Source organism: Manihot esculenta, chromosome 3 (genome assembly GCF_001659605.2).
Source record: "Manihot esculenta cultivar AM560-2 chromosome 3, M.esculenta_v8, whole genome shotgun sequence".
Lineage (NCBI taxonomy): Eukaryota > Viridiplantae > Streptophyta > Magnoliopsida > Malpighiales > Euphorbiaceae > Manihot > Manihot esculenta.
In genome coordinates this window covers 28,195,438-28,248,505 of record NC_035163.2, presented here as the reverse complement: position 1 = coordinate 28,248,505, position 53,068 = coordinate 28,195,438, and the positions used below count along the sequence as shown (strand labels likewise).

General features: G+C 36.1%; 3 protein-coding genes across 3 annotated transcripts; 2 read left to right on the top strand and 1 right to left on the bottom strand.

Moving 5' to 3' along the window:
- Nucleotides 1-18,132: 18,132 nt before the first annotated feature.
- LOC110611475 (protein PAM71-homolog, chloroplastic) lies at nt 18,133-24,621 on the bottom strand. The gene is made up of 10 exons (XM_021751849.2): nt 23,754-24,621; nt 22,847-23,006; nt 22,022-22,205; nt 21,079-21,126; nt 20,005-20,101; nt 19,509-19,672; nt 19,286-19,351; nt 18,998-19,048; nt 18,799-18,903; nt 18,133-18,710 (listed from the first exon to the last, which is right to left on the bottom strand). Exons 1-10 carry the CDS (start codon nt 23,872-23,874, stop codon nt 18,645-18,647), a joined length of 1,062 nt encoding a protein of 353 aa, XP_021607541.1. The 5' UTR covers nt 23,875-24,621; the 3' UTR covers nt 18,133-18,644.
- A 1,871-nt stretch (nt 24,622-26,492) lies between these two features.
- LOC110611478 (GATA transcription factor 1) lies at nt 26,493-30,496 on the top strand. The gene is made up of 3 exons (XM_021751853.2): nt 26,493-26,844; nt 28,495-29,081; nt 29,373-30,496. Exons 1-3 carry the CDS (start codon nt 26,650-26,652, stop codon nt 29,374-29,376), a joined length of 786 nt encoding a protein of 261 aa, XP_021607545.1. The 5' UTR covers nt 26,493-26,649; the 3' UTR covers nt 29,377-30,496.
- Nucleotides 30,497-34,754: 4,258 nt separating this feature from the next.
- Nucleotides 34,755-39,533, top strand: LOC110612308 (probable leucine-rich repeat receptor-like protein kinase At2g33170). The gene is made up of 3 exons (XM_021753062.2): nt 34,755-35,566; nt 35,873-38,839; nt 38,923-39,533. The coding sequence occupies exons 2-3, from the start codon at nt 35,896-35,898 to the stop codon at nt 39,300-39,302; spliced, it is 3,324 nt and encodes a 1,107-aa protein (XP_021608754.1). The 5' UTR covers nt 34,755-35,566; nt 35,873-35,895; the 3' UTR covers nt 39,303-39,533.
- The last annotated feature ends 13,535 nt before the right edge of the window (nt 39,534-53,068 follow it).

The following is a 53,068-nucleotide window of genomic DNA, read 5'->3' as shown; positions in this document are numbered from 1 at the left end:
TTATGGGCCTTTAGCTGTGGTTAAGCCCCTGGTCCGGGGTGAAAAAATCCAGCGGTCATCAATTGCCCCTTCACCTTCTCGGGAGTTATTGCTCCAACTGCCGGGGGGGTGAATATCAAGAACCATTATGGCCGCGTCTGTTCGTGTCTAGGTGTCTTTATAATACCCTTTCCTCTTTTTATCGTTGCGCAGTTTCTGAATCCTATATGCTCTTTCCTCTTTCGGGCTTTTCTTTACTTTCCGCGTTCTCTGCTATCTTTGCTTTCTTGTCATCGTTATCTGGACATGTCCTTTCTTTCCTTTCCCATGAATACCTTTTAAGGACTCTGACGGCATTAGTTGAGAATTCGGCTCCCCTGTCCTGCAAAATACAAACTTTCGGATATATATTAACATCACCTCCTTACCAGTCCCAGGCATTTTGTGGGAGCAAAGGGATTTTTCTTTCGAATTTGTCTGTCTGTTTCCTTCTTCCGGCGGGATTTTTGTATTGCCCCAGGAATTTGCTTTAATCTCGCTTTTATCATCTCGACGGAAGATTATCCTAACTTATCTCTGTTTTGGGACCCTTTTGCAGTACCTGAGATGAAGATGAGTCAATTCAAAATTTTTGAGGATTGAAGGTTACCTCTAAGGAGTTTGAACGTTGTTTCGGAGATCCTTCTGGTAGGGCGGTCGATGGGTGGGACCATTCGGCAAGTTGCTGAAACTACTTCGTCCAGAACTTCTGGTCGACCTCCCCCCCTGTTATCTTCTTTTGATATAAATGGAAGAGGCGCAAATGCTCAGCTTATTGTTCCTTTTGATGTGAAGTACCAGTATTATTGCTCCCTTCGATGTGAAGTACCAGTATTATGTGAGACTGGGATCTGCTGCACTCAGTCAAGTCTCCAGCGATTTCTTCGAATGTGTACTTCGCGATCTCTTCGGGGCCATAGCCCGAAGACTTATGTTTTTCATGTGTGGTGCACGGCCGGCATACAATATCTGAGCTTGTTCGAATGTACCGTGCATCACATTCGGGTAACCGAACGTTTGCCCAGGGGGACAGTGAGAAATGCTTATGGGAATCAACTTGTTCAGTTCCCCTATAATAGCGGGACAGATCTTGGCCTTTTCTGAAAAACTCACATTCCGAGCTGCGAGAAGTCCTCCGAACTGAAGACTAGAATAGTAGGGTAGGTGATAATCGTAGATGATGAAGTATCCGGATATGTAAATCCTTTAAGGGTGGTCTTCCATTCTGTAATGTAGGCCTTTGTAACGTGCTGTAATGTACTTTTCCTTTAATGAAATGCTTGTTTTTCATACTTGAGCTTGTTCTTTTCTCTGTCATGGATGAAGTACTGATACTGCTCTTCTTCGTAGCTTTAGCCAACTAACTTTTGTTCTGTTTTTTTCGAGCTGAATCGACCGTGTTTCGCGAACTTCTTCTTTTGGTCGATGAGCCGAGCCTCAGGCCTACTTAACCAATTTGACGGGCGGTTTACTCTTCCGAGCTTGACTAACCGACCCGTGAGCTCGGTCTTTTCTTGATGGATTGAGCTTTGAGCCTCCTTTAGCCGACCAAGCTCTCAAGTTATGTTTTCCGAGCTGGACTAATCCGACTTGTGAGCTCGGCCTTTTAATCCTTGAGTTAATTTCTGAGCTCTCAGCTCTGTATGATCCCGAGGTGCTCTTGGCGCCTCTTTCCGATCTCACAGCCTTTGTTTAACGATAAATCACATCTTATAACTTTTTAAGTGATGAGCAAGTCTAACCTTTATCATGCTCCCATTTGCTTGTACTTTTGAGTCTTTTCATGACTTGCCCCTCTGTTTCCTCGGCATTTACCATAGGGATGGTAAAGTAGTAGGCTAAGTTGCTCTGACTGATGAGTTGGGCTTGTATTATGTGGATGGCGAATGGGCTTTTAAATGATGGGCTGTCATCGTGTACTTGGCCCTTGATAGATGTAGATAAGCCCAGCGATCATCCTTTTGCCCCTTTACCTTCTCGCCGGGTATTACCTAACCGTTGAGAGGGTAAACTTCGAGAACAATTAATGATCGCGCCGCTCCAAGACAAAACTGTTCAGATCAACGCTCTACCTCATAATTGCCTTTCTGTTCGAATTCCTTCGGTCTTTTGAAGAACTAGCTCTTGTCTGCTCTCTGTCTTCCTGCAACTCCTTCTACAGTTTTTCATCCCATCGTGTTCTCAGGTACGCTTCCTTGTTCTTCCATGGCAAGTTCAAAGCTTCCTGATGTTTTTGACCTTGAGTCGCATATTACACCTTCCAACATAACTAAGCATATTTCCCGGAGGCTCTTAGATACTCCACTGTATCTTATTCGAGCGCCTCTTCCCAATGAGAGGATAGTTCTTCCTTACCCTCCCCCTCCTGGTTTGATCGATCCCCAAGAGAATCGCCGTATAGTGTTCTTTCTAAAGCAAAGGGAATTCGGTCTGCCATTTCCTTTTTCCCCTTTCTTTACTGAGGTCTTCGAATACTTCGGGGTAACTCCTCGGATGTTATCCCCAAACTCTATTTTGTTCATGTCTTGTTTTGAGTGTATCTGTCTGGGTTGGGATTTTACACCCACGGCCTGTCTGTTTGTCACCTTTTTCCGCCTGGTTAGGGCGAAACAAAACTTCTATTACTTTTCCCCCCCGTAATGGGTTATCTCTTCTCACGGGTTATAAGGATTCTATAAAGGGCTGGGTAGAGAATTTCCTTGTGGCGGAGCTGAAATTAGGGTCCTGCCGATCATGGGAAGTAGATCTAACGTGGGGAGAGATTTTACTGGGCTGTAACGATTTGCCCCAATTGAGTTTTATTGAGCAGGTGGGGCTGCTTCGACTGACTTCCGTTGAGAGGAAGTATGACGTCGAAAAGTGTATGTTTGCGTCCAACCTTAGGGATATCCGTGACACGGGTATAGTGCTTTGTCCAGTTATTCTGTTTCTTCTTTGCTCGTAATATCAGAAAATATGCTGACTCTTTGTAACTTCTTGTTTTTTGCAGCTTCTGAGGTGAAAATAGATGGCATCAATTTCCCCAAGAACTTTGACCTGTCTCGGGAGAATATGCATGTAATTTTTGACGCCTTTGGGGATGGGTGTTCGGTAACTGAGATTGCTGCGGAGCTGGCTCAAACTGCTTCCTTCAAGAAGGTCAGCCGACCTCCCGTCAAAGCTTCTTCTCGAGCTTCCAAACCGAGCTCTCGCAGCACCAAGTCAGCTCGGCCATCTAGCCGCGGTGGGTCGAGCTCAACTTTGTCGCTTGCTGAAAGGTCTAGATCTGCTCCAGCCTCCTCAGAGGTCGTGAGGGAAACTTCCCTAGCTATTGTGGAGCAGACCCAAGTTTCTGAACAAGTGGAGCGGGGTGCTGCCCATTCTACTGAGGGGGTGTCAGGGGGAAAGTTTGAGTCCCCTGTTGAAGATAAGGAGACCTCTGGGATAGGGATGGAGATCATCGTCCTAGAGGGTCAAAGCCTAGAGGTTTCTGCTGAAGGTGCCCCTGCCCCTGTGAGGACTGAGCCTAAGGGATCTGAGGGCGTCCCATCAAAGACCAGGGGCAAGCGTCCAACCCCTTCTGGAACGCCTACCCCATCTCCTGCTGGGAAGAAATCCAGGACTGTTGCGGGTCCTTCCCCACCTCTTCCTCCCATTGGGAAGGGGAAGGGTGTTTCTGCTGTTCCTTCGTCGTCCCCTACTGACAACATTCTGGACCTGTCAGGCATTTCCTCTGAGTCTCCGGCCTCTGCTGTTGCCGCACTTCTCCGGGAGCGGATGTTCGACGGGATAACAGAGGCTTCGGATCCTCGTCTTCTGGCCCTGACTGGTCACTTGGCCAGTTCTACCAAGGAGCAGGTGTCCTTCCAATCTCGCTCTCGTGAGGAGCTCGGATCCACAATTAGAGAAATGCTTCTGATGGTAAGTTATTTTTTCACTTCTCTTTGAGTTTGCTTTGTTTCTTTTCTTGACAATTGTTCTTCCGTACTAGGTGTCGGGCTTATTTATGGAGGTGGATGCCCGTGACCTCTCTCTCCGGGAGTCCGTGGACCGCCGGATCGAGGAAGCGCATCGCGATGAAAACCTGACTGCCACCAGCGACGCGAGGGGCCACCTGGCAGCCGCCCGGGAGCAGATCCAGTCTCTCCAAGTGGAGTTGCATTCTGCGCTGGAGGCCTCTAAAAGAGCTGAGGACAGAGCGGCTGAGGCGGCAGAACATAGCAAATCCCTGGAATCAGAGTTGTCTCGTACTCGCAGGGTTCTCCAGGAGTCCGATGAGAGGGCAGCTGAGGTGGAAGCTCGTTGTGTAGAGGTTGTAAAGCAGCTGTCCTCTATGACAGCGGCCCTTCAGGAGAGGGATGAGGCTGTAAGCCAAAAAGCTGAGGTCCAGCGCCAATATGAGGCCTTAAAGGCTGATTTTGAAGGGCTTCAAACTCACCTGAATGAGGTGAGGGCTCAGAGGGAAAGTGCCCTAGCCCGGGTGGAGGTCCTTGAGCAGGAATTGGGCACAAGTTCTGAACGTATCAAAGATCTGTCTTCATCGGCTGAAGAGTTCATCCTTCGCCAACAACAGCTAAAAAATGAAGTCAGGGCTTTGGAACGTAGATGTTTAGCCCTGCTCGAGGTGATAAAGTATGTCGAAGGGAAGGCTCAGCTAAAGCGTGAACAGTGTATAGCGGAGTATCAGGAGTCTGATGAGCTGAAGGTTAAAATTGAACAGGCTTGTGAAGCTCATCTTCAGGACTACAAAGACTCTTCTGAGTTTAAGGAATTTGTAGCTGAGGCTTGTGAAGAACATCTTGGTGAGTATAAAGCTTCTGGTGAAATGAAACAGGCTATCATTGATAAGGCCTTCCGCATGTATGTAACTGGCTACAATCGCGGTTTAAGAGAAGCTAGACAGGCTCCTGATATTCCTTTGGCCAAGCTTCGTAGGCGCGAAGTGGACTCAGATGGCGAGTCAGTGCTATACGGGGAGGATGATTTCCCTTTGCCCCGAGGAGATTCCCGGAGGAACATAGACCGGCCAGCTGAGTCTTCATCAGGGGAATCCGAGCTAGGGTCGGAGGAAGATGATCCTGATTCTGAGAAAGAAGGCCTCCACCCTGGGTCAGAAGTTGCCCCTACTATTAATGTTGAGAGCTCTGACCCAAGGGACATCGAGCTTCCTTCAGAGGTGACTGTAAATAGAGATAATGCAGGCGAGGGTGTTCTTACTGATGTAAGTCCTTTAAGGACTATTTATCCTCCCACCTCGCCGGAGAGATAAATTATAACAATCATTAATGAAATATCAGTTTCCTCTTTTTTGTCTTTCATATTTCTTGAAATTTATCTTTCGTATTTGTGATGTAAACTACATATTTTCATTCATAAGCTCTGAATTAATCTTAAGTAGCGAGCTCAGCTCTTAGCTGATAATCCTGTTTTTTGCTTTTAGTCCTTCCCTCTTGGTTGTGACTTTGTATATTTATTTTATATAAACTGATTTAGGCTTTGATTATAGCCTTTTTATCCTCCTAAGGATTTTTTCATTCATGAGTCCTTTTGGAGAGAGCTATCCGAGCTGAGAGCGAGGCCTCTTGCTCTGTAGCTAAACTTTTATTGTTAGCATCTATTTCGAGATCGGCGCTTTTTTAGCTATTAGGCCTTGCGCCTTTTTAGTAGGTCGGAATCTGACTATCCGAGCTGGAAGTTCGGCCTCTTTCTTCGTACCTTGAGTTTTTGAGAAGATAAGTCTATCCGAGCTGGGAGCTCAGTCTCTCTTTTTTTTTTTTTTTTTTTTTTTTTTTTACAGCTCTGGGCTCTTCTCTTTCCGAGGTCGGAATTGGATTTTATAAGTTGTCCCTGCATGTGGTGTGGGGAAATTTTTCATTTCGGGAGGCTCTTAAGTCCTTCACCGACCTATTTTTGATTCCAGGAGATCTTACGGGATCCTGGTTTTCTTTGAATTTCCGGGACGACCTCGGGGCCTCGCCGGTTGTTTTTTGTTTCCAGGAGATCTTACGGGATCCGGGTTTTCTTTGAATTTCCGGGACGACCTCGGGGCCTCGCCGGTTGTTTTTTGTTTCCAGGAGATCTTACGGGATCCTGGTTTTCTTTGAATTTCCGGGACGACCTCGGGGCCTCGCCGGTTGTTTTTTGTTTCCAGGAGATCTTACAGGATCCTGGTTTTCTTTGAATTTCCGGGACGACCTCGGGGCCTCGCCGGTTGTTTTTGATTCCAGGAGATCATACGGGATCCTGGCTTTCTTTGAATTTCCGGGATGACCTCGGGGCCTCGCCGGTTGTTTTTTGTTTCCAGGAGATCTTACGGGATCCTGGTTTTCTTTGAATTTCCGGGACGACCTCGGGGCCTCGCCGGTTGTTTTTGATTCCAGGAGATCATACGGGATCCTGGCTTTCTTTGAATTTCCGGGACGACCTCGGGGCCTCGCCGGTTGTTTTTGATTCCAGGAGATCTTACGGGATCCTAGTTTTCTTTGAATTTCCGGGACGACCTCGGGGCCTCGCCGGTTGTTTTTGATTCCAGGAGATCTTACGGGATCCTGGTTTTCTTTGAATTTCCGGGACGACCTCGGGGCCTCGCCGGTTGTTTACTTTGGGGTTTTGTACAAGATTCAGGCTCATTGGCCTTACTGTCGCTTCGTCATCTCAGCTGGTTTTGTGCCTAACTGAGGCCTTGTTTCAGGGGATCTTATGTAGAACGTTATTCATGAAGATAATCACATTGTATAAATAATTTTTATTTACTCATGTCTGTCAAAATACAACGTTTTTTCTTTACGAATATTTCAAGGAAAATACCTTTTTAGGTGCTGGATGTTCCAAGCGTGGGGCTCGAGGTTTCCTTGCATGTCTTCGATTCGGTATACCCCTGGCTTGACCACTTTTGTTACCTTGAAAGGTCCTTCCCAGGTTGGTGCTAGTTTGCCTGCGGCTGCTCTTTTTCCTGTAGCTTCCAGGTTTCTCAATGCCAAGTCCCCTACCTTCAAGCTTCTTTCCCTGACCTTTTGGTTGTAATATCGTGCTGCTCGTTGTTGATAAGCAGCAGTCCAGACTTGAGCTTCTTCCCTGACTTCTTCAAGAGCATCCAGGTTGCTTCTTAACTTGTCCCCATTAGTGTCCTCACTAACAAATTGGACTCGATGAGTGGGGATCTGCAACTCAACTAGAACTACGGCCTCTGTGCCTTAAGCGAGTGCGAACGGTGTTTCTTTAGTGGGTGCTCTCGGAGTAGTTCGGAGTGCCCATAGGATGCTATTGAGTTCTTCTGCCCAATTCTCCTTTGCACCATCCAGCCGCTTCTTTAATCCTTGGAGGATTGCTCTGTTAGTGACTTCTGTTTGGCCATTAGTCTGAGGATGAGCTACGGAGGAGAACTTATGCCATATGCCCATGTTCTTCGTGAAGGTTTTGAAAGTGCTGCAGTCAAATTGTCTTCCGTTGTCTGAGATAAGCACTCTGGGTATGCCAAATCTGCAGATGATATGCCCCCATACAAAATCTATCATCTTTCTGGCTGTGATTGTGGCAATTGCTTCTGCCTCTGGCCATTTCGAGAAGTATTCCACAGCTACTACTACAAATTTCCTTTGCCCCGTAGTCTTGGGGAAAGGTCCCAGGATGTCAATTCCCCATTGTGAGAAAGGCCATGGACTGGATATGCTTGCTTGAGGAGTGGCAGGGGTCCTGATGGCGTTAGCAAATCTCTGACATACGTCGCACCTCCGGACAAACTCTTCTGCTTCTTTTTTAACAGTGGGCCAATAGTATCCTTGCCTGAATATTTTGTTGGCTAATGTCCCTGCTCCCTCGTGAGCTCCACATAGGCCTCTATGTATCTCTTCCATTATCCTCGTAGCCTCTTCCGGGCTCACACATCGGAGCCATGGGCTGGACTTCCCTTTTCTGTATAAGGTTCCTCTTATTACCTGGTAATTGGCAGCTCGAGCTGCTATCTTTCTGGCTTCGTCTTTATCTTTAGGGAGCTCACCCTTCTCTAAGTATTTTAGATAAGGACTTATCCATGTGAGGCTCTGTTCCACCTGCAGTGTCGTGTTTGCCTTTTTGAAAGCAGGTGTACGAACATGCTGTATATATACTTCATCGGGAAGCTGCTCTAGTTCTTCTCTAGACAACCGACTAAGCAGGTCTGCCTCCTCATTTTCATCCCGAGGTATCCTTTGAAACCTGACGATAACTCCCCGACCCGTAAGCTCGACCTCTATAGTTTTGACTTTATCAAGATAGTTCTGCATGATAGGGTCCCTAGCCTGATATACTCCCGTCACCTGGTTGATCACCAACTGAGAGTCGCTATTTACTTCGAGGTCGGTTACCCCCACTTCCAAGGCTACCAACATCCCATTCACCAAGGCCTCATATTCGGCCATATTGTTGGAAGCCTTGAACTCCATCCGTAAAGCATAACATACTTTAAAGCCCTCCGGCCCTTTAAGCATTACTCCAGCGCCACTGCCCTCAGCACCTGATGCTCCGTCTACATATAGCTTCCAGCTAAATTCTTGGGAAAGCTCTCCCTCTCCCTCCTTTCTTGGTATCTCCGAGGATGATCCTTCCTTCTCCTCATTGAATGAGCATTCTGCAATGAAGTCAGCCAGCGCTTGAGATTTTATAGCTGTCCGAGGTCGGTATTCCAAACAATAGGGGCTGATCTCTACGGACCAAGCCAACATTCGCCCTGAAGTTTCTGGCCTGCGTAAAATCTTCTTTAGGGGTTGATCTGTCATCACAACTCCTTGGTGGCCTTCTAGATAAACTTTGAATTTCCGGAATACCAACAGCAGGGCATAAGCCGATTTTTCTATGTTTGAATACCTGACTTCGGTATCTCTGAGCACCTTGCTGACGTAGAAGACAGGCTTCTGCTCTCCTTCTTCCACCCTTACTAGTACTGCGCTGACTGCTTGCTCTGAGGCTGCCAAGTATATCAGGAGTTCTTCCCCTTTTATGGGGCTGCTGAGCACGTGAGGCGAGCTGAGGTATTCCTTAAGCTCTGTGAAGGCTTTTTGGCAGTCTTCTGTCCATTCAAAATTTGGAACCTTCCTCAATTTTTTGAAAAATGGCAAACACTTTTCTGCCGACCTCGACATAAATCGGTTAAGCGCCACTACTCTCCCAGTTAATCTCTGGACGTCCCTTACACAGGTCGGCTCCGGCATATTTAATATGGCTTCTACCTTCTCCGGATTGGGCTCGATGCCTTTTCCGCTTACCATGTATCCCAAGAACTTTCCTCCTCTGATGAAGAAGGCACACTTTGCTGGGTTCAACTTCATTCTGTACTGATCTAATACCTCAAATATGTAACGACCCGGAAACCGGACCGCTACCGGCGCTAGGATTCAGGTCGGCTTAAGGCCGCCAGAACCCGTAGCAAGCCAAACATACATCCTGTGAACCTGTTTAATCCCATACATGGTCAACAACATACATAAAAAAATTAAGAACTTTTCTTTCATTCAAACATTTCCTTGCCAAGCCTAGCCTGTGCATGCACAGACATAACATAAACCTCTCATTGGGGTCCTCATCAAATACTCCAATGGGGTAACATAACATAACATAGGCTTGGATTACATAGGCATCATAAAAACATTATATCTCATACAAGACCATGTGTACAGGGAATACAACAGACTCTAGTCAAGCACATTATCAAACTTACATTACATTACATCTCATACTTTTGCATTACCAACAAACCATGTCCACAGCTAAGCTATTACATAAACTTCTCTTACTCTGCTGACTTCTCTATCTACTCTGCACCTGCAAGACTGGGGTTAGGGGAGAGGGGGTGAGCTATAAAGCCCAATGAGCAGAAACTAAAAACATTTGTTTTAATTCCTCCATTTTTAGGTATATTATTATTCATTTTATTATTATTATTATTATTCCTCCATTTTTAGGTATATTATTATTCATTTTATTATTTAACTTTTTCTTTCTTTTCTTATTCATGCTTTCATGAAATGCAACACATCACAGCTAATCACATAAAGGATGGTATTGTCACCATTAGTCCTCAATCATCTCCAAATGCCAGGGGCGTAGAATGGGCCTCACTGGTCTTTCTCTTACATAACATAACATTCTAAAATGCCAGGGGCGTAGAATGGGCCTCGCTGGTCTTTCTCTTACATAGTGCCAGGGGCGTAGAATGGGCCTCGCTGGTCTTCCATAACATATCATCATAACATAACATCAGAGGACTATGGATCACCCAACAACCATCCACATCAACATCAATTTATGCAATGCAGCATATTCGTGAATTCTAATGCAAACATCCCGAAATATTGCATGGCATAATGATGCATGGGCAATGCTTTATTATTCATTCATTTATTCATTTACTTTACTTTAAAACTTAAAGGGGTTGTTCCACTCACCTGGTGACTGAAGCTTAACAACGAACTCTGAACGACTATCTCACAACCGGGGGTCTCGGTTCCTCGGGTCCGAACCTACACAGGTGGACTCAAATGAGGCACCAAACAACAAGAACATAACTCTAAACATACCCCCAAAAACCTCCTAAAAACACCTCAAAATACTCCTAGGAAGCATGCAAGAAAAGGCTGGACAGGGCACTTTCGGCGGCACCTTCGGCGGCCGGAAGTCCCTCCAGAGCCGAAAGTCCCTCCAGAGCCGAAAGTCAGGCAGGTTCGGCGGCACCTTCGGCGGCCGAAACTCCCAGACAGAGACGAAACTCATGCATGTTCGGCGGCACCTTCGGCGGCCGAAAGTCTCGGACAGAGCCGAAACTCCAACTTTCGGGGGCAAGCTTCGGCAGCCTAAAGCTGCCTCTCAAGCCATGTTCGGCGGCCGAAACTCCCTTCGGCTGCCGAACCTGGTTTCTGCCAAAGGGCAGAAACTTTGGCTCCCTTAAGCATTTTCGCCTCCCAACTCTCAAATCATGCATAACCTCAACCAAAACATGCATACAAGCTCCTAGGGGCCTCAAACAAACAAATACCCCAACTACAACACTTCAACACACACAAACAACATACATTGTTCATCAAAACATCAAAAACCCATAAACTCATCAACAAGCCTAAACATGCATCTCTACCCATAAAACAACTTAAAACTTACTTAAAACATATAAGGAGCTTAAGATCGGCTCTTACCTCTTGAAGATCGAGAGGGAGACGACCTAAACTTGGAGATCCACGAAAATGAGCTCCTGGGTTCCCAAAGCTCCAAAACTTGTTTCAAAAGTTCAAAACCTTCAATGCAAACTTAAAACTCAAGAAAAATGGTGGGGATTTGAAGGAAGAACACTAGATTGGGAAGAGGGAGGTCGGAAGTTAGCTGTGGCCGAAAATGGGAGAAAGCTCGCCCATTTCGGCTAAGTGCCCCTTTTATAGGTGGCTGGCCAGGCCACGTTCGGGGGCCGAATGTGCCTCCGCATCCATGCAATGTTCGGCGGCCGAACTTGACTTTCGGTGGCCGAACCTGGACTTCCCTAACTCATGCTTTCGGGGGCCTAACGTGCCTCCAAAATGCATGCATGTTCGGCGGCCGAACTTGACTTTCGGCTGCCGAACCTGGGTTTTCCTCCAAAGACTTCTCATGCAAAACTCATTTAATTTTCATACTTAAAACCATGAAATGCTTTAAAATATTTTATGAAAACATGTTTCTACCCTACTAGAGGCTTCCGACATCCGAGATTCCACCGGACGGTAGGAATTCCGATACCGGAGTCTAGCCGGGTATTACAAAATACTTCCCTCAAATCTGCCGTGTGTTGTTGGAAAGTTGAACTTTTGACCACCATGTCATCCACATACACTTCCACGTTTATGCCGATCTGGTTTCTGAAAATTTTATTCATCAACCTCTGATAAGTTGCCCCCGCATTTCTTAACCCAAAGGGCATAGCCCTATAACAGTATGTTCCATCTTCAGTTATAAATGAGGTTTTCTCCTCATCCGTCTTTTCCATTGGGATTTGGTGGTAACCAGACATAGCATCCAAAGAGGACATATAATCAAATCCGGCCGTTGAGTCGACCATTTTATTAATGTCAGGGAGGGGGTAACAATCTTTAGGGCAGGCCTTATTCAGGTCAGTAAAATCTATGCACATCCTGTATTTGCCGTTTGCTTTTTTAACTAACACAGGATTTGCCAACCACTGCGGGTACATAACTTCCCTAATAAAACCTGCCTCTTCTAGCTTCTGCACTTCCTCCCGGGTGGCTTGCTGCTTCTCTCTTCCCACTACTCTCTTCTTCTGCTTTACAGGTTTGGCCTCGGGGAGGACATTCAGTTGGTGTGTCATCACTTTTAGGTCAATTCCCGGCATGTCCGAGGGCTTCCATGCGAAGGTCGGCGAGTGACTTCGGATCAGGGCCATGGCCTTACCTTTTTGTTCTTTGGTGAGGCCGGCATTGAGACTGAAGACCTTACTCGCTTCTTCTTCTGATAGGGAGAAGGTCTCCAGCTCTCCAACGGGCTCTGTCCGGGCTTCCTTTGTCTCATCCCTGACCTCCAGAACTTCCGAGTCAAGCGCTTCTCCGGTTGAGCTCGGTTCCGTCACTGTGGCCAAGTATACTGCCCTTGCTTCTTCCTGGCTGCCTCGTACTATCCCCACTCCTTCCTCTGTTGGGAACTTGAGTGCCAAATATCTGATGCTAGTAACAGCTTCAAAGTTGAACAACGCCGGTCTCCCCAAAATCGCATTGTAACTCAGCGGGAGCTTGACCACCAAAAACACCTCATGATGGGTGCGAGCTCTGGGCGCTTCTCCCAAGGTAAGAGCCAGCTTCACTTTTCCTTCTACGAGTACCGGTGCTCCTCCGATCCCCTTGATTGGTGCCTGGTCTCGGACTAGCTGCTCTTCCGGAATCCCCATCTGCTGGAACACTCTGTATGGCAGCAGGTTGACCTTGCTCCCGTCGTCTACCAAAACCTTCTTTACCCGATAATTATGAATGACGGCTTCAATGACAAGCGCGTCATCGTGGGGCATCTGAATGCCCTGAGCATCTTCTGAGGAGAAGGTGATGGTCAGGGGAGAATGGTCAACGATCTGCATGACTTCCGCATTGCTGGTCTCTCCTTCCCAGTTTCTTTTCTTGCCCCGACGGCTCATCCGTCCTCCCGTTCCTCCAACAATCATGTTGATGGTCCCACTGGACCCATCATTCACTGGACCACCTCCAATTCTTCTCGGCGTCTGAGCTGCCGGACCGGGCTGAGGCCTCTGCCCCTCCGATTTCTTCACAAAATTCTTTAGGTGCCCCCTCTTTATCAACCTCTCGATTTCTGCTATCAACTGGAAGTAGCTGTTGGTATCGTGGCCATGCGTCCGATGATATTGACAATACTTGTCAGGATTCCGTTGGTCTGCTTCCGACTTCAAAGGTTTAGGCCACTGGAGAAACTCCTTATCCTGGACAGCCATGAGCACCTCGGCTCTGGACGCATTTAATGGAGTCGGTTTCTCCGGGACCCAAGGAGGAAGCACTCTTGGTTCAAGAACCCGAGGAGGAGGAGGCCTTTGATCCCTTCTTTCCCAGGCCTGCTTATACGGCTCAGGCCTCTTTCCATGCTTCTTCTCGTGTTTCTCCGGCCTCCCCTCCTCCGGGGCTTTCTCTTTTCCTGCCACCCCTTTGGCAAATCTACTCGTTACTAAGGCGTCATCCTGCCTTATATACTTTTCCGCCCTCTTCATCAACTCGGCCAGTGAGGTCGGAGGTTTCCTGCTCAGTGAACCAAAGAACTCGGCAGAGGTTGTTCCCTTTTGCATGGCCTCTACCGCCCTTCCTTCGTCGAGCTCGGGAATCTGCAGGGCCTCCGTATTGAAACGGGCGACATACTCTCTGAGGGATTCACCAGCTTTTTGTCTCACTGTTTCCAGATAGCTCGTCTTCCTATCTGCCGGCACCCCGGCTACGAACCGGCAGATGAAGCGGGTGGCAAGATCTCTGAAACTTTTAATGCTTCCGGCCTCCAGGCTGTTGAACCATGCCCTCGCTGGTCCCGAGAGCGTTGTTGGGAACACCTTGCACATCAGAGCATCTGACAGAGTTTGCAACTCCATGAAGGTCTTATAGTTCATGACATGCTCTCTCGGGTTACCAGCCCCATTATAGGCCGCCATCGGCGGCATCATGAACTTCTTGGGAACGGTCTCCTGCTGCATTAACTTTGAGAAGGGAGAAGAAGTAGGCAAGGAGGTTTGGCTCTGATCTTTCTTACCTAGCTCGGCTAGGAGCTGCTCTTTCAACCTTTTCAGCTTTTGGTTCATCTTCTCATCTTCAGGGCTGGTGCTTTTGCCCAAGCTGCATTCCTCCTCCTCCGTTTCAGTTCCCGTTTCCCTGCTTGTTTCGGCGGAATAGTTGTCCGCCTCCTCATTTTCTATCAACTCCCTTGCCCTCCTCCCATGGATTCGGGCCTCCGATTCTTCTTCTTCCCTGGCGTCATGGCTGTTAGTTTGGAGGCGGTCAGGGGTGGGTCGGGGCTCATTGGTTCTGGGTTCTTCCACCACTGGGAGTGTATTCATTGGGGTGCTAAGTCCCCTCTGTTGCATTATCTGCCCCAACCAGTGAGCAGTAGTCTGTAGCTGGAGAGCCATAGTTTGAATGTCCTGGTTGGACAGGATCATGGTGGGAGTATTCCCTGCCAAGCTTGGCGAGGGATTAAGAGGAATAGGCGTTTGGTTATTCAGCGTTGTAGGGCTAGAAAAGGAGAACTGCTGCCCATCTTGGGCAGAGCTCAGGTCGTTTGGAATGTTAAGGTTACTTTCTTGGTGGTTTGCCATTGTGGATCTCAGTGGGTTTTGAAAGTGAAAACTCCGGTGATGAAAAGATCTCCTTCGGTTCCCACAGACGGCGCCAATTGATGATCTGAGATCCAATAGAATAGGGTTTTACAAGGGTTTATGTTTCACAGAATAAGGCTTAAGTTTCCTGAGGAGGGGACTCCTCTTTTATACATTGTCTTGCTTGCTGGTGACGTGTAAAGGCCTCTCCAGGATTGGGCCACGCGTCTCTGCCATGCGGATTCGGAGGTACTAGGGTATCAGCCGCCTGCTCCATGCGTAACGGCCTCTGATTCTCCTCGTGCGTACGTTTAAGCGGATCTGCCAGGCTGTCTGGTGAATATTATTCTGGATCCTGGGTTGGGCCGAGAGTCGGGCCGGACGCTAGGCCTGAGAGGAGAGAGCATGCTTCGTGTGGGCTGGGTCGTTATGAGTGAAGAAGCTGGGCCGAGCCCGGTCTTGAAGGTTGAATGAGTCAGACTTGTTGGGTATATCAGATACGTGGGCCTCTATGTTATGGGCCTTTAGCTGTGGTTAAGCCCCTGGTCCGGAGTGAAAAAATCCAGCGGTCATCAAGTATTATTTTATAACTCAATAAAATACTAAAATAAATTATAAATAATTATTATATTTTATAAAAATATTTTTAATATATAAAAGTATTATAAAAATTAATAGTAAAAAACTGCATATAAAAATATTTAGAATTATAATATTATTTTATTATTAAACATATATAATTTTTTTATTGAATTAATTATTTAATTTATTTTTTCTTTAATAAATTATAAATAAATTATTATCTACATACAATATTTAGAATTATTATATTATTTTAGTATTTGCCACTCAATTGTTTGTAATTTATTAAAAAATTTAATTTAATTAATCTAATAATAAAATAAATTAATTATATTTATTGTTTTTATAAATGATAAACAATCTAATAACTACGTACACCATCTAATCAAAGTATAATTTTATTTTATAATTTAAATATAAAATATATTAATATTTAATATATTTTATTATTAATATTTAAATTAAAATTATTATTAATTCAATGTAATTTTTGTAATTATGTACAATGCGCAATAATAGTCCAATAAAAAATAAATTTAATTTTTATAATTTTAAATATTTATATTAATTAATTAATTAATTTTTTTATTTTTTATTAATTATTTAATTCAGTGTTTCTATATATATTTAATAATAGAATAATATTATAATTTTAAATTATTTTTTATATTTTTTATTAATTTTTATATGTTAAAAATAATAAAATATATAAAATATAATAATTATATATCAATAAATTTATAATTAATATTATTTAATTATAATATTATTATAATAATATATTAAAATTAATAAAATATATTATAAAAAATTTATTATAATAAAAAATTAATATAAATAAAATTATAAAGTAATATAATATAAAAATAATATATTAATATAATTATAATATTTTAATAAAAAAAAATAAATTATGGCCTGCGTTAAATTGCGCCGGCTATTTTTAAAAAATAATAATGACGCTCGGCGCTAAAAATTAATTTTAACCGTTATTTGGTGGTCAAAGTCTAAACGCATTAATAGTTTATTATTGATCCTAAATTAATAATTTTTTTATTTTTAATTTTAAATTGATAAACGACACTTGCAAATACCATTAATCAATATCCGATTCAAATAAAAAACATTAATGATATTGAATTGATTTAAAATTTTAATTTATTTTTTTATTTATTTTAATTTAATTCAGTATTTAATTTTAAAAATTTTAATTATTTTCATTTTATTCGATTTTAATAAAAAAAATTAAATAAAATCGATTTGTGATAATATTATATTTTTTTTAATAATATATAGATATTAGATTATATTAAAATTAAAATATTTTATTTAAATTTTAAAATATTAAAAATAAAGTGTAAAAAATAAAAAATTTATTAAAAATTAAAATCAATCAAATCGAACTGAATCGAATCGAATCAGATAGATTCAGTTTGATTTGATTTTTTTATTAAAATCGATTCAATTTAATTTTTATAAATACTAAAATTTTAATTTTTAATTTATTTAATTCGATTTAATTTTAAATTTAACCGAGCGAATGTTAAAAATTATTTGATGCATTTGAAATAAATTAATTTCAAGGTATATTTTAAAAAAAAAGTATTTTTAAAATTAAATCAATGATTGGGTGGATCTACTGAGTTCAACAAAAAAATGTTACTTAATATGACCCGATTGGATTCATCATTATTTTCATTATATTTGTGGGTGATTGCAGAATATATATTTACACTAGAAAACCCCTAGCCTATTGTTACTCTTAACCTTTTAAAAATATTTATAATACTTTTAAACCATTTAAAATTAAAATTAAGATGATCTTGCCAGCGTGAATTTTTTATAATATTTTTAAATTAATTTAAATTCAAAAATATATTTTTGAGTATACAAAATATAAAGTGAAATTTAATTTTAAAATTTATATATTATATAATTATTATTTTTATACTATTGATTGTTAATTGTAAAATTAAATGACAATATGAATCTTGTGATATATACTATAATTACACTAAAATTTTAATTCATATTATTTTTTTTAACAGTTTAAATATGTTATAAAATATCTTCAGAAAGTTACAATAATTTTTTTGTAAAATTTAAGATTGTAAACATATATTCCGCTTTAAACCCTAGTTCTCCTTTAAGAAAAACAAAAATAAATCATGGCCTTTTTCTCTGTAACGGAGAATATAGGGAACTAATTTTTCATATTCCCCTTTAGTTTTATGCTGGGTTCCTAGCTTCTATTACACTTCAATAATGAATATATGTCACAATTACCAATTACTTCATTCGATATTCAGTTGATAAGAGTGGTCAATTAGCGAACATATGCATAAAACTACTGCCGCCTTAGTACCGAGTACCCTAAAAAATTCTCAGGGTTGTCATCCAATTGTCTCTCTTCTTCTATACCTACCTCCAAAATTTCTTGATAGCCAAAAAGAATCACATGCCCTGCCATGATTTAAACTTAAAAAGGAATTCTTTTGCTTCAAATAATTGCCAAGTCCAAAACCTTTGATGTGGCTGATCTTCACAAAAGGGTCCATCCAATTCAGCAAGTTCAGCCTGTCCTACCACATGTTTAATTTTTCACATTTATGTAATTAAATATACCACATTTCAAGAACTATAAATTGCCGGAGATATGAAGTCCACATATGTGCCATAAATCACCTGTCATGACTCATGCCAATTGATGCGTCTAAAAGCTGTCCAAACTGTAGATGCACACACCATTTTAAGATATACTCCAAATTAAACAATAATTGCAGGGATGGGGAAGCATATAATCTTTGATCAAGAAAGATTTCAATAGTTCAACCATGGTAGCTTCATCTTGGTTTCAGGAACAGCAGACAGTCTGTAACAAGATTGCTTGTGTTCAGAACTTTCATGTCCTTGATGTTGAATAATACTGAGGGGCAGTATCTTATTTCACAACTCCTGTTCAATTGAGCGACTGAAAAATTTTTGAATATACAAATCCACCTCTCCATCTAAAGTTTTCTGATATGTGATCCTTCAAAAAGAGCAGAAGGTACAACATAACATACATAGATGAACTATCCATCCTAACTTGAGTTTTTGAAGTGTGAAATGTCTGTTAGACTATTCCATGTCCATGGTGCATTTCAGGCTCCTTTTTGTCCACTTTCTTCTCTTAGTCACAAATGATGTCCAATAATCCCAGGTGTAATGCTCCATTATAGTTGCACTAAACATTCTCTCTAAATTCCTCATGCATTAATTAGAAAAATCCAAAAAATGTGGCAACGGCAAAAATAAGGAAAAGCACTCCACCCAAGTAGCCAACCTGATTGAAAGATGAGAGTGAGTCGCATGGAAAAATAACATGAAAGGCTCTGGAGCTTGTGGCGGTGATAAAAAGTCATGGGTCTTACCAGTTTTTCTGAAATGTAGTTGGCAAGAAAAGCTCCTCCTAGAATTGCAATTGATGTCGCAACCAGATGTCCAGCAATGGCTCCAGTTGCCACACCCCATGGAGACTGTAGGAGAAGTAAGAAGACAATTATGCTCTGATATAATGGATCATTAAAAGGTAAATAGTTTTGGCACAATCAGAAGCTTATGTGGTTGAACCTGAGCAGCACCAAGAGCAATTGTTGCAAGCATTGAGCGATCTCCCCATTCCTGTAAGCAATTACAACATAGTAAAATCGGAAGCATGGAACCCCAACATAAAACATACTAATTTCAACTATTCTATAATGAAATAGCTTTTCTTTGTGTGAATAGATATCCTAATAGAAGTTACCATCTAATTTATAAACTTAAATACATAAGAAAGCAAAAGAAGGAAAACAGAGATTTTATTTCTTAAACTCGAGCCAAACTTCTTGTTGAAAACAAGGACAAAAAGATACTCACAGCAAAGAATACAAGGCTGAATGACTTCCAGACAATCTCGAATGGATTTGTAAGCCTCTTTGAGACCTAAAACACGAAGAAAGCATAAGCCGTTATGAAAAACTGGAAACCTCCATAAATGCTTAAATGAGCACAAAATAAATCTTACAATTCCAAAATCACTAAACAAAATATCACATGTAAAAAAAAGTCTGAAGATAAGGCTCCCATGTTGGAGAATTACCTTTTCTTTCACAAGTTCCTCAGCTTCAGCATATTCATCAAGTTCAGGACCGCTCTTCTCACCACTTTTAACTTCACTTGAAGGAAGATCCCATGCATCTTTTATTGATTTGAGCCCAAAGAACATTAGAAGAGTTACAGCCGCATATTCTCCAATTGGAAGGGCTGGTTCACATATCAAGAAAATAAGAGAAACATCAAGAATTCATACGAACTATAACAGCTATTTCCTTAGTTAGAAGATCATAACTTCCACAAAATGCATTCAAGATCAAAAGGCGCTTCTGATTTATAGATCAATATCTAACTGCAAATATGAACCATCTAATTTGTTCATTCACGGATATATGGTGCATGCCATGCATATGAATTTTAACTCATTACATTATCCCTTACACTTTCCTAAAAAAATTCATGCTGTGTTTCTCTCTGAAACTGTTGTAAAGAATAAAAGAAAACTATGGTCATAACTAGAGATGAGAAGAACTATAACTTACTTGTTTGGAACTGAGCAGGCACTGAGTGAAATATCCGTCCAATTACAACTGACAAGATTGTCATAAGTGAAAGAGCACCCATTGATCCCAGAAGAACCTTGTCAAAGATATTAATTCATAGTGAAAACCATTATTTCCCAAAGTATCAAGAAAAGATCTTCATACATAGTCACTGAAAAAGAAATCCATGAAATAAACCTAACAACCAAACTTAAAACATAGGCACTGAAAAGGAAATCCATGAAATAAACCTAACAACCTCACTTAAAAGTTATTCCCAGAAAGACTATAATCAATTGTAAAGCAATGAGATTCAACATGAATATCCTCAATCTAGATTTTTTTTTTCTCCAACACTGATCGAAAAGCAATAAATAAACTAGTAACAGAAATAAGATAAGGTTCACTAAAAAAATTCTCTGAAAATAAGCTGGATTAATTTAGAAAAACGACTGATCAAGGAAATGTGCAAAATAGGATCTATGTTGTTGTTTTGATCGGTCCATTGCACTCTCTGCTCTTCAAAAACAAATCCATGAGAAGCTTTCCAGTAGTAAGGACAGAGACCAAAGGTGCAGAAGGGAAAAGGGATGAACTTATAATAAGAAAAATGACCCAAGAAAATAAAAAACTTTTGATGATCAACTCAATTTTATCCCTATATTCCAAGTTTTCTGGTTATATAAGAATCTTTTTTGTCAATTTTACAAACCCCAGTTACAGAACCTTTAACAAACATGTCCTTGAGTAAGACTTTGTGAAGCACAGAAAAAATGAAATACTAATAGTTGGTGGTTAAAATGAGTAGAAAGGCCAAGGACTATCTACTTATTACTCTATCATTTCTTACTCATATTTCTTAATTTCTAAATGAAGATTAAGACACAAGCTTTTCTTGTTCAACATTTTGTTTTGCTTTATGGTATAAGAGCACCACAGTTATTGTCTCGTTAAACAAATAACTCAAAACAAGCACCGGCTCTAGAGAAAATTATAGCAAATAAAGAAAATGTGAAATAATTTTAAGCAGCAGGAAGATGAAATATGAGAAAGCGAAATCAGAAGGGTACATACCAATCCTTTCTGGTATTGCATGGCCAACAGTGCAGCAATAAAAAATGTCTGGTCAATAAATGAGAGAGTTAACTTGAGGCCCAGGAAATAGAAAATGAATGGTTACTTTACCCATAGTCAGTGTGATAACACAATCTTTTGGTGATTTTATGTTACTAAGAAGTGCTAGTCAAATGTACTCAGCAAATATAACCATATACTTAAGAGGTATACAGTAAAATACACCCAGACTAGAGAGTTCCATATGCACCAATTAAAGAAACACTTCTTTGTTCATTTGGAAAATGTAAACAGCTTTTACTTCAAGAATTCGCATCTCCTTTTATCTCTGAGCAATTGAATCTGTCCTGATCTCTCTCTTGACAACCTAAAACTACGGTACTTTACCACTTCTATAATTGTGCTCATTCCCAAGTTTTCAGAATAATGCTAGAGGGTATTGAAACTGTCAAGTTCATTATCAAGTGCAAGGAGTATAATATGCACTCCAGCTGCAAACACCAGTAACTATAAAATTCGAAATTCACAAGAAAGACAATATAAAATTCTGTCCTGAACCTGATCTCTCTCTTGACAACCAAAAACTACTGTAATTTACCAGTTCTATAATTGTGCTCATACCCAAGGTTTCAGAATAATGCTAAAAGGTATTGAAACTGTCAAGTTCATTATCAAGTGCAAGGAGTATAACATGCACTTGAGCTGCGACAACCAGTAACTACAAAATTCTAAATTCAAAAGAAAGACAATATAACACTTCCCCTGAAAATGATAAGATTGAACAAGGAAAAATAATGTACTTTGATATAATCAAAGCTTCCCAGTTATAACAACCAACAAAAATTTAAGTGCATTCTGAAACAAAAACACCAAGAAATTAAATCACTTGCTAATTGACAGGATAATTCATGTGTTTGTCAATTATAAGCTGGTTACTACTTACCTTGTCCCCAATTTCAGAAACAAATATTAATGTGAATGCAGCTGTTAATCCTGACTTTGCAATTGCTGCTAAAATTGATGAAGGACCACCTTTCACAAAGGCAGCCAATGAAAAGAGCAAAGCACATCCAAATAGAACAACAGCTATGGATAGAGGATAAGGGATTTTGCGAGGAGGTTTCACACTGAAAATCATGAAAGAAATATAGATAAGGCTGAAGTAATATAGCCTGTCATAAATTTAAAAGTTCCAACACACTAATTAAATATCTGCAAGATCACGCAAATGAAAGAAAGTTTAGTGCAGGTTTGGCCCTTAAAAATCAAATGAATACTTTTTCTTTGTATATATATATATATATGAACAAACTAATAATACTCTGTTAATCATGAAAGTTGGCCTTTTCTCAAAAACATCAAATTGTTTTTTGACATCAATACCAGTTAATACATGGTAATGAGAGATACTCAAACATAATATTTTGCAATGAAAAATCATCTGTTACCTCTGGCAGTGTTCTGTGGGGGAGTTTGAATCATAAAATATCTCAAACAAGCAAGTTTAGATAAAATTACCAGTGAAATAAATCTGACTAATACAATTTGTGAAAGGATTAGCAGCTTTACTTTATGTGAAGAAATCAATTTTGTCGATTTTCAAAGAAAAATAAATGTAGTTGTCAAATTACTTCTTTCATTAAGCATGAGTTGGAGTGCATCAAAGGATCATTTACGCAATAGTGTCTGTGGAAGAAGTGGCATTGCATCTAAAGGCATTAACTACATTATCACCTAGTATTAACAGAATACAATTGCCATCACTCACATTTCCGATGAGTTGTCATTTGATGGACCATTAACAAAGCTTTTCTGGTTGTCTTGCTTCTCCCCATCTTCATAGCCCCCAGATCCAATACTAACATTAGATGCTTGTGCTCTAATTGTACCAAAAGCAGAATTCAACCTCGAGATCCCTCTGTATCTTACTACAAATATAATAGAATACATGTTACCTGCTTACCTATTGTAGCTATAACCGGAAAAAGGCATCCAATGCAAATAAAAAATAAAATTAGATTAACATACAAATGGTGATTCCAAGAATTGCAAAGCATGAATACGTTTTTTTTCATTTTTTGAGGAATGGCTTTAACACCTGAATGGATGACCACTCTAATAAAATCGAACAAAACCTAATGCCAAACTCAGATTCAAATGACACTAATCATACTCATGATCATTGCTTTTGCTGTATAACTACTTTGATACTACAACAGAAAATACCCCCCAGAACATCTGGGTTCTTGTCTTCGGTTAAAGTTACAAACATCATCAGATGTTATACTATCTATATGCTATTCCATTCCCTTTAGCTTCATTACTCCTTTAATTCTAGAAAATACAAAAGATTCAATTATAACAACATTTCACTTCTAAAAACCACCAGTCTATGAAGTAACTCACATCCTCTATCCTAAACGGTGAAATTTCCTCAAACTAAAAAACCAGCGAATTTTTCCAGGCACGAAGTTTCTGAACCCAGGTAGCTCAATTCCCCCGCGTATTCATCTAGTTTCAGTTGAACAAAGAACCTAAAAAGTTCCAATTCAGAAACTTAGGGTGATTGCTTCATGCTTTGTCGCTAATTGAATTAAAGGTCAGCCTAAGCATAGCCCTCACCACAGATTCAGTTTCCAAACGAATCAAGTAAAGAAGAGTGACAGAAAACTTACAAGAAGATGAAATGGGTTTTCTGGAAATGCTAGCGAGACATGGCAATGAATCCATCAGAGCCAATAAGGGAGGCTTTCCCCTCGAGATGAATGGTGTCCTCTGAAGACTCGGCCCCTGCATAGTTGGTCCTTTTCTCTCTCCTTTTCCTTTCCTAGGTTATCAACGCAGTGTTCACCAATTCATTTTCAGCTCCAGACTCAAATGGGTATTGCCGAGATTTCAAAGGGCGAAATTCTGATGTTACCAGTGTCAGTGATAGTTCGTAGCTGCTTAGGCCTTTCGAGAGACGCACGGTAACTGTACAGGCCAAAGCGTTTTTGTATTAAAAATTTCCTTTGGTCGCAGGGAGTAGTTGCCGGCTGCCACGTGTATCATGGAGATAAAATGAAAGGATCACTTTTAAACGACAACGAGCAATGGTGCTTAAGATCTGGCAAAACGAGTTGTCGTCAAGAACCTTTAAAGATAAAAGAGTCCGGGTCCAAAGCCCTTCGGATCTCAAAGCTGAAGTTGTAGACTGCTCTTCGCAAAACGATTTGTCGTCAAGGACCTTTAAAGACAAAAGAGTCCGGGTCCAAGGCCCTTTGGATCTCAAAGTTGAAGTTGAAGACTGCTGTTTGGCCCGCTTGGGATCTCAAAGCCCCTACAAATCAATGTAATAGAGTCAAAATATATAATCCAAAGGGAAACTGATTCTCTCAAGGTTGAGCTTTCAAAGCGGAATCAGCTTTTCAATCCTATTCGGATTTTGCAAGACTCGAATAGAAAATGAAAGTTTTCCTTGAATATACTAAAAGCTTCTTCCTCACATATATTCTAACCGGACATTTGACTATTTGATTGAGCGAAAAGCTGATTCGTTAGATGGAATACGCGTTAAATCAGGAAAAAGAAGAGTACAAGGAATCTGAGATAGCAAAAGGAATGGAAGAACATAGCTCAAACAACATCTTTCAGTTTTAAAGGTCGCCGACATACAAAGCATTCAAATAGACAAACTTGAGGTAACCGTTTTTCGCAACTTCATGCGTTGCAACGCAAACCACATATCTATCATCGCATCACTCAAAAGATCTCATCGAATAGAGATCTTTTCTCTTGCCAAACCGCTAGTTGTAGGCAATAAATGCAAAAAAATTCAAATAAAATCAAGCCACAAACAATACAAAAGAATAAATAATTCATGGAAAATAAATAATTGTATACCTAACCATCAAATTATCAACATAAAATTTCATAATTATTTTTTATTTTCTCATAGTGACATAAGATTAAAGTCAAAATAAATAATTCATGGAAAAAAATAATTTGTTTCAAATTAATTAGACTATTAATTAAAATTAAATTCAAACATAGACAAGTTTCTTTATTCTTCCAGCTTCTTAGATTAATAGAATTAAATTAGATTGAAAGATAAATTAAATTTAATAAAGAATGAAACATATAATCGAGTATTAATAATTAATAAAGTATCATTAAAGATATTTTGTAATTATATTCAATGACTAAATATAAAATGTTCGTAAAAAATAATTATTAATAAAATTATAGTTGATATATAACATTTAATTATTTCAGTTAATCTCCTACTGAATAAAAATTAATCAAATTAATAATAAAATACAATTTTTAGAAGTTACTAATATATTTTATCAAAATAATTAAAAGTAATTTTCCTTTTGTGTATTTAGTTTATTAAGTTTCCATTATGCCATTATTTAGTATATGTATATATATATTTTCAAAAATAAAATTTATAAATTTTAATCATAAATTAATATTCAGAAATACGATTTATCTATATTAAAATAATATTAAATTTATTATTTTAATTATATTTAATTTATGTGAAAAATTATAGTTACCGAGTAATGCACGTCCCGAATTCGCCTTTCATGCACATGCATATGCAGCAGCACGCTAGCGGGTCCACACTTAAAATTATAATGGCCAAATTTTGGACCAATTAGAGAGTTGATTTTATCATTATTAATTATTATTATTATTATTTGTAATTTAAGTTTTTCTTTTTTCCTCTAAGAAAATAAGTTTTTTCCTGTAATTTAAGTTAATAGTAATTATTCAAGGAATATTTAGCTACAAGACATATGCATGCAAGTATCACAAGATAATCGGCGCCACGTGCGTTGTCGGGAAGGTCAAAGATTGAGATTTTTTAATAAAAGAATAAAATTGAGAAAATAAAAGCATTTCCACTTGGCTTTTTTCTACTGGTTGGATGACGTGGGCGTTGGTGCTTATTGGAAGGAGCGCATCGTGTGGCCTAACATGCCTGGCCGTTGCGTAAGCGGCCCGCCCCTTCCTTTTCTATCTGCTCAAACCTACTTTTCTTTTTAAAAAGAAACTTTCTTCCCATAATGCCCTCATCTTTATTGTGTATTTACATTTATAATCACACCGCTTACCACTAAATTTGGAGATCTAATGAAGTTTTGCAATATCATTATTTATGTTACAGATATTTTCTAGTCAATATCATCCCCTAATAATTTAAGTGGGTACTCACTCGCATTAATCTTATTTAAAAATAAATAATTCATAATAAAATTAATTTTATAAATATAATTATATTATTTAAAAGAGGGCAACTGTGAATTTTAGCATACGGAAGTTAATTAGAGCAGGTGTGTTAATGAAGTTGCAAGAAAAGGACGTGAAGCGCATATGGATACTTGCCCAATGCAAGATTTTATAAATAAAAAATAAAAAAAAGGAAAATTAAAAAAAACCCAAAATTTATCATCCCTTCGTTTCCACCCAAAAACCCTCTATGATAATTCATATACCCAAACCCACTTTCTCTCTCTATTAGCACCAACCCTTCCTTCCCTTTGCTATTTCTGAGAAATCTCTTTCACTTCTCTCTATCCGAAAATGGAGTCTCTTGACCCAGCAGCCTGCTTCATCATGGACGACCTACTGGACTTTGCCTCCGACATAGGAGAGAGAGACGATGATGAACACAGCAACAAACCCACAAAGGCCTTTCCTCCCCTTAACCCTTCACCTAATGGACTTGCCGTTGCCCCGCTTCCTTTTGATGTTTTCGACCACCCAGATCCTTCACCTGTAAGTTTATGCCTCCATCACTCTTCCTTTAAAAGGGTTTTAAGGTCTCAAAACTCCCCCCACTTCCGTAGTTTTGTGGTTGTTTCGGGGCTTCACTCGCCCTGACTGGGGTCGTTTTTTAGGTTATTACCGAGTTGACTAGGACAATTATTTCCGAGTTGTTAAAGCAGAAATGACTCGCCTGATTGCAACTCGGCCGAGTCAAAGTAGACGGCATTGAATGGTATGCGTTCTGATTATTTTTTTAACTGGTAGTTGTTGGCTTTCTGATTTTGTTTGGTTAAAGAGGCAGCCACCACCCTGTTGATTTGAATTGACAATTCTGACCATGTGTAAGTACCGTGTTTACGGACACGTGTCAGTTAAAAGTAGGAGAGTATCTCTGACAGTTCAAGGTCAATATTGGGTATTTATTGTCGTGAGCTGTGGTTCACGAGGTTGGAGTTGTAACCAATAAATGTCCAGCAAATTAATCAACTTTTCTGGTCGTAAACTTTGGATACGGTCACTCCACCCATTCACCTAGGGCTGAGCACTATTCGGTTTAAACCGAAATAACCGACCGAACCGAACCGAACTAAAAATTTGGTTCGGTTTTATTTTTAATTCGGTTCGGTTCGGGTTTAATTTTTTGAAAAATCGGTGATTTCGGTTCGGTTCGGTTTTAGATTCAAAAATTTCGATCAGACCGAACCGAACCGAAATCACTAAACTACGTCGGTTTTAGCTCTTCCCCGCTCTTCCCGCTCCCCGCTCCCCGCTCCCCGCCCCCGCCCCCGCCCCCGCCCCCGCCCCCGCCCCCGTCCCCTTCCCCGTCCCCGTCCCCGTCCCCCGTCCCCAGTCCCCTGTCCCCAGTCCCCAGTCCCCGTCCCCAGTCCTCGCTCCCCGCTCCCCGCCCCCGCTCCCCGCCCCCGTCCCCGTCCCCATCCCCGTCCCCAGTCCCAGGTCCCCAGTCCCCATTCCCCGTCCCCGTCCCCAGTCCCCGCTCCCCGTCCCCGTCCCCAGTCCCCGCTCCCCGTCCCCGTCCCCGTCCCCGTCCCCAGTCCCCGTCCCCGTCCCCGTCCCCGTCCCCGTCCCCAGTCCCAATATTGATTTTTTATTTATAAAAATTAAAATTAAAATATTTTAATTGGATTTTAGAATGAATGTGAAAAAAAAATTTTAAAAATCGAATCGAACCGATCGAACCGACCGAACCGAACCGAACCAAATCGGTTCGGTTCGATTCGGTTATTCCTCTTATTCGGTTCGGTTCGGTTTGTGTAAAATTCTGCAATTCGGTTTTCGGTTATTTCGGTTCGGTTCGGTTTTGAACCGAACCGACCGAATGCTCACCCCTACATTCACCCACTTGACAAGACAATGTCGTCCTCAAACTTTTACATATTCCCCAAATGTACCCAACAGTCCGGACACTGGTTCAGCTAAGCCCCTCTTTAGTTTATTATAATAATAATAATAAGTGGAAATTTTTTATTTATTTAATTATTTATTATTATTGATTAAATTGGGCGCCCAATTTAGCGAGAAAACGCTTTCGAGTTACCGAGTTCACCATTTGAGTTAACTCAGTGCCCTTTTCTTATTATTTCAAATGACGTTTATGGCTTATGGGGTTCTGGATTCTGATAATTTCCCATTTTCGTTCAGGAATTTGCGGAGGAAGAGCTCGAATGGTTATCAAACAAAGACGCCTTTCCGGCTGTGGAAACATTCGTCGACATTATATCGGAGAACCCAGGTGGTCTCCCGAAGCAGCGGAGCCCAGTATCGGTGCTGGAGAACAGCACCACAAGCAGCACCAGCAACAGCGGGAATAGTGGCACAAATGGTAGTATTACCATGGATTACTGCTGGAGTCTCCAGGTACCAGTCAAGGCCAGGAGCAAGCATCATCGAAGCCGCCGCCGCGACCTCCAAGGCCAGCAGTGTTGGTGGAGCTTGGAGAATTTGAGGAAAGTGAAACCAGCCGTAACATCGTCGACAATGGGAAGAAAGTGTCAGCACTGCGGTGCTGAAAAGACCCCTCAATGGCGGGCGGGGCCCCTAGGGCCTAAAACCTTGTGCAATGCGTGTGGAGTGAGGTATAAATCAGGGCGACTGGTGCCCGAGTACCGGCCCGCTAGTAGCCCGACATTCCGCAGTGAATTGCATTCAAATTCGCATAGGAAAGTCATGGAGATGAGGAAGCAGAAGCTGATTATGGGATCGATGGTTGTGAAAGCTATGGAGAAAGGGTAGGGCAATGGTGATTGGTGATCCCTCCACACCCCACCCCTTCTCTCTCTCTCTCTCTCTCTCTCTCTCTTTTACTTTCTTTTTAATTAGCATAGTTAGGAATTAGGGTTTGGTGTAATGGGATAGGTTAGTGATGTTCTTTTGTTTTTATTGATATTTTAGTAGGGGAAAAATTTTTACTTGCTAGTGTATGGCTGGTTATGTTTTTAGAATAGAAAAGCAAGGTAGTGTTGTTGGGTTTTGTCCTATCTTAATTATTTTTGCTGCATTTGATTGGTTCTGATTTGCAGATGATGGCGTTGAAGGAAAATAAGGAATTGTGGTTGAGGGATTTGGGGATAGAATTTTTTGTTTGGTTGAGAATTGAGAAGTAGTGGTTGTGATGTTTCATTACTTTGAGCTAGCCAACTCATTTTCTTATGGATAGTGGCAATCTTGGTGAATGGTGAGCTGTAACACAAATCCAAACTCGGTTGTTGGGGGTAAAGTCATATGTTAAAATTCTTTGCTTGGGTGAATGAAAAAGTTTCAGCTTTTCATCACATATGAACACAATCCAAAGATGTTGGTTTCTGAATTGTGATGGAAGGGCATGAGGAAGAAGTATTTGCATGGAGGAATAAACTGGTGATATTACAGGGTTACAGTAGTTTTGTCTGCATCTCTCGGGGTTAGGGAGAATTGGGTGTTCTGAGCCAATGAAAGCAACATGAAATGTGTTTTACAGACAGGTAAACAAAACTACTAAAAATTCCCTGCTTTGGAATTGGAGGTTTTTATTACAGCAGATGGTGGTCCTCACTGTCTGTCCGTAGGTTCTGCCTGTTAAGTACCACTTTGCCTTTGTTGAAATACAGATTTTTCAGTTGGAAAATGCTTGATTTAAGAGGTCTTCCTATCTCACCCTCTGCATTGTGGACCCATTTAGGGCAAAGAGCATTTGAGGGTAATTTGTGGGTTTTTGAGTCCGTTTAGTTTATTAGATTAAAAGAGTCATAATTGCCTGATGTAACTAATGTATGAAAAATCAGAGAAGTTTAGAACGTTAAGCAATCAATAATCTTGACAGGTAGGTTTGAAAAATTGAAAGGGTCCCTCCCCTGTAGTCTGGCATTGATTGACCATAAATAATCCCATGGAGCAACTGTGATAATGAGGTGCTATTCTTGGTGACAAGAAGAGAAGGATTAAGAGGGTGTTTCACTTAGATTTATGAAAATTAATTTTATTTCTGTTATAACTGTTGTATTCAAAGTGAAAATCTTGAGCTGCTGAAGAACAAAATTGGTACTGTCTGTGTTTTCTTGCTAGCACAGACGACTAGTTTAAAAAGGGTGATTTCCAACATTTTAATCACACTCATGGATGCTTAGGTGCTCATGATTCTGCTAATTGTTTTTTTTTTTTTTTTTTTCAAAAAGAGAGTTCATTAATAGAAAGATAATACAAAGATAGAAACCCCCAAAAAACTCATCTCTAGAGCTAAACTAAACCAAAAGAAAGCTCAAACAGACATGTACAACCGAGAAGAAACTCGACCTAGGACTACCGGACCATCTCTAGGACCAAAATTTTATTTTGTGTAATTTAATTTAACTTAATTTTGACTTTTTAATATAAATTTTATAGATTATTAAAAACTTAAAGTTGACAAGCATCAAGAGCTAGTTATGATTTACATCTTCTCTTGGACCTAAGAAAATTCATCACTAAAGAAAGAAAAAAACTAGTGGGTGCAGCTTTTCTATTTATATGCTTATATTTTTAATTTTTATATATAGTTATTTTTTTTCAATTAATTAAATTTATTTTCATGCATCATATATAGTTTACAAGATTCTAATGACACCTTCTAACAAAATTTTAATATGCAATTATTTAGGTATGAAATTCAAATCCTAATAAAAATTTAATCTAGAAATTTTTATTTTTAAAATTAAAATTTATATTAATTTAAAATTGAAACTTAAAATAGTTAAATTAAACATGCCAGCTACAAAGAATAGTTAGGTTTTTTTTTTTAAAAAAAAAAAGAAGCCCCTAAAAGCAAATAATAATTAAGAAGGGGGCATATTAGCAATAAAAGGAAAGTAGAAATAAAACCTACCAAGTAATAAATGAGATATTCATGCCTAACTTGTGTGATTCCTACCTAAATTCACTGAATGGCTCCTTCCCACCAACCACATGCCAAATGGGAAAAGATAAGCTTCATTTTAGTTTCTTAATTTTTATTTTACAATAAAATTATTTTTTCTTTTAAATTTATCATAATTAAATAAAGTAATACAAATTAAAAGAAATAAAATGCTACAAATATTAAATTATTATAAATACAAAAACTATAAAAATCTATTTATTGTAGAAAGTAAAATTTGAATAATTAAAATATTTTACTGTAACAGTAAATTATAAGAGGAGAATTGTGTTGCGAATAGAACAAAAATTTAAAAACTAAATTATTTTTTATTGAAAATATAAGAATTAAATTATAATTTGAATGATTTAGTAAACTCCTTAATTTAAATTTTAAATAATTTAGCGCTTGATTTTTTTTTAACAAAATAGCACTTTTATTAAAATTATTTTTAATAAATTATAAATAAAAAAATTAATTCAAATTAAATCGATTAAGCTATTATAAATATTAAAAATATAAAGCTTAAATTATTATAGACTAGGTATAAATTTCAATAAATAATTATCTTATTAATACAATAAATTTCAGAAATTACATTATATTATATTAAAAAATAACAATTAAATTATTAATTTTATCAAATCTCATAACGAGATTTGAAGAATTATATTATAAAATATAAGTTAGCGTATTAAAAAAGGGGAAGGCGCATGGGCTTTGGGTAGTTAGGCAATCATCCATTATGGGCCCTTTGCAGTTCACGTGCACTGCGATGGACCCCACCACTCCAGATCTTTCCCGATTTCAAAATTGATGTGCACCTTACACCTCACACCTTGCCCTTCTTTTTCCATTAATAACCTTAAATTTTGATGAAGTGATAATAAATATTAATAAAAAATTATTTTATAATATCACTTTTTTTAAGACAATTTATTTATTTAACATCCCATTATTAAGATTCATATTTTCAATATAAGAGTATGACTTGACTGATGGTGTGAAGGTATAAGTGTTTATTTACAAACTTGAGTTAGATTCTTAATTAAAACTTGTGAAATCATGAGATTCTAATTTAAAATACACATAACTACAAATTAGATTTTTATAATTTTTCCAAAAAAAATAAGTATATTGTATTTTTTTATTGTAGAAATAATATAAATGTAAAAAATTGAATATTTTTTTCAAAGATGATATGAGTAAAATAAAATAAAATTTCGAGTAAACTTATATAATTTACATCACCAACAAATAATTTTTATAAAAAATAAAAAATATTTTTCATATTTATGAAAAATAAACAACAAAAGCAATAACACTTCATGGAGAAAAAATAATTTATAATTATTCCCATTAATTATTTCCATTAATTATTTCCATTTCAAAATCGTAGTGAATTATGGTGCTTTTTTCAGCAAAAGTGGATTGATTCCTAGGGAAGGAAAATAATAATAGTAGATGTCACGTTGATACTACTTTTTAATATTTTTATATTAATAAATGAATATATTTAATTGGCTAAATTAAAAATCAGATTTCTGATAATAGAAAATTAGTAAAATGTTAAAAGATGATGATTATTATTATTACAACTTATTATATAGATTTCAATGATGATAGGATTTAAAGTAATATCAGTTAATTTTTTTTTATGATCTATTAAATAAGTTATTTGCGTTTAAATGTCAAATAGATTAAAGACAATAACCTAATTATTAAGATTGAAATTGTTAGGAGGTGAATGAAGAAGGAAATATTTTCAAAAAAAGTATGGTGTAATCTTTGAAAATATATATCTGGGAATTAATTTTCTAAAAAGGAATTAATTAAAGTGTCAATCTACCCAACTGATATTGAAAAGATTGTTTCTCCCACAGCCACAAACACAGGTCAATATCTTGCATATACGGATGATGTTTGAGTGGAAATGAGCCAACCCCAATTACCTGCAATCAAATTTCACAATATACTTATTAAATCGATTTGTAAAATATATTTAAAAAGTTTATAATATTAAATCAATTCGTAAAATATATTTAAAATTTTTTTAATTAAATACGCATTGAATTTTGATCAATTGTAGAAAATGATAATATATCCCTTATATGAGTTATAAACACTATTTTTTTTTTAAATTAATTTTTAGAGTGAATTAAATCTGATAAAAAATTAACATAATATCAAAATCTTTTTATTTGATATTAATCATCTCATAAATATGTCAGACACGTAAAACTTTTAAATGTGAGGGGTTTATTGAATTCCACGTTGTCAATCGTCGAAAGTGAACTCTTTGAATTAATTTTTAAATTGAGTTAAACAGGATTCAAAATTAACATACTAAAATTTGATAAATTATAATAATAAATTATAATAAAGATTTTATTAGTATTTGACGTTTGAACTGAATTAAAATATTAATATTTAGTAGCTGAATGAGTGAATTATAAAAATTATATTTTATAATATTTAATTAATTATTGCTTAAATAACTATTCAATTATCAAAACAATTAATGTTCTTAAATAAAACTTAAAAAATTTGAAATTTCTAATTTAATGACTCTTAATAATAGCAATTTGGTTTGATTAATTTTGATTTAATTCAAGCGGTACGTCTTTATTTCCGACAAATCTTTTATATAATGTATTTTTTAAGATTCAGAGAATGGAATGACCAAATCCAAATCCATGTTTCGACTTTGACCCTTAAATACTTGATAAAGACTGATTTTAGGTCTAATCTGAGCCGATTCGAGACCGGTTCAGGGGCTGAACCGGGTCTATATTTACATGTGATGAAATTAAATTTTTATTTTTTGTTTTGGGTCCCACCAGTTCACCTTTCAAGGTTATATGATTAGTTGCCAGACTGATAATCCACAACTTTGAACCGTCAGATCTGGACGGAAAGGTAATTGGTTGGACGGCTAAGGCAGAGGGAGCTTTTGTGGGTCCGTATCTATGATCCTATTATTTTCTTAGGGGCTAATATGTAGGCCCGAGTGCCATGTCATATCTTCCAATCCTCTTTCATGAAAAATAGTTAAATAACCTCTCAACTTTTCACACTGATATAATTCTTCCAAAAAGGTACTAATTAATAATTTAAAACAAACTTCGCTTTAAAAAAGAAGCAGCATTCAAAGCAAAAGCAGAGCGTCGTTCTTTCTGCAGAGGAGGCTGTTTATGCAGTAAAAGAATGAATTAAGAAAATACAAAATCAATCTCTAAAAAATTTCTATTCATATTATTTTAATTAGTAAGTCAGTTGCAGAATGTCTTTTTTATAAGGAAATTTTGAATATGTGATCATATTAGAAAGAGAAAAATCCTGAAAATGAAATGTGATTAGCTTGAACCGATGAAAAAAGAGGTTGGTCGGTTGGACAGTTGTGATTTTTCAAAGCAATTGGTGTTTGGTGATTTGACAGATAAAAGAAAAACAATTGATTTAAAGGGTGATTAATGTTACTTAGGGCAGAAAATGGATTGAATAAATCAGAAAAAAATTGTTTTGGGTAAGGAATATACAGAGATTCCGGAAGGAAGAGACCTGCCACCCAAAGCTGAAGCTGTCGCAATCAACGCAAAGTCCAAAACTTTATCTGTAGACCAAAAAAGAAATTGAACTTTTCTTGCCTCAATCAAAAGTTGCAGCAACAGTTACCCGCACACAGCCTTTTCGCTGAGGCACTAAAAAAAGAGAAAGAAAGAAAGAAAGAAAGAAAGAAAGAAAGAAACTGCAAGTGGCTAGCTAGCCAGCCAACCCCATTCCCCACTTCTTCTGAAAGAGAGAGGAAACAGCAATAACAGAGAGCATTATTCCATTATCGTATATATTGGGCTATATAGAGAGAAAGGGAGAGATGGAAAAGGTGCATATACAGATGGATAGAGGAAATGAGAGCATGCCTTGTCGGCCATTAAAGCTTCAAGAGACGAGCTAAAGCTCGTCTCTTTACAATTGCTTTCCTTTCGTTTCAATATCTCTAATATAAAACCACAAAAAAATCTCTCTTTTTTTTTTTTGGTTTGTTATACTTTTGGTTGCTTGTTTGGTTTCTGGAAAGCAAAAGAGGAGGGAGAAAGAGAGAGGTTTTTCCTTTGAGTCCAAAATCTTCGGTCTTTAGATCCAAAGATCCCCGCCATTTGAGGCAAAAGGTGAACTGAGTTCCCTTTGTTTTTCTCTCTCGATTCATGAATTCCACTGTTTCTTTCTTTCTGTGGTCTCAAGGAGTAACAGCGAAGTGGTGCAGTTGTTGCTTATACTATTGCCGGTTTGTTTGCTTATACTATCTCTTCCTTGACGAGTAATTGATTGATAATTTTGCTTAAACAGGTTAGTTTCTCTTTTCTCTATTGCCGGTTTGTTTGCTTGCTTAAATTTGCTTCTTTGACGGTTTAATATACGTATTCATGAGAAAGTGGTGATTGTAGTTTGTTAAAATTCTAAAATTTAGAGTTACTGTCTTGCCGAGTTCTTTTACTCCTGCACATGTTCTTGAACTCCTTCAACTCGTTAGGTGATTGAATTTCTGGGTTTATTACTTCAAATATCAATTTGGTTCTTTATATTCACGAATACACCAGTATTTTGTTGAATGTTCTTTGGAGATTCCCATCTGAAGTAGCTTTACGTGTGCAGGTTTGGAATTATCAGATTGTGCTATGATCATGATCAAGCTGAGAGATTACAAAATGTCAAGTAGAACATTTGAAGCAGGGTTTACAGTATTTTGGCTATTGCTATTGGTTTGTACTTCTGAGGGGCTGAATTCTGAGGGGCACTATCTGCTAGATCTAAAGGACAGCCTTCACGATGAATTTGATCATTTGAATAACTGGAAGTCCACTGACCAGACACCATGTGAGTGGATTGGCGTGAATTGCACTTCAGATTATGAGCCTGTAGTCCACTCTCTCAATTTAAGTGCGATGAATTTGTCTGGGATCCTGAGTCCCAGCATCGGTGGCTTGGTCAACCTAAGATATCTTGATCTTTCTTACAATATGCTCACCGGGTATATACCTAACACCATCGGAAATTGTTCAAAGTTGCAATATTTATATCTGAACAATAATCAGTTTAGTGGGCAACTTCCTGCTGAGCTGGGTAATTTGTCTCTTCTTCAGCGTTTGAATATATGCAATAACAGAATATCTGGTTCTCTCCCTGAGGAGTTTGGGAATTTGTCTTCATTGATTGAGGTTGTGGCTTACACCAACAATCTGTCTGGTCCATTGCCTCATTCTATTGGGAAGCTCAAGAACTTGAAAACATTTCGTGCAGGGCAGAATGAAATTTCTGGTAGCATTCCAGCGGAAATAAGTGGATGTCAAAGCTTACAGTTGCTTGGTCTTGCCCAAAATGCCATAGAAGGAGAGCTGCCAAAAGAAATTGGGATGCTTGGGAGCTTGACTGATTTAATTTTGTGGGGTAACCATATCACAGGATTTATACCAAAGGAGATTGCAAACTGCACTAACCTGGAGACGCTTGCTTTGTATGGAAACCATCTTGTAGGATTGATACCAGTGGAAATTATGAACATGAATTTTCTGAAGAAAATCTATCTATACAGAAATGAGCTGAATGGAACAATTCCGAGAGAAATTGGGAATCTATCTATGGCGACAGAAATTGATTTCTCAGAGAATCATTTGACTGGGAACATCCCTACAGAATTTAGTAAGATAAAAGGTCTGCATCTTCTGTATCTCTTTCAGAATGAGCTTACTGGTGTTATACCAAATGAGCTGAGTAGCTTGAGGAACTTGACAAAGCTCGATCTTTCAATGAATCATCTCAAAGGTCCGATTCCTTATGGTTTTCAATACTTGACAGAAATGGTTCAATTGCAGCTTTTCAACAATTCCCTGAGTGGCACCGTTCCTCAGGGGCTTGGACTTTACAGTCCACTTTGGGTGGTGGATTTTTCAGACAATTATCTGACAGGAAGAATACCTCCTCACCTTTGTCGGCATTCTAACCTGATTCTGCTGAATCTGGAGGCAAACAAGTTTTATGGGAATATCCCAACTGGTATCTTGAACTGCAGATCGTTGGTACAGCTACGTCTTGTTAGAAACAGGCTTACAGGTAGCTTTCCTTCAGAGATGTGCAAATTGACAAATCTTTCTGCTATTGAATTGGCTCAGAACAAGTTTAGTGGTCCAATTCCTCAGGCCATTGGCAACTGTCAGAAGTTGCAGAGGCTTCATATTGCAAACAATTACTTCGCTAATGAATTGCCTAAGGAAATAGGTAATCTGTCTCAACTTGTGAATTTTAATGTCTCTTCTAATTTGCTCAAAGGACAGATTCCACCTGAAATTGTTAACTGCAAGCTGCTTCAACGACTTGATCTCAGCCACAACAACTTCATAGGTTCTTTACCAGAAGAGCTTGGAACCCTTCTGCAGTTAGAGATTCTCAAGCTTTCAGAAAATAAATTCTCTGGAAATATACCCCCAGCATTGGGAAATCTCTCTCACTTGACTGAATTGCAGATGGGCGGCAATTTATTTTCTGGTGAAATTCCTCCAGAATTGGGTTCTCTTTCAGGCTTGCAAATTGCTATGAATCTTAGTAATAATAATCTGAGTGGAAGCATACCCCCAGAGCTGGGTAATCTAAATTTGTTGATATTTCTCTTTCTCAATAATAACCATTTGACTGGTGAAATTCCCAAGACATTTGGAGGTCTTCAAAGTTTATTTGGGTGCAACTTCTCATATAATAATCTGACTGGACCCTTACCTCCAGTTCCACTATTTCAGAACATGGCAGTTAGCAGTTTCTTAGGAAACAATGGGCTCTGTGGTGGGAACCTTGGCTATTGCAATGAAGATTCATTTTCTTCTTCTGTCCCTATGAAAAGTGTAGATGATCCTCAGGGTAGAATAATAACAATTGTTGCAGCTGCTGTTGGTGGAGTTTCTCTGATTCTAATTGCAATAATATTATATTTCATGGGACGCCCAGCTCAACCAGTTCCCTCCACAATTACCAATGAGAGTTCATCTCCAGAATCAGATATCTACTTCCCTCCAAAGGAGGGATTCACTTTACAAGACCTGGTTGAGGCCACAAAAAATTTCCATGATAGTTATGTTGTAGGAAGAGGAGCTTGTGGAACAGTCTACAAAGCAGTTATGCATACTGGACAAACCATTGCTGTCAAGAGACTAGCATCTAACAGAGAGGGAAACAACATAGAAAACAGTTTCCAGGCTGAGATTTTGACTCTCGGAAAGATCAGGCACCGGAACATTGTTAAACTTTATGGATTTTGCCATCACCAGGGTTCCAATCTGCTTCTTTATGAGTACATGGCTAGGGGTAGCTTGGGTGAACTCCTTCATGGGCCCTCTTGCAGCTTGGAATGGCCAACAAGGTACATGATTGCACTTGGAGCTGCTGAAGGTCTTGCCTATCTACATCATGACTGCAGAGCCAGAATTGTCCATCGCGATATAAAGTCGAACAACATTCTTCTTGATGATAATTTTGAAGCTCATGTTGGTGATTTTGGTTTGGCTAAAGTAATTGACATGCCTCAGTCTAAATCAATGTCAGCAGTTGCAGGGTCATATGGCTATATTGCTCCTGGTATGTTTTTAACAGAACTATCAATCTCTGAAACTCTTTCTCTTGCCTATATTGACCTCTAGTTCACTTCTTATTCATGGCAGAGTATGCATACACAATGAAAGTAACAGAAAAATGTGATATCTACAGCTATGGAGTTGTTCTGCTGGAGTTGTTGACTGGGAAAATTCCAGTGCAGCCATTAGATCAAGGAGGAGATCTAGTGACATGGGTGAGAGATTATGTTCGAAACCATTCATTGACATCAGGGATACTTGACAGTAGATTAGAGCTAGAAGATGAAAGAACTGTTAATCACATGATTAGTGTACTAAAAATTGCTTTGATGTGTACAAGCATGTCGCCTTTTGATCGGCCGTCGATGCGAGAAGTTGTACTTATGCTCATTGAGTCTAATGAGCGAGAAGGGAACTTCATTCTGTCTACAGATTATGATCCTCCATTGAAGGATGATGCTTCATGAAAGAAAGCTTCTTGTACATTCAAATACAGCCACTGGGATTTGATTTTTGTGCTTATAATTCAAATTCTGTGTTTCATCTTGCAATTATTACAGTTAGTAACACTTGTGTACAGATGGAAGTACCATTATACATATGTATCTCAGATCATGTTGATCATCACTCGTTCATCTGGAATTATAGCTACTCTTTATTTTAATTTTAATATATTAAGTTTTTTTTTTCCCTCAAAATATATGAAGTTAAAATGCTTTTGCCATCAGATTTATATAGCATTTTAATTTATTTTTTAAATTTATTTTAAAATAATATTGTTAATTTATTTTAAAATAATATTGTTAATTTATTTTTTTTTTCCATCCCCTATTTTTCATTTCCTCATTTAACTAGGATAGTTACTGTTGTTGGATATTTAACAAATTATTTTAAAAGAATCATAAATAATTTAAAATATTTTAAAATAAGTTACAGATTTTAAGTTGTTAAAAAAATTTTTTCCACTTTAAATTATCTTAATTTTTATCCTAACTAAACCGGATTTTTTAGTTGATTTTGTGGATATCTTAAATCTTTATCTTAACTGAATAATATTTTTATCTGATATTGTGGATTTGAATAATGATAAACACTATAAATAGCAGTGCATTTACGTGTTATGAGTACACGCAACAAAACAATTACTTCTCTTTCTCTCTACTGCTTCTTCTCTATTTCTGCTTCTTCTCTATTTCTGGGTAATTAATAATTGCTGTTGTTCTTGCTCCTGGGTTACTTGTAATTCAGAAGGCTTGTTAAATCCTGGAGGATACGCAACCGTAGGCGAATTATCCTTAAGGACAGTGATTATTATCACGCCTCAAGCAATATTCTGTTCATCTTTAATTTATTTTCTATATCTTTTTCTACCATTTTCCAATAATCTTAAGGATAATGGCTGAAATTACTTCTCCATACTTCCATTACTAGACCTGTTGATCCTTCTGCCACTGGCATTCCTACTGCTTTGATGCAACCTGCCATGACAATGTCCAAGCCATTCCCAAATGTCTCCAAAATTGAACAGTTCAATGGTGACAATTTCAAACGCTGGCAGGAACGTGTATTTTCAGTTCTTGATATGCATGGAGTTGCTTTTGTTCTCACCGATGCGAAACCTGCAGAAACTTCCAACAAACAATGGGAATTATATGTTCATGCTAATAAGGTATGTAGGTACACTATTATTAGCACATTATCTAACGATCTCTTTGATGTTTATTGCTCTTATAAAGAAGCAAAACAAATAAGGGAGTCCATAATTACCAAATATACTGCTGAGGATGTTGGGAAACAGAAATTTACTATTGGCAAATTTTACAAATGGGAGATGGTGGATGATAAAGATATAAAGGCATAAATCAATGAATACCACAAATTGATTAGGGACTTGAAATCAGAAAATATAACACTTCAAGAGGAGCTTGTTGCTGGTTTGCTAATTGAAAAATTACCAACTTCGTGGAGCGACTAAAAGCAGCAACTCAAGCATAAACATAAGCAGCTGTCCCTTTTTGAGCTTATCACTCATATCATCATAGAAGATACAAACAAGAAAGAGATCAAGAAAGCTAAAGGAAAAGAGATCGTTGCCAACACCAACTTAATCCAAGACAAGCCACACTACCAAAACAAAAGGTATGAAAAGAAATATGATTATAAACCAAAAATTAATAATCCTACTTTTAAGAAACAAGGTAGTTGTTTTGTGTGTGGCAAGCCAGGCCATCATGCATCTCAATGCAGGAAAAGAATGGGGAGTGCTAAACCAAAGACAAATTTGGTGGAAGCAGATGACATAATTGCTGCGGTCATTTCTCAAGCCAATCTTGTGGCTAATGTGAATGAATGGGTCATAGACTCAGGTGCTACGAGGCACATTTGTACAAATAGAAGTGCTTTTTTCATCCTACACTCAAGCTAGTGCAGGAGAAGATTCTGTGTTTCTTGGTGACTCAAGGACTACATAGTTCTTGGAAAAGGCAAAGTGCTTCTTCGTCTCACATCTGGCAAATTTTTGAAACTGAATGAGGTGTTACATGTCCCTGAAATTCGAACTAATGATTTCTGTTGCTCTGCTTGGTAAAAATGGAGTGAAAGTTGCATTTGAATCTGACCAAGTAGTTATAACTAAAAATAATGTGTTTGTAGATAAGGGATATTGTAATAATGGACTGTTTGTATTGAATGTTTCTAAAATTGTTAATGATGAAAATGTCGATTTTTTGCTTACTTGATTGATTCTTTTAAATTATGGCATGATAGGATTGGTCATGTAAGTTTACCTTATATTAAGAAAATGCATGCAATTGGACTTATATCTAATATTAATTATTTATGTTTAGATAAATGTAAAGTATGTGCTGAATCAAATGGGGTAGCAAAAAGAAAAAAAAAAGAACTTAAGGAAATGATGAATTGTTTACTTGTTAGTTCTAATGCACCAGATAATCTATGGGGTGAAGCCATTTTATCAGCATGTCACTTACAAATAGAATTCCTTAAAAAAAATAAATAAAATAAAAAAAAATTGGTATTACACCTTATGAATTATGGAAGGGTTATCCTCCAAACTTAAAATATTTAAAAGTGTGGGGGTGTTTAGCCAAAGTTATGCTTCCTGAACCAAAGAAAAGAAAAAATTGGTGCAAAAACTTCTGATTGTTTATTTATTGGTTATGCTAATTGTAGTGCTGCATATAGATTTCTTGTGTTCAAAAGTGATGTTTTGGATTGTAAACACTATTATTGAAACTAAAAATGTTGAGTTTTTTGAAAATATTTTTCCTCTGAGAAATAAAGTTGTTTCTAATGTATCTGTTAGTGAAAATATAAATGGAAGTGAAGTTGAAGATTTAAGAAGATAAAAAAGACAAAGGAAAGAAAAATCATTCAGAAATAATTTTTATGCTTATCTTTTGGAAGATGATTCTTTAACTTTTTCAGATGTAATTTCTTCTTCTAATACATTATTTTGCAAAGAAACTATTGAAGTTATATTTTCACCCTAGGTGGTGGAGCAATATCGTGGAAATCATCAAAACAAACTGTTATTGCTAGATCAACCATGAAATCAGAGTTTATTGCTCTAGATTTGACTAGTAATGAGGCCGAGTGGTTGAAAAACTTCTTGGCAGGCATTCCATTAGGAATGAAACCAACACCTTCTGTGTCTATTCATTATGATTGCCAAGCTGCAATAGCTATTTCTAAAAAATGAAATTATATCTATTGATTATGTGAAGTCAGAAGTGAATTTGGCCGATTCTCTGACTAAACCCTTGGAAAAAAAATTAATAAACGAAACATCGAGGGGTATGGGACTATAGCCTGTTGGAAGAAGTCAACAATGATGGTAACCCAACCTATATGATTGGCGATCCCATGAAATAGGTTCATATGGGTAATAACAAATCATTAGTTGATTTCAGCACTTTATAAAGTTCTACCTGTGGTGTTAGTGCTAAAACTGCAAAGAAAGTGAGGTTGAGTTAAAACTCTTAATTATTTCCATATCCTTTATAGTAGGTGGTGTATAAGCTGCAGTATACACTTATGGGAATGACCTATATGAGAGTGGAGTGGAGCCGCTCCTATGAGATTGAAGGCAAATTTCTAGAGCTCTCATGAATTTTCAGACATGCGCATGGCTTATTAGCGCAACACCGCGTCAAACAGCAGAATTGTGAAAGTACATTGTGATTGGTGAAAAGTTTAATTTACACTAAGAATTGTTTGGTTCATAGAAGCTTAAACTTCACCAAATATTCAGTAAATTATCTTTCACTTAATCAAATTTTGGTTTATAGTCCAAAAAATACCAAAATTAATACATTGTACTATACCTAGAAAATATTTTTCTTAAATTTATGTTCCAATTCTTTTGAAATAAGTGGGGGATTTTTGGATATTTAACAAATTATTTCAAAAGAATCATAAATAATTTAAAATATTTTGAAATAAATTACAGATTTTAAGTTGTTAAAAAGATTTTGTCTACTTTAAATTATCTTAATTTTTATCCTAACTAAACCAGATTTTTTAGTTGATTTTGTGGATATCTTAAATCTTTATCTTAACTGAATAATATTTTTATCTGATATTGTGGATTTGAATAATGATAAACACTATAAATAACAGTGTATTTACGTGTTATGAGTACACACAACAAAACAATTACTTCTCTTTCTCTCTACTGTTTCTTCTCTATTTCTGAGTAATTAATAATTGTTGCTGTTCTTACTCCTGGGTTACTTGTAATTTAGAAGGCTTGTTGAATCCTGGAGGATACGCAACCGTAGGTGAATTATCCTTAAGGACAGTGATTATTATCACGCCTCAAGCAATATTCTGCTCATCTTTAATTTATTTTCTATATCTTTTTCTACTATTTTCCAACAACTGTTAGATTATTTATTTAATTTTTTTCAAATATAAAATATAAGTTCAATTAATATGGAAGACTAAATATCAAGACTTATTTTTAAATAATTATAATATTCTATAAATAATATGTAAAATTATAAAATGGTAATGCACTCACAGATTTAATTTAGCCTGATAATAAGTACATTTGAATAATTTTGCGAGATTTCAGGTTTTACTCCCCTAATCTCTGATTCCCATTTAAAAAAAAAAGTAACTAACATGGTAAATTTTAAATAAGGACTATTTTCTTAAATAAATATTTTAACGACTAAATACAAAATTAGATACTAAACAATAATTTAACCATAGATTTCAATGATATTAAGAAAAAAAAAATCCACTTTCCTAATAGTGTGTAAAACTACAAAATGTTTTTATTATAAATTAAATTATATAAACTTTACTTTGGAAATGATAATATTTTAAAATAACTGTCAATCATAAAATTAAAGTGTACCAATTTAAATTCTATATAAAGGGTTCCAAAAATTATATATTTTATTTTTTTATATATTCTTCAACACGCGCATGTAAAAGATATATTAAACATAAAGTTGCATTTATTTTTTATATATTTTATTTAAAACCTATTTATATGAGAAATTTAAAATTTTAAAAATTAATAAAATTATTTAAAATTATAAATTTTATTATATTTATATGTTACGTAAATAAATATTATTAATAAAAAATTTTAAATTTTAAATTATTTTATAATTTAATTTAAAATTTTAAAAATTAATATAATTTAAATTAAAATCTCTAAATTTATTTACCTTCATATTGGCATAATATAAAAAATTATAATTATAATTTTTATTTATTTACCATTATTTTAAATTACAATTAATTTTATATTTATTAATTTTTTATTTTTTTAATATATTTTATTAATGTTCATTATGATAAATTTCACTATATTTATTATAAAAATTTATATTAATATAATAAAAAAATAAAAATTATAATCTTAATATTTACTATTGAACTATTAATATTCGATTATAATTTAATAATATAAGTGAACACTTATTGTAGTAAGAGTAAAAATAATTAAAACTCAAAATAGTTAAAATAATCAAAACTAAAAAATAAAAAAAAATTTATTATAATTTTTTATACCAAACGGATAAAAATAAAATGCAATAATAAAATTCTAAAAATTTAGGAATGATAAATTTAAGAAATTTTGAGTTAAATAATATTAATTTTTAAAATTTTAAATTAAATTATAAAATAATTAAAAATTTTAAATTTTTTATATCAGTCACATTTATTATGTGACATATAAGTATAATAAAATAATCTACATTATTTTTTTACGTCATCGATATACACTCATTTAATTTAAATTTTATATTTTAATATAATTATAATAAAATCTATAATTTTAAATAATTTTATTAATTTTTATAATTTTAAATTAAATTATAAAATAACAAAAAATTTTAAACTTTTCATGTAAATACCCATTTATTTAATTGTTTAAAATTGGTCAATAAGTTAACTTGATTTTTTTAATGTGTACATTACCAATGTAATGCTACTCGCATTACGAAAGATTTAAAATGAAAATTCTAACAGAAATTAATTTGATACTGTTTAATTAAAACAAAAAGAAAATTATATTAGAATTTTATTCATTTTATCTACAATATATAATATCATAAAAATATCTGAAATTGATGAAATTCTACCCTAAATTAATTAAGAAGAAATCAAATTAGAGAAAGTATTTATCATTAAAAATAACATACTCTATAAGAATAATTTAATTAAGAGTCTCTTTGATTTAAATATTGAATTTAATTTTAAAAATTGGAAGGTGTTTATAAAATAAAAAATGAAAGGAAATAAGATAAAATGAAAAAAAATAAAGAATTGTGAGAAAATAAAAAAATATTATAAAATAAAAGAAAAATGAGAAAAACATAAATTATTCTTTTGCAAAGCCACAATATTATTTTATTATAATTTATTACCTCAAAGGTAGAAGCAACACATTTTATTTAGAGATGCAATAAGATGAAAGATGACTATGAATTCCACTGAAAACAAAGATCAAATTTTTGACTGCAGACATTCAACGTGCAAGGACCATTACCTCGTATGTACCACAGACAATCATGACATCTCATTCTATCTCTCGAATCCTCGTAAATATTGAACCAATGTGATATTTGTCCCCAACTAAATTGGCAATAGAAAAGAGTGTTTCCAAGTAAATTGGGTCTAAATGTGAAATACCAAGACCCGTTGTAAGGAAGTACTCGTTGTCCGAGATCATCATTCTTAGATTTACAATGGTATTTGAGTTCAATATTTGGACCCAGATCATTAATAATTTCTACTAACTTCTTCTCTCTGCCGTGAGCACTTGATATCACTAGTATCAATAGTATTATTTGCTTCCACATGATTCAAATCAAAGGTTTTCGATGGACAGTAAGAAGAGAGAAATTATCTTTTCTTTTTATAGATTAAAAAAAAATTAAATTAATTAACCTCCCATATATGTCAATATCCTTGTATGCCAACTATATATATATATTCGGTAAGTTGGTTGTAGTTACCAAATTCAAGTTTTTGCTAATTTTGGAAGGGCTTAGCTGGATTAATAGCATTGGATTAATCTATTAAATCCTACCAATTCATTTCAATTCAAATTAATTACAATATTAGTTTAAATATTTAATTTAATTCAATTCAAATAAATAATATACTTATTTATAAATAAGTCCTTATAATTTACAAATTAATTTTGAATGTTGTTAGAAACTTGAATGGCTGATTATTTGTATTTATGGTTAATATAATATTAAAAATTAATTGGATGAGGTCCGAAGTAAAATTATGAGTAATAATAATAATAATAATAATAATAATAATAATAATAATAATAATAATAATAAAAATAAATCATGCTCAGCAGATAAGAAAATAGGTTTAGTTTGCTAGTTTATCTCCTGCCTTCGAATTATGGTCTCGGGATTTCTATTGGTCAACTTAGATTATAGCTAATTTTATTGGGCCTTGGCCTTTTCCTGCATTCAACTAATTGACTTTTATTTTCTTTGTATTTTGTATGAATGTGATGAACATGGTTGCAGCCATGAAACGATGGAAGCAATTGAGCTTTGGAAAGCAGGAAATTTGTAGACAATTAGCAAATGGACAACAACTGGGAGAAGAAGAAGAAGCATATTGGACACAACCACTTGAGAATCTGCCATTGATTTTTTGGTAATGCACCACACATCTTGTCAATTAATTTATATTCCATGATATATGTTATGCTAATTTTAAAAAGTAAAAAAAATAAAGAGTTGAGAGAAAATAGAAAAATATATTATAAAATAAAATAAAAACATAAACTATTCGTTTGCAAAGCCACAATATTATTTTATTATAATTTATTAACTCAAAGGATGAAGCAACCCATTTGATTTAGAGATACAATAAGAAGATGAAAGAGAGGTAGCTATATAGTCCATCCACGGAAAACAAAGGTCAAAACGCTTAGTTTTGTGATTCCATGTGCAAGGAGCATATGTTCGTAGATACCACATACAATAATCACATCGACTTTTATCTCTCGAATCAACGTAAATATTAAACCGATGAGATATTTTTCCCCAGCTCATATGGCTGCTGTTGGTGGAGTTTCTCTGATTCTAATTGCAATAATATTATATTTCATGGGACGCCCAGCTCAACCAGTTCCCTCCACAATTACCAATGAGAGTTCATCTCCAGAATCAGATATCTACTTCCCTCCAAAGGAGGGATTCACTTTACAAGACCTGGTTGAGTCCACAAAAAATTTCCATGATAGTTATGTTGTAGGAAGAGGAGCTTGTGGAACAGTCTACAAAGCAGTTATGCATACTGGACAAACCATTGCTGTCAAGAGACTAGCATCTAACAGAGAGGGAAACAACATAGAAAACAGTTTCCAGGCTGAGATTTTGACTCTCGGAAAGATCAGGCACCGGAACATTGTTAAACTTTATGGATTTTGCCATCACCAGGGTTCCAATCTGCTTCTTTATGAGTACATGGCTAAGGGTAGCTTGGGTGAACTCCTTCATGGGCCCTCTTGCAGCTTGGAATGGCCAACAAGGTACATGATTGCACTTGGAGCTGCTGAAGGTCTTGCCTATCTACATCATGACTGCAGAGCCAGAATTGTCCATCGCGATATAAAGTCGAACAACATTCTTCTTGATGATAATTTTGAAGCTCATGTTGGTGATTTTGGTTTGGCTAAAGTAATTGACATGCCTCAGTCTAAATCAATGTCAGCAGTTGCAGGGTCATATGGCTATATTGCTCCTGGTATGTTTTTAACAGAACTATCAATCTCTGAAACTCTTTCTCTTGCCTATATTGACCTCTAGTTCACTTCTTATTCATGGCAGAGTATGCATACACAATGAAAGTAACAGAAAAATGTGATATCTACAGCTATGGAGTTGTTCTGCTGGAGTTGTTGACTGGGAAAATTCCAGTGCAGCCATTAGATCAAGGAGGAGATCTAGTGACATGGGCAAGAAATTATGTTCGAAACCATTCATTGACATCAGGGATACTTGACAGTAGATTAGAGCTAGAAGATGAAAGAACTGTTAATCACATGATTAGTGTACTAAAAATTGCTTTGATGTGTACAAGTATGTCGCCTTTTGATCGGCCGTCGATGCGATGATTGGTCCATTTCGGATCATTTAGAAGATTTGTCGCCTTTTGATCGGCCGTCGATGCGATGATTCGATACGATGATTGGTCCATTCCGGATCATTTAGAAGATTAATGATAATGCCTATGTCCTTGACCTCCCACATGAGATGAAAATTTTCAAGACATTTAACGTGACGGATCTATTTCCAAGAATCTATATATATGTCAAGTTGGTAGTATTTTTGACAACTCATGTCTTGATGTTAATTTTAGGAGTGTTTATTCTTTGTAACTTGAGATATAATTACTCTACGTTTCTAAAATTTGACCTAACCCGCTAATTAAATATCCTATATATTTATTATTACGTTAAAATATTTTTATAATTTATTTCTATTATTATGGAAGGACGAAAAATTTTTAGATCGACCTAATCCATCATGGACTCTAAAGATATTAAAATGGATTTTATTTATTTTTTTATGATGAAACTCACTTTTTAAAATTTTTTAATCTATAATGAATCGAGTTCAAATAAGAAAATTATTCATAACATACCATTACCCTTAAAAAAGCTTGATAAAGTTCCATTACTCACATAATCCATTCTCTCAAGCCATCTCTACCTCCTACTTCTTTTTGGGGCTTTTAACCAAAAAAGTAAAGGAAAAAGAGTTAATAGGTTGAGATTAAAATTTTTTTACTTATTGGATAAAAAAATTTTCGTTGTTCCTAAATTCTCCATGTGTTTCTTTTCAATTTCCATGGCTCTGATAGCATGTAAAAATGGAGAATCACACGATTTGAGAATGAAAATTCTTACACCCTTTTAATTGATAAGAATGTGACAATATATGCATTAGGTTTAGGGATGTAAACGGGTAGGGTACCCGCGAAAATTAAACTACCCGAACCCGAATCCGATTTATATTAGTAATATCCGAATCCATTCCGAATCCGATTAAAAATTAATTTAAATTATTCGAATCCGTCCCAAACCCGATTATTATTATCCGAATAAAACCCGAACCCGTTTAATCTTATATATTTTAATTAATAATTTATATAAAAAATATTTTTCATTAATAATTTTTATTTAAAAAATTTAATATTTCTAAAGAATATTTAAATTTAAATTTTTAAATAAAAATATATAAAAAAATTTATAAATATTATTGTAAAATATATTTTTTATATTAAATTAATTATTTATATAAACGGGTTCGGATAGTGGGTACCCTGTACATAAAACCCGAATCCGATCCGAACCCACAACGGGTATTATTTTTAAAATTCGAACCCGTCCCAAATCCGATTATAACTACCCAAATCCATTCTATTAGGGTTCGGTCGGATCTGGTACCCGAAAATACCCGATCCGTTGCCATCCCTAATTAGGTTTACCTCTATTTAGGAAATCTAAGAATATCAAACTTTCTATGCTGTATAAACTAAATTTCTAAAACTGTACAGACAAAGAAGAAAAGAAAAGATATTTACACACAAATCAAGCCTTAAATTACGATAGGTCAGTACAGGTCGGTAGATGGCTTCTAATAAATAATTATTCTGTTATAAACATAGCTTGTTTGAATAAGTTATGAGAAAGAAAAGAGAAACAATCTCATATAAAAAGATTATAAGATTTTTTTTAGTGTTTATATTATGAAAAACTTTAAATTAAATATGAATTGTTTTGAAGAAAATTCAAAATTGATAGAATTATATTATAGAGATTATCCTCTGACAAATATTTATTTTAAAAAATTTTGAAAACGAATCTGTTAGTCAATTACTCAGACATATTTCTAACAACCAAAAATAGATATTCAGATATATCTCAAACAGTTATTTCACAATTTATATATTCTTTCTTTTTTCTTCTAAAACATCACATAATTGTTATCTGTAATTTTTTTAATTTTGTTATATTCTGAATGCGTATTGTTATAAGCCTGCAACAACCGTAGTGTGAGCAATTAATTTCTAAAAAAAAAAAAAAATTTCTTTTACATCTCAAAATTAATTTATACTTCTAACACAAACAATAGAAAAGAGCTTAGAAATATAGTTGCACATATTTCATATTAATTATCTTGTAATTTAGCAAGATTAATTACCTTTACACCTATTTCTATATGATCATTTTTGCCATAATTCAACGTGATGAGTCGGTTCGACATTAATATCTAGGCATAATTCAACTTTAATTCAATAAATATATTATTTTTAGAAAAATTGCTCGGTAAAATTTTCAATGGATGCTAGTGGCTTCAACTCTCTGGATTTCTAAGGAGGATACCTTTTTTGCGGATGACGGCCCCGATTTTATTGAACCATATTTGCGTGTTTGTGATCTTTTTGAAAGTAATGGGAGGGTTTGGAACATTGCTCTTTTAATGGAGCTTTTTTTTTCAAGAGATATCAGTGCTATTATTAACATTCCTATTAGTATTACCAATAAGAAAGATTCCTTATTGTGACACTTTAATAAAAGAGGTGTGTATACGGTGAAATCCGCATACTTTGTGTGTATGGACTTGCTAAGAAGATCATCTTTTAATATGGGGGTGAGTTATGGACTAATTTGTGGAATGTTTCAGTCCTTCCAAAAGTGAAGGATTTATGTCGGAGAGCTTGTAGAAATATATTGCCTACAATGGATAACTTAAGGCAAAAGGGTGTGAATGTGGATGCTAGATGTCCTTGGTGCTACGAAGATGAAGTGTCAATCATATTTTGTTGCATTGTCCTGTGTCCAAGGAAGTTTAGAGGTTAGGGGGAGTGGGAGATTTGCAACCTAATAATAATTTTTTTAATTTTTTACTGCAGATTTTGAAGTCCCAAGACAATGTTCGAAAAACCTTTGTAATTGTCTGTACATGGAAATTATGGTCAGCAAGGAACTCATTATTATGGAATCAGGTGCAAAATTCAGCAGCTCACCTTATGGAAGACATCATGCATCATATCTTGGATTGGGAAGCTGCTCAACGTGCTGGTGTTTTGCATGGAAATACCACTGCAACTTTATATCAGGGCAGGAACTTGTTTCATTCCTCCAATCCTGCTCGTGATCCTGAAGCTATTCCTCTCCAAATTCGTGCGTCATCTTCAAGTTTGGACATTTTCAGTTGGTTTTATCAAGTTGATGGGATTTTGTTTCAAGCTCAAGATTTTATTGGCTACGGTTTTGTTGTGGAAAACTCTAAGGGTATATTTCAACGACGTGTTTCTGGTTTCTCGAAAGGTAATGGTACGCCGGTAATTGTTAAAGTTTTAGTTTTCCATAACTGTTTGCTCTTTGCGACAGAATTTTTGTCTTTTAATGGCTGCATTCTTATGAACTGTTTGTAGGTAGTTCAAGATCTTCAGTCTACACATTTATAACTGATATTTTTGTTAAATGGGTTTGTCATCATGCCATTCTATCTGCTCATACTTCGACTAGAGAATCTATTAGGCACAATCGTTTCTCTATTTGGGATGATATCCCTCTTTGTTTAATAAAATTTTATTAATACGATCAGTAGTTTTAGTTTCAGAAAAGATTTTTAATCAATGCATGCACCCATTTTTAATTAATAAAAGCATCTAATTTCAAGATAGTTCTTTCCTTAAAAATAAGATTTTAATGATCTTTATTTAAAAATCTAATAAAGTCCATCCATTAAATCTAAATTAATTAATTCTCCATGATTATTTATCTAATTCAGTATATCTCATTTGAATTGTTTAGATTGATTCCAATTCCATGGGTTTAAATTTACTTAAAAATTAATTTAATTTTTAAGATTCAGATGGCCATTTAGAAACCGCCACATGTGTATATAAGATTATTAAACAAAAAGTTGCATTTATTTTTTATATATTTTCTTTAATTGTGTGAAAATGGTCAATAAATTAAGCTTTCAAATTAATTTTTAGATTTATAATTTTTTACTATTTTATTTTTATATACAATAATTAATTATTATAAATTAAATTAAATAAGAAAAATTATATCAATAAAAATGAAAAATATATTGTGAAAATCAGGAACCATTTGAAAAAACAAGAGAAAACATAATTAATATTATTTTTGTTGTCAAGCCATAATATTATTTTATTATAATTTAAAGCAAGACAAAAAAAAAAGACAGCTATTTATTCCAAGGAAAACAAATATCAAATTGTTGAGTATCTTCATTACCACCTGCAAGGACCTTAAGCTTATATATTCCACTGAGACACAACACATTTCAGATTGTCCCTTGAATCTATGTAAATATCGAACCAATGAGATTCTTGTCTCCAGCTCCAAGAGCAATAGAAGTCTGTAATTTCCAAAAATTAGGACGAAACTTGAAATACCAGAACCCTTTCAAGAGCTGAACCAGCTGCACCACTAGCACTCGATATCACCAGCAACAACAATATTATTTGCGCCCACATATCTCCACTCAAAGAGCTTTCCTCCTGATTTTTACTTTGTTTCTTTAGCGGAGAGTAAATGGTGTGTCCTTATTTATATAGTTTTTTCGGTAATTAACCTCCGAGTGAGTAATATTCTATTTAAATCGAAAAAATTGATTGAATTAAATTAATTTAAAATTTTGGTTTGATTTTTTATTCAGTTCGGTTC

Coding starts and splice junctions, on each gene's coding strand:
- LOC110611478 (XM_021751853.2), top strand. CDS start 26,650: ATGGAGTCTCTTGACCCAGCAGCCTGCTTCATCATGGACGACCTACTG. Junction 26,845..28,494: donor ACCACCCAGATCCTTCACCT/GTAAGTTTATGC, acceptor ATTTTCGTTCAG/GAATTTGCGGAGGAAGAGCT.
- LOC110612308 (XM_021753062.2), top strand. CDS start 35,896: ATGATCATGATCAAGCTGAGAGATTACAAAATGTCAAGTAGAACATTT. Junction 38,840..38,922: donor ATATGGCTATATTGCTCCTG/GTATGTTTTTAA, acceptor TATTCATGGCAG/AGTATGCATACACAATGAAA.
- LOC110611475 (XM_021751849.2), bottom strand. CDS start 23,874: ATGCAGGGGCCGAGTCTTCAGAGGACACCATTCATCTCGAGGGGAAAG. Junction 20,102..21,078: donor TGCAATACCAGAAAGGATTG/GTATGTACCCTT, acceptor ATCTTTGACAAG/GTTCTTCTGGGATCAATGGG. Junction 19,049..19,285: donor TCAGCCTTGTATTCTTTGCT/GTGAGTATCTTT, acceptor AATTGCTTACAG/GAATGGGGAGATCGCTCAAT.